At 33.4% G+C, this 72089-nt stretch overlaps 6 protein-coding genes across 12 annotated transcripts in view; 3 read left to right on the forward strand and 3 right to left on the reverse strand.

The window, feature by feature from the left end:
- Window positions 1-1098: 1098 nt before the first annotated feature.
- Window positions 1099-4850, reverse strand: LOC139516174 (isonocardicin synthase-like). Its single transcript, XM_071306080.1, has 2 exons — window positions 4698-4850; window positions 1099-2543 (listed from the first exon to the last, which is right to left on the reverse strand). Exon 2 carries the CDS (start codon window positions 2471-2473, stop codon window positions 1280-1282), a length of 1194 nt encoding a protein of 397 aa, XP_071162181.1. The 5' UTR covers window positions 2474-2543; window positions 4698-4850; the 3' UTR covers window positions 1099-1279.
- Window positions 4851-4871: 21 nt separating this feature from the next.
- LOC139516173 (uncharacterized) lies at window positions 4872-13895 on the forward strand. 2 transcript variants are annotated; one of them, XM_071306078.1, is made up of 6 exons: window positions 4872-5013; window positions 5426-5578; window positions 7169-7861; window positions 8073-8174; window positions 10043-10222; window positions 13222-13895. In XM_071306078.1, exons 2-6 carry the CDS (start codon window positions 5504-5506, stop codon window positions 13546-13548), a joined length of 1377 nt encoding a protein of 458 aa, XP_071162179.1. In that variant the 5' UTR covers window positions 4872-5013; window positions 5426-5503; the 3' UTR covers window positions 13549-13895. The 2 variants fall into 2 exon arrangements, with proteins under 2 accessions (XP_071162179.1, XP_071162180.1); XM_071306079.1 differs by having other exon boundaries at window positions 4913-5013; window positions 10046-10222.
- A 2763-nt stretch (window positions 13896-16658) lies between these two features.
- On the forward strand, window positions 16659-27340 carry LOC139516172 (uncharacterized). Of its 5 annotated transcripts, none has more exons than XM_071306073.1 (2): window positions 16659-16909; window positions 22250-27340. In XM_071306073.1, the coding sequence occupies exon 2, from the start codon at window positions 22253-22255 to the stop codon at window positions 27083-27085; it is 4833 nt and encodes a 1610-aa protein (XP_071162174.1). In that variant the 5' UTR covers window positions 16659-16909; window positions 22250-22252; the 3' UTR covers window positions 27086-27340. The 5 variants fall into 5 exon arrangements, with proteins under 5 accessions (XP_071162174.1, XP_071162175.1, XP_071162178.1 ...); XM_071306074.1 differs by having other exon boundaries at window positions 16692-16909; window positions 22224-27340; XM_071306077.1 differs by having other exon boundaries at window positions 16692-16868.
- Window positions 27341-43475: 16135 nt separating this feature from the next.
- Window positions 43476-54750, reverse strand: LOC139515164 (DNA ligase 1-like). The gene is made up of 4 exons (XM_071304726.1): window positions 54644-54750; window positions 44932-45012; window positions 43982-44615; window positions 43476-43682 (listed from the first exon to the last, which is right to left on the reverse strand). The coding sequence occupies exons 2-4, from the start codon at window positions 45003-45005 to the stop codon at window positions 43476-43478; spliced, it is 915 nt and encodes a 304-aa protein (XP_071160827.1). The 5' UTR covers window positions 45006-45012; window positions 54644-54750.
- A 187-nt stretch (window positions 54751-54937) lies between these two features.
- On the forward strand, window positions 54938-57181 carry LOC139515165 (uncharacterized). The gene has a single exon (XM_071304727.1). The coding sequence runs from the start codon at window positions 54938-54940 to the stop codon at window positions 57179-57181; it is 2244 nt and encodes a 747-aa protein (XP_071160828.1).
- A 7134-nt stretch (window positions 57182-64315) lies between these two features.
- Window positions 64316-72089, reverse strand: part of LOC139516220 (protein ZNRD2-like) — an 8836-nt gene continuing 1062 nt past the window's right edge. The window contains exons 2-7 of one of the 2 annotated variants that reach the window (XM_071306182.1): window positions 70923-71068; window positions 70050-70102; window positions 69452-69572; window positions 68746-68882; window positions 66167-66242; window positions 64316-65350 (exon numbers count right to left, since the gene is read on the reverse strand). In XM_071306182.1, coding sequence (XP_071162283.1) covers window positions 64944-65350; window positions 66167-66242; window positions 68746-68882; window positions 69452-69572; window positions 70050-70082 — 774 coding nt within the window. In that variant the 5' untranslated portion in view covers window positions 70083-70102; window positions 70923-71068 and the 3' untranslated portion in view covers window positions 64316-64943. The remainder of the gene's footprint in view (window positions 65351-66166; window positions 66243-68745; window positions 68883-69451; window positions 69573-70049; window positions 70103-70922; window positions 71069-72089) is intronic. The other variant, XM_071306181.1, reaches the window with a different exon arrangement.

A 72089-nucleotide genomic window follows, 5' to 3' on the forward strand; every position in this document is an offset into this window, starting at 1 on the left:
ACATGACAAACAACTAAACAATGTTATTTTACGAATCACTAACGATAAAAAAGGGTGTAATTGTAAAACCAAGAAAAATATCCTAAAAAAACGGAAATAAACAAAATAGTAATCTTACACGAGATACAAAGTTTCAAGAAATTTAATCAGTAATATGGTCGGAAATTACAGCACACACAACTATAGAAATATTGAAAAAAACCTCCCAAGTCCAAAGAGTCTATTGTAGAATTTGTGCAACCTGGAATTCCTTACAGTCCTGACAATATGCACATATTGACTTTGTGATGCAACACTTTTTAAAGTTTCATTTTAAGAGAACCCATATTTATTCAAGCAGGAGCAGCAAAATATGATTTTTAACAACTTAACAAACATGAACTAGATTTAGCTACCTGTATTTACCTATCTGTGTAATTAGTATGATTGTTTTGATAAGCATGCACTTTTGTTCTGATAACTACTTGCACCTATTTCTTGAACGTCAACATAATTTTACAAGTAAATTGTCGGTAGATCAAAGGATGTTGGCATTCAAGATATAAACCATTACTCCCATCTAAACCCTTATCATAAACGCCGATCAGACTGACCCACATATCCAACCAACTGATCACATATGTTAAACTCGCATTATATTTCAATTCATTAAGTATAATTTGCAAATGAGTGTTATACACGTATTGAACTAAATGACCAACATATTCAACTCGCATAATATTTCAATTTCTTGAAAGATAATTGAGTTATTTCCAGAAAAAAATAAAACATCAGATATTCCCCTAACCTAGAATTTGGTTTTTCTTATCAAAAACAAAAAATCACAGATATTTCTACTTTAACGCTACTATCATATGTATGATGGCTGTTAAAGGTTAGAAAAACAAGAAAGCATGTAGTTTAAATAGTAAAAATATAAAATGATTAGGAAATCGTGTTGTATTTTAAGTGATACAAATGTTGGTGTTTTAACTTATTGTAAAATTCAGGTGCGTACCACAAAACGTTTATTTTCCAGTCAACCTTCTATTAAACAATTTTTAATAAAAGGAGAATGTTTATGATCGATATAAGCATAACTCACGAATAAATAATAAAAAAATTCAAACTTCATTGGCAAATAAAGAAGGAAATCGTGATCATTGAACATATACTCTTCCCAACTGGTCAAAGAAAGTTTAGGATGTAGTATTACTTGGAGTTATCAATGTAAATAGACTTATTTTACTAATCAAGTCAAGGTACAATACGCTTTATAATATAAGTATGCAGAACATCATCACTGCTTTTGAAGAGTATAATATTGGAAAATTCCACTTTTATCGTCTGTTATACCAATGCATTGTTGAATATCAAAGTCACCGATTAAAGAAAAGTTAGCAGCCGATAGCAGCACTGGTGTATGTCCAAATATGACCATGTGTCCACCTTTTTTCACTGTCGGTACAAGACATTCAAGAAGATGTTCTGCTTCTGTCGACGTCACTACTTCTGAATTTAGAAAACGAACGAAGACAACATCCGCAGAGCCTGCCGATATTTTTGGTTCCATGGCGTTGCCCCAATGTACTTCATCCACTCGATTTCTAGCAAATTCTATCATTTGCTTGCTCAGATCTTGTCCGATTGTAAAGCTTTCTGGAAAAGCCTTTTTGAGAGTTGACAGGAAAATTCCAGTAGAACAAGCTGGGTCAAATAAAACCAACTTTTGTGAATCAAGTGTTTTCAGAAATTTTACGGTATATTCTCGTATCTTTTCTTCACCACAGCCAAGCATTTCATCAAACGCATTATCAACAACCCAGCCTTCAGAAGGTGAAAACAATTCTGTCCTGGTTTTTTCATTTAGAAGAGAAAACGGATAAACTAACTCGACATTAAGTGTTTTATTATCTGTAATATCCATAATTATCTTTAGTTTTTCCTCATTTGTCAATGGATGGTAGTACAAATTGACAAATTTTTCAGTAATTCTTTGGTCAGAAAACATACCAAGCAGCATACTGGCCGTTATCAAACTACAGTGAATTTCTGGAATTTTATTTTTTATCCACAAGTCTGAAAGCAATTTTCGTCCTATCAATCTATAATTGTGAGGACCAATCTTAAATGTTAAGAAGAATATACTTTGTGGCAGAGCCCAATGTTTCTCAGAAAGTTTCTCCAATTGTCTGGTGTTCACTTCATTCCAGTTCACATCCCTGACAGTTTTGTCAGGGTTTGTAATTCGAAAGGCGATGTAGCGGTCTAGTTCAGACTTTATAAGCTCCAGTGTACTGTAGTCTGTAGGATGTTCTTGAGCTTCAGATAAGGCATTTTCTATGAGAATATTTGCCTCAGTAAACTGGGCTTCCGCAAGATCTTGCCGTATACGTATGAACTGCTCTCTCAGATTATCATCGTACATCCCTTTGAATATACCATTGTAGCTTGTAATTGCTTCTGTTAACGGAGAAACAATTTGGTACGACATTTTGCAGTAGCAACTCGCAAAGTTTACCACAGGTTCTGAATCTGCGCTCTAAACTCTCGATCACTTAAAACTGAAAACAAGGAGATAAGAAATCAGTTTTCTTAAATAATTGTTTTCAAATATTGGATAAAATAAATGTTTTCAGATATATTTAAGATTTTATGAAAATATGTTTTTATCTTGAGATAAAAATATGAAGAAATGTATATAAATTGGAATGAAAATTGTTCTTAGATATTACGCAAACTTGTTCTTGAAATACATGTATTTTGCAAAAAAGTCTAGCATTTTGTTTTAAAGAAAGTTAATAAGACTAAATTTTAAAATATACACTATGAAAAAAAGTTTAAAATTGTAAGTGTTCAACTGAAATCAGCTTATCGTCGCTGGGCTTCTAAAATGTCGTATATGACTTTTTTGGCTAAAAATACTTCTTGACATCAATGGTCGCGGCGGGAGGAAATCTTTGGTATACCAAAATAGCATACAGTTAGACAAATCAAAATTTGTGAAATAAGACATATTACAAAATTGCCAATGTCATTTGTTTGTAAAGTTTGCTTCCAAAATGTTGTATGAAAACTTGAAAATCGTTGTAGAATGGCTTTGGGAAAAATAATTGTACATTTCTTTATTTCTGTGAAAATAGTTTAAGTTCTTGGATAATCCAGAAATGTCAAAGTTTTTATTTCACTGCTATTTACAAAAATGTTCAAGTTCACATACGACATTTTGGAAGCATGCATTTTACCAAAATTTTCAAAGCCTGTTTGTGAAATATTTTTTTATTGAAAAATTTGTAATTTACAACATTTTAGAAGCCCAGCGACGTTATATAGTTGTTGACCCAATGGTTCTTTCTGGTCGGAAGGAGTCAACAACATGAATTGAATGTAGATATTTTACATGACGCAATTGCTTATACCACTCAAGGTAATTTTTTAATTGCGTACATATATTTTTCAATGTCAAGGACAGTTTAAAAATGTTCAGTCTAGTGGTTAAATCTAGTGGTATGAATTGGTTTTATTATTGGTCGTACACATAGTTATCAAAAGTACCAGGATTATAATTTTATACGCCAGACATACTTGAAATACAAATTTTCATTATTATGTATTAAATGGAAAGAAACGTTTTATTATAACATAAATATCATAAACAAACAAAATTACCTAATATGTTTTACCACTATCATTTAGTCAACCCTAATGTTTGAGAATAAATTGTCACATTGTTTCAAATCAGCAATATTTAAAAATTGATCAATGGATATCTTTGCGACTGTCATTCAAAGGACATGCTAGGTTCAATACACCAATATCTACACAAAGAAATGACCGTACAAAGTCAGGAACATGGCCTTTGTTTGATGTGTTTGAGCATTTGATTTAATCTTTGTTTTTTTTAAATTTTCTTGGAGATCGGTATTTTTGCTATTTTTCATTTTTGCAGACAGATGTCAGCAGAATGAGTAAAATCTGAGGGTTTCGATATATGCAACATTTATTATCTTATGTTATTAAGAAATTTCATTCAGACGCATTGAAAAGTTTGTAACTATCTTTTGTTGGAAACAGTATGTTGATGTTTGAATGTCTTTTAATTATTTGTTTTGAATTGCTATCTCTTTGATATCCTACATCTACTTTTTGAAATTTTATAAATGACTTTTGATATGGAACAATAGAAAATTGAATTAATATTTTTTTTTAAAGCAGGTCTCGTATTCCTTGGTCTCCTTGAACCGCAAGGACAGGAATAAGACCATTTGTCGTGTAGACATAACAATCTTATTTTAGATATATTAACATTTACATTTTTTTTAAGCTAAAACTTAGATTTACTTTTTTTCAAATTCTTCGTTAAAGGATTCAAAACTTATTCTGAATGCGGATTTACTAATGTACGTTGTTATATTTTTTCCCGATTTGTATTATATATACTTCATGCATGCATCATCTTAATATGTTTGCTTGCAGACGAATTTTTACCGTTATGAAATTTTTCTTAAATTTGCTTTAAATAAACATAAGTAAACACAAATTTATACAGTGAATATTGGCCAATCATCGACCATATAATCCTCCATTATAATTTTTTTTTTTATTAAAAAAGAAATTCATGAACTATTAGGTAGTTTATAGTTGGTAAATATATGTTATTATTTTAATATTTTTTTTGTCTTAAAAACATGGTAGATTAAAATGAAATATGGTCTTACCTTTAATATACAGGAGTCTTTATAGAACCAAAATTAAAAAAAGAAGAATATTTGAAGTGTTTCTACATTCAACTACGCATAAAAAAAAATGTACTATGCCTTTAACTCTAACTGTTAATTTTCTGAAATTATGACACAGTTGAATAGGAAGTCCGATAGATTTTAGTAAACCATACTTTTCATGAATAGAACTTTATATTTGTGTTATATAATTTATAAAATAGATTTTTTCTTAACCGATGACGCATGAAATCATACGATTTTGTTTATAGAGGGAAAACCTGTTCATATTTTTGGAAATATTATTTTCTTGAAGGTATTGATGTTATATGTTTTTACTTAAACATTCGACATAGCTTGTTCTGTATGCGACATACCTTGCACGATCAGTGCAATGATTTAAACACTTGAGATTAAAACATGTAATCTGTTTGTTTTATTTTTAATGTTAATTACAAATTCTATATAGAATTTCAAAGACAAACAAATGATATATAGAATTTCAAAGACATCCAATGATATATAGAATTTCAAAGACAAACACATGATAAAAACATTTCTTTGAAAAACAGACAGACTTAAAATAAAGATGTCGCATGCATTAATGTGTCATCATATATTATGTTTATGTTTAGGAGAAAAGTAAAATTAATTGATATCCTGAAAAATAAATTGTCTATTATAGAATATAGTCGACTCGGTTAACACACATTTTTAGTTTATGTTAGATTTTTTCCAAGAACAGACGAAGTAGGACAACATCGTATTGAAGTTTTTTAAACACTGTTGTAATTTACAGTAGAAAAATGACTACCTTTCACAGACTAGCGTCTTCAGTGTGTCTTTTCTGTTTAAAAGTGATTGGTTATATCAGCAATACGGTGAGTGGTTTTAGTATATATATATATTTTTTGAAAAAACCTTAATTATAAGTGAACACAATTTAATAACAAACAAACATATAACAACAAACTCCACCATAACAATAGTTTAATGCATCATATTGTAAGATATATAAATAAAGGCCACAGTAGTATACCGCTGTTCAAACTCATAAATCCATGGACAAAAAACAAAATCGGGGTAACAAACTAAAACTGAGGGAAACGCATTAAATATAAGAGGAGAACAACGAAACAACACTACAATGTAACACACACAGAAACGGACCAAGCAACAGACAAAATCCCACGAGAATAACAAATATAACATCAAAACTAAATACATGAATCTGGGATATAAACGTGCATATTTCGTAATTTTGAAAGTACACTCAATTATTTTCACCTGATTTTAGTGGAGTTCGTGTTGTTTCTAATCTATTATTTATAACTATTGATGTAAATGTCTTTTGGTTTTGTGAGTCTTTGTTTCACCTTGGTTTTGATAGTTATTGTCTGTCATCAGCTTTGGGATTTTCATATTCAAAAGTACCTGTCGACCACATCATTTTGATCACAATCAGAATGAAAATGTCTGTTTGACATTAAAAATATGATTTACTCTTTTAAATAGGAAATTGAATTTAATATTCTTACACAAATAATATTCAAAATTTAAATTCAGTACTGGGTAAGAGTGAGGGCATTTGTTATTTCCTGACTCGCAGAATTTATTCTTATATGTTAAGGATTAACATTTTTTACCACTTCACATGAATGATTTTGTGTTGTTGTTCTGATTACTATTTTGAAATTGAGAATGGAAACAGGGAATGTGTCAAAGAAACAACAATCCAACCAAACAGCAGAAAATAAGCCCAAGGTCACCAATGGTGGTCATCAGAGGCGGGCTTCAATTATCCCTTTATCAAAAATGTGTAGTATTTCAGCGAAAATGAACGCAAAACTAATAAATGAATCAAATTTTAAAAAAATATACAAATTCTGTCTGTTTATAAATAATTCATATGATTAGAAAAATAATGGAAGTTTATTGATTAAGTGAACATGTTATATATGTTATGACATGTTATATAACATTTTATTTTTTTTTATACTAGAAAATTCCATAAAGCATCTATTATTTCATCTGTTATACATATATCAACTGTCTTACTTATTGTGGTAACTAAGGGAGGAAAAATTGTTGTACGAAATTAAAAGTTGAAAGATACAGCTCAATTTAACGATTTTTTTTTATACATTTACACTATTGAAAAACAAGCTATATTCAAGTCGTCCTGAAGTGTATATTTTAAATATACATAGGTGCGGGAGTTCTCGCTGCATTGAAGACCCATTGGCGACCTTCTGCTGTTGTCTATTCTTTGGTCGGGTTGTTGTCTCTTTGACACATTCCCCATTTCCATTTTCCATTTTATATATGATATATATTTTCCAATCGTTGGATATGTTTCAGCTTTTGATTTTGCAACTTTTTGTTTCGAAAGTTTCATTGAGTTCGTTTTTTTGTTATAATTATTTTGAATTATTGTCAGTTTTCTCAGTTGAATGCTTTCTTTATTCCAGATGCCATTAACAAAGAGTGGTTCTATTCCAAGTCCGTGTTGGGCTGTACGTTATATGCTACAGAAGGCATTTGGGAATGAAAAGCTTAGCAAGTTAGAGTTTCTTACACAGTTTTATCATAATGATGGTCTCTTCTGCCTTGATAACAAAATTTACATATTTGATCAGAAATTAGCACAAGCAGCAATCAATAAATTAGAGAAGGGTGCTGAGCATTACCTAAACGATTCTCCACTTAAAGATACATTTTTAGGTTCATCCCAGAAAAGCCCGGAAACAAGACGCGCTGTTGCATCTTTGTTTAGAAAGACATCCATAGAAGAACGTGCATCTTGGATTTTTGAAGATACCAAAAGGATGTGTTCGAAAATACGACTGAAGTCACTGAAATCTGTAAATATTACAAACTGGTCATTGCGAATGGCTTTAGACATTGTTGGTCATGTACTTTTTGAAATAGATCTTAATGCTTTGGATGGCAAACAAGATGATTTATTAGAGTGTATGGTTACAATTCTCCACAAGTGTTATGCGCTTAATGAAATTTCTGTAGAATCTGAAGAATTTAAACGGGCAAACGAAAGCTTAGACCGAATAACTTCCAACATACTTCAAGAAGCATTAGAAAAAGAAAATACAGCTTTGCGAAAAAGACTCGTGGTACAGTTATACGAAGCTTGTGGATTTGAAACAGTAGGTTTTTTGTTTAAAATCCCAGATTTCCATAGTATAACATGTTTTTCAAGCATTAGTTGTTTCCTAGTTGATAAGTTACTTTTTTTTCAATATAAAATGATGACAACTGCTTCTTATTTTAAGCGTAGTAATTCATTTAACAAAGAAAAAAGTTGTAGGCCTTACATTGTATTTGCGTTCAATGAATTAAATAAATTATTATTTTCAGGCTAAGGATAACATGAAGTTGTTTTTGATGGCTGGAACAGAAACAACAGCTTCTTCAATTCCTGTTATTTTCTCTTTGTTGAATGATTTTCCTGATATTCAGGTAGGATAATATTTTTTTAAATTATTTAAGGATTAAGGTATTTTTACCTCATAATAAAAAAATTGATTTTATGCATTCGTGTTTCTTTTTTTTTTCTTTTTTTTTTTTTTTCAAACATCAATACCATCGAGAACTAAAAATTAATTTAATACATGTAGCACTTAAACAATGAAAACAACACTTTGCAAGTTGCATGCGTTAAAAGCGCTTTTTTAAATTAGCTCCATCAGGAACGCTCAAACCCGAAAATTGGAAATCCAAGAATGTAATAGATTCGAAACAGTTGAAGGTTGCAGTCTTGTAATTGACTGTTCCATAGGCTTACATGCAAAACAGCTTATCTTTGAAAATAAAATAAAAACCAAAATGCTACATAGAGAAAAAATTCATGTTCAGATCATGTATGTACTAATGTGAAATTGTGATTTAATTGAAAAAAAAGTGGGTCATGTCATGAAGAATAAAAAAGTTACGTAATCCTGAAGTCAAAACATTTTTTTTTCTATTTTCTGTTTGTTTTTTTACTAGGCCGCACCACTTCCAGTAAACATGATATCCTTCAACTTTCCTGGATTGATATCCCCAAAAAGATGCAAGATTCTTTTTAAATCTACATATATGTTTCAATTCAGCATAAACCTATAATCAAACAGAAAAATTGAGTCCAGAAAATAAATTCAGAAAAAAATTGACTATTTTGTTTCCTTCCATATTTTGACATGCACCGGAAACTGGAATTGTAATACAAGACTGGTACCTGAAGAGCTATATGACCAAATACGACATAAAAATAATAACCAAATCTATAAAATATTTCTTTGTCTTATTTGTTCACATATCATTGTCAATATGTTGGAATTTTATGTGACTGTCATACAAGTGAGAGGTTTAGCTTGCTATAAAACCAGGTTAAGAAAATGCCTGTTTGATGTGTTTGAGCGTTTGATTTTGCCTTTCGAATAGGTACTCTCCGTTTAGAATTTTCCTCGGACTTTCGTAATTTTGTGATTTTAGTTTTTGCTTGAGGGATTCGGAACCTTAGTTTCTTAATAATTTCTAAATTTAGAAACTGAAATTTTTGATTTTTAACTTTTGCAAAATAGGTGAAGATTGAAATACTTCATTGAGAAAATAACACCACAACAAGTACGGTTTTTAAAAATAGAACTGCATTCATATAATATGTAAATATTTTAATCGTTCCAATTCTATAAATGCAGTGAATGAAAAAATATGTACTATCAAGGAATGACCACAATCCACCACCACCCCTGGAATAAATTCAGTTTTTTGTTCACTTAATTGATATTAATCAATTAAACGACAAATTAAAACTAAAGCTAGTGTATGTTACACAGATGAACTATGACGTAGGTGAGTACATCTCATGGATGTAATTTTTAATCACCTAGTTAATTGCGATGAGAACATGTTGTGAAAGCAAACAGGTCACAAAAAGGACGAGAATTCATTTCGATTTGACAAAAAGGAACGACTAAATAGCCTCGATTTGAGAAGTTGGGACATGCGGAACTAACAGAGTAGTTTAAAACCATAACCTTAAGCTTTCAATTGCAAAATATATATTTAATTAAAATATGCCTTGATTACCATGTATACTTAAATCAGTATTATATTTTTTTCATATGATTATATTAAACACTGAATGGGTTTTTTTCTATCACGTAGTTACTGCTTTGATCTCTGTCATTTTTTAATTAATAAGAATCTACTGCTTCTATTTGACATCATACATGAACTTTTTAAATATTTTTTTTATTATCTTATGAAGAAACAAATTTGATGAAAAATAAGCAAAAGTAATCTGGTTAAGGTACCATAAATTAAAACTTTTTCTCTCTTTGCAGCAGGAGCTTAGAGATGAAGTTGAAAACAGATGGACTGAAATATTGACAGAACCTACTACTTCTCTTCCAAAAATAGAAAGCATGATGAAAGAAGTTTTAAGGTTGTATCCTATTGCGCCTTTCATCAGCAGACAAAACAATGTTCCTGTAAATCTGGGCAATATTTACCTAGATCAACATGTAAGTTTATTTGTTAAAAGAATTGCGAAAGATACCAGAGGGACAGACAAACCGATTGATCGAAAATAAACTGACAACGGCATGGCTAAAAAAGAAAAAGACAAACAGACAAATAGTAGTACACAAGACACAACATAAAAATTAAGCTCTAAGCAACAAGAACCCCACCAAAAGCTGGGGTTTATCACAGGTGCTCCGGAAGGGTCAATCTATGTAGCATTCATTTAGATCAGAATAATTACACAAGTTTCAATAGATAATAGATGTCATATCAGTCAATGTAGATAATATTCATTGAGACGACCGTGACATTTATATTTTAAGTTTGGAATGGGGAATTATACTTGTGTAAAAAGTAGAAAAGTCAAATTTTTTAATACTATTGCAAGATGAAAACTCTTATACTGTATGTTCTCTAAAGTATCTTTGGAATGTCTTAGTGTCCACATCTGATTCACGCCGGTTTAATTAGGTATCACATATATTGAAGTAAGATCCAGTTCTTCGTACTTAGTTTTAGTTCCAAAGAAACATAGAACAGACATATGATTATCCTTCATAAGTGTAGTTGGGGTGTATGTTGAGTTTCCAAGTGAATTGTCAATACCTAATGCATTTATTTAGCGGCTTATGTAATACCATTTACAAAAACGAATTTTGTGTGGGGCTTTATTTCTAAGGAAAACAATATATTCGTCGTGCATGTAAGACAGGTGTTTTACAAAATTAGAGTGGGTAAAGATGGTCCATAATGTGTATTCATTAATATAAAAAAGACGATGTGGTATGAGTGACAATGAGACACAATCCACAAGAGACCAAAATATAATTCATAGACAGTTTTTCAATTCTGATTTGTATAAACGATATCACATTTGTAATTCATTCTTTAGTCCATTCGTAAAGAGTATGAATTATATATGTCTTCCTTTTTGCGTTAAACTCTCCTGCCTAGCATAATAATCGACTGAAACCATCAGTATTTGAAAAGTTGTTTATAACTGTATAAAATATGCAACAAAGGAGCACAAAAAGGCTTATAGACAAGGAACATTAGCAAAAATTAATCAAAAACACAAAAATTTGCCATAGCACAACAACTTAATGACGGGATGTGTAATTACAGAGCCATGTCAAATGTAACAAAGATACACATAAAAGGCAATAGACAAAACACAGGATCAAAAATTAAAAAAAATAAAAGAGAAAATAAAAAGAATACCGTAGAGCTATAACACATGGACGGGATGTATAAGTACATAAAAGTCAAATGGATATCATCAAAACAGACTAAACAGTAAAAATACTTCTTTGTTTTGGGGATTGATCCAAAAGTGATTTCCGAAGACTGGAGGATTTTATCAGTTGTTTGCCATTCGTTTGATTTATTTCAGATTTTGCCATTTTATAAAGGACTTTCCGTTTTGAAATTCCCTTTGAGTTTTTGTGATTTTACTTTTTGTAACTTTTTCATTGTGTAAAAATTATTGTACTTTTAGGGGTTAAAGTCTGACAAATTCTTATTCATTCCACATTTCGATTTTCCGTTCGACATTCAAAACCAAAGTTTGTGACCTAAATTAAAAAACAAAAATCAGGCGTTTTGAATAATTTGCTTATACAGTTACCATTTCTTTTGCGCATTAATGATCATTTGTTTAAGGTAGCACAATACAAAGATTTTATAACTCCAACTCTAAAGTTTTAAAATGCTGTTACTTTCTTAATAATGCTTGAAAATTTATAAAAGTGGTAGTTTTGGATAGCTATCAGATTACTCTTTCAAATAAATGCAATGTTAGTATTATGCAACAATTATGTAACCAATTATAATGTTAACTGTGTCTAAAATATTTTCCAGCAAATTTCCACTTTCAAATGAAATTAGCTTCTGCATAAGTATCCCTAGAGGGTTGGTTTTATTATATGTTGTTCCTATTGCTATTATCTACAAAAGGTTGTCTCAGATTTCAGATAGAATGTATAGAACAAATTTTACACCTCATCAAACATTATCTTCTTTTATGTGGTTAGGATGTTTACACTAATTAGAGATTTATGAGAGAATGGAATACCATAAGGACAATTTGAGACACCCTTTTGAAGCCCATGATGTGTTGATTAAGATTTCGTTAAAATTTTCTGTAAGTTAAAGAGACGATGGAGCTAAATTCATTCAAGTAAACTGACCCAGATTTTGCTACTAATTACATAATAATTGATTACATAATGATTGCATAATAAACATATTGCAACCATTTAAAAGATTAATCTTTTATCTATCAATATATACTTCTTTTATTTTTTCTATGCATTCATAAGAAAGTTACAGCATTTTAAAGGTTAGTGATTGGAAGTAAAAAAATCTTTGTATTGTGCTACCTTAAGCAACTTGAAATACTCAAGTATAACTACTTTCTCTTTTAAGATTTTCAGAAAACATACATTTACGAAAGAATACGTCGATTCAAAACTATATATAGTATAAATAAAGAAGTCTATAAAAAGGCCCAATCAGTAAATTAGATATGTACCAGAAAGTCTAGATTAGTCGATACTGCGCATATAAGGGAAATTATATAAGTACAAAATATTGCATAATATATATAAATTAAAGTTCAAAATTCTCTAAAATACTTTAATTCAGTGCACGAAAAAAATCAAGAGGTTATTTAGTTCTTCTCACCTAGGTTTTAAGAGAAATATTGCTGCGCATATACTGTTCAGCATAAGTATTGAACTTATGTGACCTTAACTTGTAAATTCATTAAAATTATAAGGATATACATTTGATTTTTTTTTCAAATACAAGAATTCAAAATAGTATCTTAATATTTTACTTGGAGTTTGTGTTGTTTGTCTTATTTATCTGGTTTTTTTTTGTATTACTTTATATTCTTCTTTCGCTCATCTTCAAAATTTTATTGATGTATTTTTGGGTAGAATAAATGTATTATGAACTAATATTTCACAAGAAAACATCAATTTTTTTATTTCAGAGTGATGTAATCATATTTACCTGGGGAATTCACAGATCTCCGTATCACTGGAAAGATTCAAAAGTTTTCAAACCATTCCGCTTTCTTGGAATGGAATCCTTACAGTCCAACATGTATATACCATTTGGAGCAGGATCTCGAGTGTGTATTGGTCAACACTTGGCTTGGATAGAACTTCGTTTAGTTATAGCAAACTTATTGCATGAATTTAGGTTTTCAAAGAACCCAGCAACTTCAGATTTAAAATTTGTAGTCGACTGGGTGCATGCTGTTGTGCATCCTGATAAAGACATGATCTTGTCATTAGAGAATGTAGAACATGACTAAAAGATATGACCAGCTATTGCAGAATCTATGCAAATTTGTGTAACGTGTTACTCTTCACTTGTATTCAAGCTTGCCTTGAAGTAGTTCGCTCATGGTGTCAAAATTTTAAATGTGTTACCTAGCTGAATGTAAGACATCTTCTACTAAAAAAAAATCAAGATCTATAAAATTTAAATTTTATTCAAGAATTAACACTGCTGTTAAACACATCTGATACAATACTGCAAATTTTTACAGATTTCTGTAAAATCTTGCGTTGAATGACTTGAAATCACCAAAATGGATATGTAAGACATTGCATTTCTTCGATAAAATATATTTTTGATAAAGCATGTCATTCAAACTTATTTTTTTAGTAATTTTTCTTTCATTGTTGATGACCCACTGGTGGGCTTCGGTTGTTTCTTACCTTTGGTAAGCCAATGTTGTCTCTTTTATTCATTTGCCATTTCTTTTCTCTATTTTACAAGAGTCAATTCTGTGAAAATTTGAAAACATTTCCTCAAGGTTTCAACTATATCCTTACTAGTTATACTCCAAAAATTGGTTAGTCAATGCACTCATCATAGATACCAGGAATAAATTTAGTATATATACAAAAGACTCATCAGTGACGCTCGAATCCCAAAAAGTTAAAAAGGCCAAATAAAGTACGAAGTTGAAGAGCATTGAGGACCAAAATTCCTAAAAGTTTTGCCAAATACAGCTAAGGTAATCTATGTTTGAGGTAGAAAAGCCTTAGTATTTCAATTATTCTGGATGTGAACCTTTAAGATTTTTATTTCGTTTTTATGTTGAGGATTTTTTAAGTGACAAGTTCAACATTAATTGAATATACTATTATTCTACACTAAGTCGGTCTCATATTGGTAAAACAATTAAAATTAACCCTGTTCAGATGTGCAATAAAGTAACACAAGTCCATAAAAACTGAACTTTTATCAGCTATTGAACTAAAACACCCCTGTTAACGTTAACAATTTTAAAAAGCTGTACAAAAAAACTTATAAAAGAGGGGCGAAAGATACCAGAGGAACAGTCAATCTCAAAAACTGAAAATAAACTGACAACGTCATGGCTAACAATGAAAATATCAAACAGACAAATAATAGTACACAAGTAACAACAAAGAAAAATAAAGACAGAGCAACACGAACCCACCAAAAACTGGGGGTGATCTCAGGTGATCCGGAAGGGTAAACAGTTCCTACTCATTATGTGGCACCCTTGTGTTGCTCATATTATTACAAATCCGTTAATTAGTCTAATTTGGTAGGTCACATTCAAGAAAAGGGAAAGGGATTGTAGTTACGACGTAAGAACCAACTCATGATGGTGTCCGTAAAATGATTTCAACTTCAACATTTTAAACTCTAGATTGTGAGCAGAAACCATTTATCAAGAAAATCCTGATAGGAAATAGAAGCGCGGAAATATCGTATCAATTGGGAGATATATACTTTTTATGCATGCCTTGCTGGAATGTTGCTACATAGAAATGGAATTTTCACAATTGGGAGGCTGAAATCATCTCGTTTGTCGTAAAGTTTTGTTTTCAACCGACCCTCGTTGTCGATTTCTAGATGTAAGTCAAGATATGAGACAGACTTAACCATATCTTTGCATCCTTTATCTCTAGTTCGATGGAATAGAAGCGTTCAACATAGTCACCAAATTTTAAATTATTTAGCGAGCGACATCATCTTTGAAGCGGAAAATAAAGTTAAAGAATATTGCTAACTTCTTATTTTTCATCCTAAGAAGTTCCTGTATGAAGTCAGCCTCATAATAATAAAGAAACAAGTCGGCAAGAAGAGGGACACCATTGGTCCCCATTGGAATACCGACAGTCTGTTGAAAAACGTGTCCTCCAACGTAACAACTATGTTGTCAAACTAGAAATCAAGCATCTTGATAGTGTCAGTTTAAGAGAATATTTTGTTTGAATCAGTTTGATCCTTTACAAAGTAGGATGTATCCGTCCCTAGGACAGGATACTGGTACCTACGTTGGCGATTTTTTTTTATGAAACAAAGCAATACCATCAACTACAAGGAGGCGAAAGATACCAGAAGAGCAATCAAACACATTAATAAAAAAACTTACAAAGCCATGGCTAAAAAAGAAAAAGACAAGTAAAAGTACACATGACACAACATAGAAAACTAAAGAACAAGCAACACGAATCCCACCAAAACACTGGGGGTGATCTCAGGTAACCCGGAAAGGTAAGCAGTTCCTGTTCCACATGTGGCACTTGTCGTGTTGCTCATCTTATTACACACCTGGTAAGTAGTCTACTTCGGATGTCAGATTCGTGAAAAGTGAACGTATTATAGTACGACATAAGAAACATATCCGATATCATCTGTGAAACGGATGTTCCATAACAATTAGCCAACTCATAAGGGCGTCCGTAAAATTTAGGAAGTGATGATTTCAACTTCATCTTCTGGAACTCTTGGTTTAATAGCTTCCTTGTGACCAGCAACGCTAGGAAATATATACAAACAATATAGTTGGAGGCTTCTTGACTGCTAGAACAAAATTATGAAAGATATAATAATTTAAACGAAACAATATTGTTTGAAAAGGTATCACTAATATTTACTGATTAGTTCTGATGTAGGCTTTAGCAACAAGACAGGACGATAGAAAATACATCATATGCGAACTTAAATGTAAATTAAAAAAAAAGACAAACAAACAAATTGAAAGTATAAAAAAAACCAAATATACAATGGACTTTAGGTAAAAAATAATAATTCAGTTTCTTAAATTGGCGTATGAGCGCGATCACATTTAAACATAGTGTTATTAATAACTGTATAACTGCAAATTGCTATTGTAAGTATACATAATTAGATGAAGTGCTGAGAAATGAAGTTTGTTTTTATTTTGCAAACAAAAAAAATACATATAAAAAAAATTGGATGCAGACTACTGAGAAATATATGTACTCAATCAACAATATTTTACATATCATGAAGATAAGTTCATTTATATTACAAGTAGATATTTTCATTTTCTAGAACCTACGTATTGGCATAAATTATGTTTTTTAAATGAAACATGTAGCAATCTTCCTAAAATAGCATAAGACTTGAAACAGCTTAGTTCCGAGAAAAGTAGGAGGAAGTTGTGTCACGTGATACTATTTTTTTGAAAGGCACTGCGTATTTTATATAAATGATATAAAAAGGGCTATAACTGTGTCTTTCAAAATAATTTGATCTATTTATGATATCGTCTCCTCAATTTATGAATTCAAACTAGGTAAATGAATTAATAATTATTACCGTTTGACCGAAAAGAAACCGGTAAATTATTTCAGAAGGTAAGAGTTTCTATCTTTGTTCTTGTGTCCACAAATTTATTGAAGAAACTTCAAACATTGTTGTTAAAAGTAATTAGTCAATAAGATATATAAATACAAACAAATATGTGTAGTCATCGGACTTTTGTTAAATATCTTTTTTTAGAAAATCATATATATGTCCAAAGACAAATAATCCCTAATATACTAAATATCAAATGGTCATGAATGTTTTGTGAACAAGAGGGAAGAACACACCAATGAATAAATCAGAATCATAAGTCGAAGAAATTAAACCAAAAAAAAAACACATTTTTTTTATAATAAAAACAAAATAATCATACAACACCGATACAAAATTTATTCAGTTTTTACTGTGTACATTTTAAAGTCAACATTCAAAACAATGGTTAAAGCAGATAAATAATTGTAAGAAAATAAAATAAATGTATCATGTACAAATGGTTGTCTTGAAGTTTTACAGTGTTAGTCAATATACTGAAAAACAGCAAAATTCTATTTAAAGTCTTTAAAAAGATGATGTGATGGGACCTAAAATTTAATTTATTTTGCAAAAAACTCAAACGAAAACAATTATGAATATAATATGATAATGCTATTTCTTATAAGTTCAACACCAAAACCATTGAATTGTATTGTGCTCTAGTTAGATTTTCTTTTACTTATGATTTCTTATATCGTTTTAATAAGGAGACGGAAAACGTTGGGGACAGCGGCAAAGTAGCTTCTGATTTATCAATCTTTATATAGGAAAAAATCTGAAAGAACAAATTTACCAGATATATGATATACTTTAAGATACTTAAATAAAATATTTAATTTCGATCCGACGAAAACAATCTTGCTACTAGAAAAAAATAAGTATTTCAACTTGGTCAATTTGTTAAGTTATTAGGCGAATAAAAAATAGTAAAAATTTACAATAAAACTGAGAATGGAAATGGGGAATGTGTCTAAGAGACAACAACCTGACCATTGAGCATACAGGTCTCTACCATCTCAATAAACAGTATATGACAGAATATTAAGAATATTTTGAAGTTCATTAAATATACAATTGCATTCACAGTAAATTCAATAAATTCAATAAATCCCCCCTATCTGTTGACATATGACTCGTTGCTGTCTTAAGAAAGATATTAATATTCTAAAAAAATTTAAACGTCTTTTCAAACATTTGAGGAAAGCTTGCACAGATTTTAAATTTGTCTAATTATCTGACCTTTTTATTATAAATGTAATACTTTGCCTATAGAATGTAATAATTAAAAAGTTAGCTATCAGAATTCAAAACACCAAATAATACACTGTCTTTATTCAAAAATATTCTTACTTCCAATACAAAATAGCACCAACTTGACCAATTAAAGAATTCTATCCAAAATTGTTTTATTTTTGTACATTCAAAAATGTAAGCTCTTTTGTTTCTATCTCCTTACAACTGGCACAATTAGTACCAGAAAGTTTATAGTTTTCAAGAAGATAATTATGAGAGACTGTTCTGTGTATAACTTTGAATTGGAAAGCTTGCAGTTTGCTTTTTTTGTAACATTTAAAAGCAAGTGAATAAATACTTTTCCATTTTTCATCCCTTATTTCAGTAATAAAGTTCTCTTCCCACCTTTGTCGTAAAACATTTCCCTGATCTTTAAAAAAGAATAAACATTTCTAGGACAGAATTTAATGACCGGCATTGTTTTATCCTCATGTTCAAAGAGAAGTGTGACATGTGTTGCTGTATTGACAAATCTTTCTAGTTATGTGGTATAGCAAGTTTTATGGATAGAATGTTTATAGAAGTAATATTCAGCTTATAATTAAGATGTATAGCGTCAGATGACAAAAAAATAGCCTTTTCATCTACAAAATCATTGATGAACCTTATGCATTTCATGAACCACGATCTGTAAAACTACTGTTCTGTGATAAAAAGGTTGAAACAAATTTATTTTAAATTTTTTTTTTTTTTATTTAGCAACATTTAAGTCATTAAAGACAAATGTGGCTTTATTGTTCATATACTCATCAATACTTCCAACCTTGACATTGCTTATGCTGTTCCAACATGGAACTGAAGATGTAAACTTGAAATGGAGATATGTAAACATGGAAGTGAGATATGTTAAGTTTGAATTGAGAAATGTTAGCTTTTAAATGAGAAATTTCAACAGCAAATGTACTTACTGATCTTTCAGTTTTCGTCATTATTTTCAAATATATCTTTGTAAAAGATTGTTATCAATGCAACTGTGCTTAAACTCCTTAAAAAATTAAAAGTTATGTTAAAGGTATAATGTGGAACATTTTTTATTGTTCAATTTTTGTCAGAATATGCTTACGAATTATCCCTGCAATATCCCATAATCCACATTTTGTGAAAATTCAATCGCCACATTGTTCAGAGGTAAATAGACAAAAAAACAAACAAAAACAAAAACAACAACTTCAACGAAAAATTGAAAGACAGTTTAAATGTTTAAAGTTGTGTAAATAACTTTACAAATAATTTTCACACAAACAGCCAGTACGCGGCTGACGATGACGGACATATAGTGGACTGAGTAGTCAATATAAATTTTCAATGACGAATTGGGTTGATTGTCTTAGTGTTTCTCTATGAGAATGCTGAAATATTTTTTTTCCGATCAAATGAAAATCCAATTATAGAAAAGAAAAAAAATTTGCTGTGTAAGCAGTTTATGAGAAAAGTAAAAATTTGTTTTCCTTCAACCCCATGAAGAGATTACATAAGCTGTATTTGGCAAAACCCTTTTTGAAATTTAGAACCTCAATGTTTTCAACTTTATTTTATTTGACCTTTCAAACTTTTTCAAGTATCACATTGAGATTATTGTAGTCTGGCGTATAGAACTTTCATCCTGGTATCTATGATGAGTTTATTTAGTTCAACGATTATTTTAGTTTATGTGGCACTAGGCCGGCCATCTTTGATCATATATCGTTTACAAAATGAGAGTACTAGTCACAAATCGGAACGTATAAGCAGTTACAATAGTGTTTGAGTGTCTGTTCATTTTCGATCATAAGGTGACTTCTGAATTCATTTTCTATGCTGTTGGTGCCTATATCTTCATCGTTTTACTCAGATCTATTTATCATTCGACCCCTTGATCAAATTCACGGTGATTATTCTGGTTAAATTGCTATGGTAGTATTAGTCGTTGTGTTATACAGTGCTGATTAGCAGCGGTTCCCAGTAACTGCAATTTCAAAAGAATTTGGCAAATTAATTTATTGATTATCATTAAATTTTCTTAAAATTAATAAGAAGGATATTCTTAACCAAAACATTTATTTCTATCGGAAGAACAGATATGTATCATGAATAAATTGGCATAATGGGTTTATGTCAATGAAACTGCAACTCATTGAAGAATACATCCAAAAGGAAAAATTAGAAGTCTACATCCGACCATCATCATTTACTTTCTATTATAGCTAGGTTTTATTAAAGTTCGGATCTGAACCTTGCGTCTAAGTGAAAGAAAATATTGACGAGAAATAAGCCGTACTTAATTACCGAGACACTACTGTAATATCGGACATATTTATATAGGTCTTTCATTATTGCTTCTAACTGACCTATATTCTTACACTGGCATAGTTACCAACTTTCTTTTACCATTGTCGTATGATTTATCACTGGACTAAATAATACCTGATTCTGGACTTTCCAAATCCATCTAGTGAAATTAGACATGAGTTTTCGCTTTTGACTCTTTATTATTGAATTAGTATACTTGTAGACATACTAACATTGTTACTTTTCGTCTGTATGTTAGTTGTTTGTTGTTGTTTTTTGCTTCTTGAGTCAAGTCATTTTCAACTACTTTTTATTGTTTGTTCTCAAATTATGCTATTACACAAGTATTCTATGGCTGGGTAGGTTTGAGCGCCAATAAACATGTTTAACCCGGCCATATTCTGTATTTGATTGGGATGACTGTAATTCAGAGATTCTCGTTGGTAAATGTCTCTGATTATTGTTTTTTTTTTTAAATCGGATATTAGTATCTTTCGAAAAGCAAGTGTTTTTCTGACTTTGCAAGTCTAAAGGTTTTTCCCACACTTAAGTTATAAATATTTCTCAAAGCGGCGGGCTCTGAATTCATAGTGTAAATAAAAATCAACATTTATAATCTATTCTGTTTCGTTCATATTATGTTCTTCCCCCAACAGTTGGATATTTTGTGAAGAAATCACCAATTAACGATGTCATTGTAAGACGCCCAAGTTTGATTTTTTTCAGTCAAAAAAAAATCCATATAACTTTTAAGAACTATTATTTTTCATAAAAATGATTAACTACAAGTTTGTACAACTAAATTGGTTTTTTATTGAAAACTTAGTCCAGTGGCAAATATTTCGACCTAATAAATCATATAGATTTGATAAGGGTGAAGGTCAGACGTCGTTAATGTTTGTTCTACAGTGTACGCTTTCATGTTTTTTGTTGTTGTTTCGTCCCTTAAACTAAATACATGTATAATTGGATATTGGAAGATGTGGTGTGAGTGCCAATGATACAACTCTCCATTCAAATAACAATTTAAAAAAAGTAAACCATTATAGGTCAATGTACGGCCTTCAACACGGAGCCTTGGCTCACACCGAACAACAAGCTATAAAGGGCCACAAAATTACTAGTGTAAAACCATTCAAACGGGAAAACCAACGGTCTAATCTATATAAAATTTTTAAAAAAAAACGAGAAACGAGAAACACGTATGAATTACATAAACAAACGACAACTACTGTACATCAGATTCCTGACTTAGGACAGGTGCAAACATTTGCAGCGGGAGTAAACATTTTATGGATCCAAACCTTCTCTCTTTTTCTGAAACAATAGCATAACATCACAACATAGAAAAACACACAATAAAATATCAATTGGCAGGCTTAACTCAATCAAAAAACGTACATTATTAAAACTTGATCATGATCATTGTTATAATAAATATTTATCTTATATTTCAACCTTTTCTATATAGCTAGCTAAATCTCTCACTTGTATGACACTCACATGAAATTCCTCTAACTATTTTGTTCTTTGAAAATTTCTGAGATCTCAATCGGTAAATAAATACAAAGACTCTCAAATTAAAACAAAAATGATAAAAAACTTAAAAATGATTTTCGGAACAGATATATACTTAACTCTATATTGAAACATGGTGATGTCACAATTCGGAACAGTTAGGGAAAAAAACCCACTCAAAACAAGCATTTTCAAATTTGTTCTATTGTACATAAGTCTTATGTGGATGAACATAAACAAAAATGGTTGTTTTTATTGTGTGTGTGTTGATTTAAGTTAATCCATTCTTTTTTACTTTTCAGTTCATGATGTCAACTTCGAGCGTAATACAGCCAATTCCTTGTGTTTGTATTGGGGAAGGAAATCTCCTGCTCTGTTGTCTGCAAAACCTGACAGAACTAAGATTCAACGTTATCACCGTATTTACAAATACTCCAGTCGTTCGAAAATACTGTGAAGATGTAAACATTTGTCATTGGGAGAGAGGAGCTAACATGGAAGAAGTTTTAAAGGACGCAGAATTTGATTATTTATTCAGTATTTCAAATCCACGTATAATAAAAGAAAATGTTCTCAGGCTACCACGTGTGATATCAATCAATTATCACGATTCCCCACTTCCGGCGTATGCTGGTGTCCACTCTACAAGCTGGGCAATTATGAACGGTGAATTGAAACATGGAATCAGTTGGCACGTCATTGAAATAGGAATAGATACTGGCGATATTCTTCAGTTTAAGGAGGTTACTGTTGCTGACAACGATTCAGCTTTGACTCTTAACCTAAAATGTCAAGAAGCTGCAAAACAAGCATTTTCAAATCTGCTCTCAGATATAAGAAATGACACCGTCGAACGACAGATACAACCACAAGTAGGGAGATCATACTTTGGTCTTTATGCTATTCCTCCAAACGCTGGAGTGCTATCATTTGACTCTAAGTCACAAGAAATATACAATTTAGCGAGATCACTTGAATTTGGTAACCATAACAACGCGCTTGCTAGTCCAAAAATTGTAACAGCATCAGGGGAATTTCTTTTAGTAACGAACGTTGAACCAGCTCGTGGAGAGATCTATAAATCTGGAGATCCTGGTTGTATTTTAGATATTGTTGACGATACTCTAGTCGTTAGCACATCTGATAAACCCCTTTTTGTTTCATTTGCATATTTAGATGGTACACATCCACTTCAAAACACTTACAAAGACCATAGTCTATATACAGGAGCAAAATTGACAACTGTCAATTTAAATACTGATGCACTGGTAGACATAAAGAAGAAAGAACAGTTTTGGAAGAATAAAATGGCTACTTATGAACCTACAACTTTTTTCCGTCAACGTATGAATGTAGTTGCCAGTATCATAGATGTATCAACTGAAATCAACGTCAAAACAGCTGTGATGCAATTACCCAACATCCCACTACCAGTTACGTTTGAGGATGTGAACGATTACCTCTCAACTGCTTTTCTGACATTTATGGCTCGTATATGTTGCCTCAAAACTATTTGTGTAGGTATTTTAGCAGATAAAGATAAAATTTCAGATGCAGCTCTTCCTTTGTATTCCGACATCTGTCCTGGTTTATTCAAAATCAACATCCGTGACGAGTTGTCCTCTATTTTGCATTCTTGTCATGAATCACTACAGAAACACCACTCGTCACACTCATTCTTGGTGGACATGTTCTATCGATATCCAGAATTGAGAGGTCGGAAACAAGTCCCCCATCATAATATTGTACTTGGAAGTCTGATTAAAAAATCATCAGAGCGGGAATTTGTAGAAAAAGTTCTGCATGACTGCAACATCCTGCTCTTCTTCGAAAATTTCGGAACCGAGATGCATTTGCTTTATAATGAAAGACCTTCGCAAGACTTTGAACACATTAAAGACGTTTTGAAGCATTTCCCTACATTTTTAAAATCTATGGTCGAAATTGGAAATGATGCAAAACTGTCAGAAGTGTCCATGGTTTCAACAGAAGAGTTGCGAAAGCTTTATCCAATTTATACTCATCCGGAGATCATTGCAGAATCACCCTTTACCGCTTTTGAAAAACAGTGCAGGGCTGCACCAAATAACGTTGCTTTAACATCTACGCAATGCAGCATGACCTACAAACAATGTTACAACGAGGTAAAGAGGTTAGCTAAACTCATAAGTGATCGTGACCTTTCTACTCAGTTCGGGAACAAAATTGTGGCACTGCACCTACCAAACTCTTTGTCTTATGTCATATCAGTCATGGCCGCCGTTCACGCAGACAAAGCGTTTCTACCATTGCCGTTAGACTACCTACCTGAACGATTGGGTTTTACCATGAAAGATGCAGATGTTAACATTCTTATTATGACAACCGAAACATATGAAAGATCCGACTTCACAAAAATCCGAAACATTGAAACAAAAGTTGGTACTGTTGGCGATGAAGACATAGTCATTGTAGAATTCAAACCAGAAGAAAAATCCGTTCAAAGAAACCAACGTGAACCTAAGAGAAAATCGTCTTTTGCACCGTTGGATGATGATATTTGTTACATTATGTATACATCAGGATCCACTGGCCGACCAAAGGGTGTACAAGTTACAAAAACAGGAGTTCTCAATCTTTCAAGGGCCCAAATAGAACTGTGGAGTCTAAATGAAAACGATATCATAGCCCAATTTGCATCGATAGGATTCGATGCTACTATATCGGAAATATTTACAGCATTGTTTTCCGGTGCAACTTTAGCAATACTACGAGAGAATGAACGATTAGGTCAAGAATTTGTCGTTTCCATGAACAAACTGAAAGTCAATACCATTACTTTACCACCATCAGCTCTTAATGTTTATAAACCATCAGACCTCCCGAATTTGGAAAAAGTCATAACAGCTGGAGAGCCGTGTACTTTAAATACTGCAGTCAAGTGGACGTCATCTGGTAGAGATATACAATTCTTCAATGCATATGGTCCAACCGAAACAACAGTTTGTGCAACAAACTACAAATTCAACAAAGGACTTAGACATGAAGATGTCAACAGAGACATTCCAATAGGAAAGGGGATTCCTGGCGCATGCGTATATTTATTTGACGAATTTCTACAACCTGTCCCACCTGATGTTGTTGGAGAAATATACGTTGGTGGTTTAGGCTTATCAAAAGGATATATAGGACATGCAAGTCATCACAACACAGATAAATTTATCAGGAATCCATTGTCAGATGACATACTTCTTTACAAAACCGGAGATCATGCCTTTCAGGATCCTGACGGCACATTAACATATATAGGTCGCCTAGATGATATGGTGAAAATTCGAGGCCAGAGAGTAGACCTCAGTGAAATAGAACAGGTTCTTATTCAACATCCTAAAATAGATATTGCAGTTGTTGTAGTCCATAGATGTCAAAAACTCAAAGAAATGAGCATTGCAGCTTATGTTTCTCCAACGTTTGTTTACACTTCAGAACTAAAAGAGTATCTTACAAAAGTCCTGCCAAAATATATGATTCCAACGTATATTAAAAAATTAGAGGTAATAGATTATCCAATGACGCTAAACGGAAAAATTGACCGAAAGCTCTTAGAAAAGGACGAGTCCGTGCATGAACAGCAACAGTATGTTGGATCAAGTCACTTAAATGAAACACAGCTTGCTATTTCTAAGCTTTGGTGCAACCTTCTTAAATTTGAAGAGTCATTTGCTTACACTCTTCATCGACAAAGTTCGTTCACAGAACTCGGTGGCAACTCTCTACAACTGGTTCTTCTGCAAAGGATACTAGAAGAAAAACTCAGCGTAAAAGTATCGTTCACCGATCTAGGTACTGCCGATACAGTTGAGGAGTTTGCAGAAGTTATAAAACGCAAGAAAGATGTTCTGAGAAAATCGTCAGAGTGTCCCACTAAAGATAAACACGACCTGAGAGATTTGATTTTAAAAGATTCCCAGATAGCTTTTGATGATCGAACACGTGTTGGTAAAAAAGGAGCCGTCCAATTTCAGTACATGTATTTTTCTCCGTGTACAGCTAAATGCAATTTCAAATATCCAAAAAACATACTCATATCTGGTGTTACAGGTTTTCTCGGGGCTTACTTACTGTCACAACTTCTGGAGCAAACAAATGCACATATATGCTGCATGGTTAGAGAAACGACAGAAGCTCGCGGTCTTGGAAGGATCATAGAAAATCTGCGGCGGTATAATTTATGGAAATTCAGTTACTCTACAAGAGTGGCAGTAGTTATATCTGATCTTTCCCAGGAGAAGCTTGGAATTGCACCTGATGTATACAACGCACTTTGCAATGCTATTGACGTAGTGTTCATGAATGCTGCAATGATGAATTTCAATACTAATTACGAAGATCACAGAATTGCAAATGTCGAGAGCACCAAAGAATTTGTTAAATTTGCCATGACCGGAGCTCAAAAATATATATTTCAGACTTCTTCATTGAGCGTATTTCTGTTCCCACCAGAACCCAAAACTGTAGAACCTCAACATCGTATGTGCTACGAGTCTGAATTTTTCGACGATCCTTGTGCTGTTGAAGGTGGCTATGGTCAAAGTAAATGGGCTAGCGAAAAAATCGTTATGGAAGTAATAGATCATCTACCTGGAGGAGCAATATTTAGACCGGCAAGAATATCTGGATGTTCAGTTACTGGATCAGGACCCAAGAACGATCTATTTGCGTCTACTTTGATTGGCATGAGAAAGTTTGGTTATTATCCCGACATGGATTTTCCATTTGACCTTACACCGGTCGACTTTTGTGCGAAAGCAATGGTAGAAATTGCCGTCCGAATCTGTAACGAAAGTAATGGATTTCCTAAAGCCTACCATTTGTTTAACTCCAAAACATTCCCTTTCCGTGACATTTTTAAAGGCATGGACTTAAAACCGTTGCCTCTAAATGATTGGAGAGAGAAGCTGAAAACAGCTTCAAAAGAATACAAAGAACTAATACCGCTCACGCCATTTTTCATGTCGCCGTTTTGGGACAGAGCAGCTTATTGGCCGATCTTTGATACATCGAACACCGACAAAATGATTTCAAAAGAAACAAAGGACTTGATGCTACATAGTACTGAACTGTTGGAAGTTTATAAACGCTTTTTTGGAATATCGTAAGCTTATCCTAACAGAATAACAGAAAATCTTTTAAGCACTACTTCTGATAAAAAAAATACATTTGTGTTCATGACATGACTTGTCTGTATATTTATTGTTTTATTTAATATTATGCATTAATCTCTGACATTGAGACTTATTATTAAGTGTCAATCCATTTTGTATATATAGTCTATTTAACTTCAATTAAACCATTATAGATATTGTCTATTAAGTAGATTTTCATTTTGAATTATAATATAACTGTTGAATTAATTTGCTCGTTATATCATATATATATAATGATAAAATTCCCTTAAAGTCATAAGAAACCTCAAATCCAAAAAAAATATTGCATATGTTTTTTATAACTCAATGGATAGTTTTCATTGTAAAACTTATGTACATATACTTTTTCTGAAGAAAATTCTTTAATTTATTCATATTTAGAAGAAGTTTACTTTATTTGAATTGCTTCCTTCCAGCAAGCTATTCCCCCGATATATTTTCCGTATGCAAGATGACCTCAGTGTGACCCATCTCGTAAAAATCCGGTGACCACAATACGCATGGATGTCCTTAAAATAAACTATTATCTGAATTTATATATACTTACATGTTAAACACGTGCTCAATTTCCATGCTTTTTTGTTTATTTTTCGTCAATTGTTGACAAACAGGTGACAATCGTTAAACTTCGGCTTTAAAACACGAACTTTAATTACCTGCCATATTTTCACAACAACTCTGACCGATTGAAAAAAAAATTGACGATTATACGATATTTACACGAAAAAAATGATAAATTCGAGCACAGAAGACTAAGTTTATGATGTTTGTATGCATTGGTTTAAGAATTGGAAGAACAATATTTTTCACCGGTCACTCGTTTCTTATGACTTTAAGGTCTATGTACATATTAGATTTTAAAATGTTCTATTCTGCAGTAGAAATAACCATCAGCACTCTTAACAATTGAAAAAATAATCTGGTTTTTTTTTAAATGCCAGTACCAAAACATATAAAATTGAAAATGGAAATGGGGAATATGTCAAAGAGACAACAACCCGACCAAAAAAGCAGATAACATGCAGCCGAAGTCCATCAACAGGTCTTCAACGCAGCGATGAGGGCCTTAGCTGGCTCCTATCTGAAAATGTGTATTAGTTCACTGCAAATGGACGTCATACTTGACTCCGAAACTAAAAAAAATCGTAAGGGTTCCACGGAACCCAGTGTCTCGCCTACTTTTGCTGTTAATCGCAGACTCAACAAAAATGAGGAAAGACATCAATAAAAATTTCCCTCTCGATACTGTCTTTTGGTTGAAAGAAGCTTCCAAGTTTGGTAAAAAATCCAGAATAGTTTATGAATCTAATAAATGTTTTATAAACTTTAACTGCAGACTGTATGTAATGTTAACTGGAAGAAAAACTAAGTCCATTTATAAGTAAAATACGGAAAAGTGGAAATTTATTTTTACAAAATTTTCTTCTTGATACTATCTTATGATCATAAACAAGCTTCTGTCCAAGTTTGGTACAAATCAAGGATAGTTTATGAAAGTTATTAAAATTTTAAAAACTTTAACCACAGAGTGAATGTAATGTTTCCTCGCAGAAAAACTAAGTCCATTTATGAGTAAAATACGGAAAAAATGGAATTTTATTTTTACAAAACTTACTTCTGGATACTTTCTTATGATCATAAACAAGCTTCTGTCTAAGTTTGGTAGAAATTCAGTATAGTTTAAGAAAGTTATTAAGATTTCAAAAACTTTAACCACAGAGTCAATATTTGTGGACGCCGCCGCCGCCGACGACGACGACGACGACGGAATGTAGGATCGCTTAGTCTCGCTTTTTCGACTAAAGTCGAAGGCTCGACAATTAAAAAACCCAACATACAATATTAACAAAGGCCAAAGACCCCTGATTTGGGACAGGCTAAAACTAGTGCAACAGGGTTAAACATGTTTCTGAGATCTCTCCTCTCCCCTGTACCTCTAGCTATTGCAGAATAAATGAAAACGCAGCAATATGCACAGTAAAATTCTACTAAATGAAGTCCGAATCGGATGCCTAAAAATATTATCATTAAAATATAAAAAAAAATGCACGGCTTACCATCAAGACGCTGACAGAAATTAGATTGGGAAAAAAATCATAAGCTGACATTTTTTATACTACCACGACAAAAAATCTACAATCGTTTTGGCTGCGTTTTTCTAATTTACATATAGACGTGTATGATGCTACTTGCCCAAAATGTAAAAAAGTACATTAAAATTTTCTGTCAACGCTTGCAGTAGTGTGTTCGTCTTGACCAGAATATATCCAATTTTGGTTGAGATGTTCCATACAAATAAACTAATCATTGATTTTTGTACGCAAGACGCGCGTTTCGACTACAAACGATTTATCAGTGACGATCTAATGGAAAGGTATCTAAGGTCAAATTAAGGATCCAAGTTTTTCTAAGCGTGGATTGTTTAGGGCCGTTTCGTCAACGAAAAATAGCCGCCTATGTCTTTCTAATATTTGGTAAAAACTTCTCGTTCAAACCAATAAAGCCAAACATAGAAAACTAGGTTCGTCTGAAGGTTCTAGACCAGTATTGTGATGTTTGTGTCAATTGAAAATTAAAAAATGTGACCAGCAGATGTAATGATATGAAAACAAACATTACAAAATCAAAAAGGATCTGACAAGGTATTACCAAGTGATGTTCTCATAACCAACAGCTAGATACGTACTTCCCCAGGCTATACATTAAACAAAAGTAATATACCGGTGTTTAAAAGTCATATTGTTTGAGAAAAAACAAATCCGGGTTACAAACTAAAACCGAGTGAAACACATCAACATGTAGTATGGCATGTTATTGGGATATGGTTTTGGTCGATGGATGTTCGTGAAGGACCTGTAGTACAAAGTATATCACTGGATTTAGCTCTTTGTCTAAGTGTATTATTAAAGTACTTTGCTTTGAGCTCAGTTCATTGTTATGCAATTCATTCTTTGTGAAATAAAGATTTGACAGACAACTCTCATGTACAAGGATTTGTCAAAGAAGTATCACCTCTATGTACAATGTAAGTAATAGGGAGATAAAAGCATTCTATTTCGATTGTTCATTGACCAAATTTACCTGACAATACTACTCCCGCTACTAGCAATATGATGCTAGGTTGTTTTAATACATCTGTACTGCCTACTGATGACTTGGTCCTGAGTGTAAATGGTCCTTCAAGTATGTTTAAAGAGGCACTAGCTAAGAGATGTATAAAAATCTAAAGTATGATTCGTTTTTGTTCAATCAATTATAAAACTGAAATAGTGAAATAATAATTCGCTTTTAGCAGCCAAAATGGTTCAATTTTGTCAAATTATGTTAAATAATATTGATAATGAAGTATTCACTTGCAAGTGATTAAGTCGACCTCATTAAATACGTATTCATGTGAACTTCAATTTAACCTGATTTCTAAAACTCTATTTTATTGTACATGTTGAACATTTTTCATTCATTTTTTTATTTCTTAATTTGTGTGAATTAACATTGATACAGTAAATGTTAATTACTACACTTTCATACCACAACACATACTGTATTGGTACATGTATCACTTATATTAGTATCCATATAACAGAAAAAAATGAAAAGAGAATAATTTTGCATAACCTTTTGAATACCATTACTTTTTAGACATTTAAACATATTAAGACTAATTAAGCTGTTGCTAATATCCACTTGACATACTTGAAATTCTATCATATTACTTTTGGAGCAGTTATGAGTCTTTGAAGCATGCTCAAAGGTTCTTTTGGTGAAATCATTGTCATATTGGTCAATATTTTTCTTTGCTTCGACCAGATTTGGAGGGGATATTATCAAAGAATTGATAAAAAAAAAATCAGCACAAAGGTTCTCTTCCTAGATCATATAGCCCCAAACATCATGTCAGGCATTGTCATTACTAAAAACCAATAAATGTATTCTAATATGAGGAACATTTTAACAATTTTTATGCCCCACCTACGATAGTAGAGGGGCATTATGTTTTCTGGTCTGTGCGTCCGTTCGTCCGTTCGTTCGTCCGTCCGTCCGTCTGTCCGTCCGTTCGTTCGTCCGTTCGTTCGTCCGTTCGTTCGTCCGTCTGTCACGCTTCAGGTTAAAGTTTTTGGTCAAGGTAGTTTTTGATGAAGTTGAAGTCCAATCAACTTGAAACTTAGTACACATGTTCCTTATGATATGATCTTTCTAATTTTAAAGCCAAATTAAACTTTTGACCCCAATTTCACGGTCCACTGAACATAGAAAATGAAAGTGCATGTTTCAGGTTAAAGTTTTTGGTCAAGGTAGTTTTTGATGAAGTTGAAGTCCAATCAACTTGAAACTTAGTACACATGTTTCCTAGAATATTATCTTTCTAATTTTAATGCCTAATTATATTTTTTATCCAATTTCACGGTCCATTGAACATGGAAAATGATAGTGGGAGTGGGGCATCCGTGTACTTTGGACACGTTCTTGTTTACTAATGATACTGATGATCCACCACAAAATAATATAAATAGAACCATACAAATAGTAAGCAAATACATATAAAAAAAGATGTGGTATGATTGCCAATGAGACAATTCTCCACAAGAGACCAAAATGACACAGAAATTAACAACTACAAGTCACCATATGGCCATCAACAATGAGCAAAGCCAATACCCCATCATCAGCTATAAAAAGCCCCGAAATGACAATATAAAACAATTCAAACGAGAAAACTAACGGCCTTATTTATGAACCAAAAATTATACAAAAAGCGAATATGTAACACACAAACAAACGACAACCACTGAATTACAGGCTCCTTATATCATGTTATCAAATTTTTATATCATCTCCCATTTAGAAAAAAACATATGAAAAATGAACCTATTAGAATCGAATTCATAACAGTGTGGCTGTGGACATTGATTGGCGCACTTTAATATCCCATCGACTGGGACAGATTAGGTGAATGTTCGTCAATAACGCCCATTGCTCACGACGTCCGTAGTATAGACATTTAAACCGTGGGGTCACCAAAGGTTCTCAACGCCTAAATAAAATAATTCGAAATACTAATCAGGAATTTGTGTTTTGATTTATATTGAATAATTAAACGTCTCTTTACTTGTGTTTTTGTTATGTTTTGACAATCAATTTTCATAATATGATATCGCATGTTCTTTCAGAAAAAAGAATGACTTACTGGCTTTAAAAGTTGCAATGCATGTGTTGATTGATCATCTTTTTAGGACGTCAAAGCGATTTAACAATTGCGATTGTCGAATTATGTCATCTTTTAACGTTTATCTGGTCTAAAAGTTTATATTTTAGAACGAATGCATAATCCACTTTCAAAAGTTGTGCAAATACAAAACATATAGACAAAATATACTTCTGCCCTGTCTTTTTCGTTCTTGAAAGTTATTGGATAGTAAGAAAGCTATTTGGATTAAGCCATGTGAAATTTGCATGCATTTACGTTATTGTATTGGTAAAATGTATCATTTGGTGTATATAGGAAACTTAAACTGTTCTGCTATACTGCTTCTATACTTGTGAAAACACTTGGCAACAGAAACGCATTCATCTTATTTATACAAATCGACCAAATTTACATAGAAATGCATTTTGTGATCGCAAATAAAATATGTCCCGGACCATATGCGTATTTGGACCATACGCTTATGTCATGGCGCGTATACTCATATGGTCCGACGATACGCGTATGGTTGGACCATATGAGTATAAGCGTATGGTCATGACCGTACGCGTATGGTCCAAATACTCATATGGTCCGGAACACATACATGATACTCTGTGCGTTGTAGGTCGTCTATTCATTTTTTTTTCTTTTGTTGATTTATTTGACGTCTTTCTATGAGTGATTATTTGTTAATGACTTTAAACTTACTTGCAAATAATTTAAAACCAAGACTTGAATTATAAAAATGTCCAAACAAACCATGATTTTTTTTTTAAACATACATCCATTGAAAAAGGCTAAAATTCGCCAGGTCTTTAATTTCAACTTAGTGAGTTGACTAAAGTAATATTGCGGACCATTTTCCAATTTTCATTCGGTATCCCTATTTTTTTTCACTCGCTTAACTTTCGTGTTAGTTTTTACATGCCAAGACCTCTTGGAGCTTTCATTCTATAAAGTGTGCATTTTGCTAATGGTTGAAGGCCATACGGGGACCTATATAGTTTTAAAAAGTTGCATTTCTTTTACAAAATCATACAGGACGTATTTTTTGCTCCTGTCCCAAGTAAGGAGCCTCTGGCCTTTGGTAGTCTTGTATGTTTATTAATTTTTGTTCATTTATTTGTTTAGGAGTTAAGTATGACGTACATTTTCACTGAACTAGTACACTTTTTATAATAGTTTTTCAATATTGCTCGGGCAAAAATCATCATGAATATAAGCCTAACCATGTTAAAACTACAATAAAGTATAGTTTGCATCAATTATTTCTTAAACCTACCATTTTTTTTTGTCTGTGTTGGATTTGTGTGGCATTAAAAAATACAAGAGTATAAACTTCACAGTGCAACTTCCAAAAAGAATACAAGATTTATTGATTTTAAAAATGCGACCAAAATTAAAAATGTGCTTGCAGCGGAGATATTCAACAGTTTGATTTTCAATCGAATTAAGATAATTGTTATGATTTACACACCGTTACTTTTTCCAATATAAATATTCGAACTATTTTGTTTGTTGTTTCTTAACACATTTACATCATTTTTAAAAAGACCACTTTGTGACTTCGATATTTAGTAGACTATAAAAGCGATGTTCATTATCTTTCTTCTGCTGTAAGTTTAATTTAATTTAGAATGCCATGTATTTTTTTTAATTTGAATAAAGGGGAGTCAAGTTGTCTTATACGTCAATGATACACACAAAAAAAAAAGATTTTCTTTTTATCCGGAACTTTTCACAAACAAGCCCACATGGTTAGCATTGAATAAATAGTAGACCACTCTTAAATGATCACAACGTAAAAGTTTTTGTTCTCTTAATCAATAAGACAGTTTGTGAAATAACGCGGGTCACCATTAACTTAAAAGTGTTGGTGGTTTTTTTTACAATGAATACATTTTTGTTTAATTTTTATCATTTATTGATATCAGCTCTGAACATTATTATTCTTAAAAGTGAAACTGTTGTAAGTGATGGTATAAAAATTATCTAAAACTAGTTTCATTTTATGTATTAAAATGTGTAACAAGTGATTATTTAAATCCCCACTTGAAGGCCTCCGAAAGCCTGAGTGAGCATAAAATCATCGCCAACGACAAACAAGTTATAAATAAATTTTTCAGTATAATTACTAACAAAGGTGTTTCCGTCGACCACACTGTTATGAATTTGATTCTATGTGTTGCTCTCCTAGCTACAAAGTGAATCAAAAATCAAAGATGTGGAACATATTCGATCATAATCATTTGATAACTAATGTAATTACTGTCTCTTCCATGCCCGTCTTGAACATAAAAACTAAATATTGAATAAACAATACTCCTAATGCTCAGGTTGGTTGTCATCGTGCAACGCCGTTAATAACACCATATAGGAAAACATAGAACTCCCCTTTTGTCATAAGTAACTGTCAAACATCCAAACATACTATCCTCACTCATCTGTGTCCACACTTGTTCTATAATCAATATATTTCATAATTTAAAGTTCAGGAAATGTTTTCAAAAAAAGATTTGTATGAGGGTACACCATGGACACTATTTTCAATTATGATATAGCTTTTACTTACTTTTAGAGATTTTTTCACTAAATTTTGAACATAATTGTTTGGTTTATTTGCAAAACATGCTTACAGGTAATATTGCTAAGGGGGAAACTGTTGTAAATGCTCAAATCTTGCGAAAGATAACTCTAGATCTTATCCTACTAATTTGTCCTTTGCTTACACCATTGACTTAAAAAATGTAACATTTCCTTTTTGTGAAATTTTTTATTATAAATCCAACATACACCTCCTAAATCATTTAAAAAAAATATTTGTATGTATCAAAATGCAATAAAAAGTGATAAATCAAAAAACAAATCATATGAATAATAGTCTTATTTTAAGTCTGAAAGGATTTATAGTAAAAAATAACCGTTAATTCTGGCTATCTCGAAGGGTTTAAGAAAACATTAAGGGTGTTTTATAACATTTCATACTGTAAACTGTATATTGTGTATCACAAAACATTCAAATCTAACATATACAAGTGTTATTTTGATATCTTTTCATGTCTGTGACTTAAAAAGACCCAATAACATAGTTTTGCATGTTTTTTTGATAATGACCCAAATACTGTTGAAAAGCAAACATGAGACAAAATTGTAACATTGATTTCCAATTCTTGAACCCCAAAATTCGATAAAACCGCTGTTAGACCCTCATTTGGATCAAATAAGCTCTTAGTCATAGTTTCCCATGTATATCTAAACGAGAAGAATTCTGCAGACATACGCATTTTCACTTGAAAAAAAATATAAAGCCTGAAATTCACGAAATAAGTCAAAAGTTGGTTCATGCAGCACTCAAACGTCGGCGGTAGCTACTCATCATACAACTTTAAGTTTTACTATTGTTTGTTTCTTATGGCCGCAATTAAGTTAACGACATGTAGGACATCTACAATACTTCTCGGAGATATCATTATCTTATATACTAGTAGCTGGTATAAGAGACATTTGGGGAAACTACCCATTTATCATACGACAGCATTCTTGGTACAAATGTACGTGTATATCATCAAAGATAAAAGGGATTTCAGAGATTATTTTACTTCTTTTTTGTCATTTTTGACAATTTGTTAGACCTACGGAGAGTAAATGAGTACATGTATACAGTCTAAAACTGATAACTGTCACCTAAAAAACAAAACCTTTCACACCTGGAGCGTTGTCGTTGATAGAAATCACTTTCATTTATCATATGATTGACAATGCGATATTTATATAATTTGTCTTATCTTCACATTCTACGTGATTTTCTAAACGGAAGCATACGCATGCTTCTTATATAAAAGATCTCGATAAAATCAACAGAATATAATATATTTCAATTTTGAAAGAAATGGAGGAAATACTCCCAGATATTCTTCTTTATATTTTTCGCTTCGTCTTTGGAGGTTGTGAAACTTTTAAAAATGTTGCTAAACTATATTTTCTTCGAATCTTTGTTCAGTTTGGCATTTGCTTAACTGAACTTGTCTTTCTCGAAAAATCAGCAACAGAGCAGAAGAACACTACCGGGGGAAGCAATATAAATGCTAGAAGCGCGCCTGAACATGCGATGAGGTACAGTGTTATTGGAAGCATGTCCATCTTTTTGGCTATTGCGGGTTGGTATTTTATGCATTTTGTTTACAGAAATACTAAAGATCAGCCAGAAGTTCCACATAAGAAGTTAATGGAAATAGTTTGCCTGTTTAAAGTTATGGAAATACTGATCGATAGCTTGTTCATTGCATATACTGCTGTATTGTATAATGATTTCGAAGTTGCGCTCCCTTTTTTTGCCATACCGCATGGAAATATAAATTTAACTGCATGGATTATTTCTTTGGTAACATTCATTGACATTCTGTTTGGAGTTGTGGAACTGATTTACGCAGTTTACAAACTATGTAAGGAGCCATCTAGCATACATCCTGAGGATGAGAAGCCACCAGAAATACCCAACAAATAGACTTTCACTTTAATAAAACCCGACACAATCTGTTTGCGAAGGGTTTATTTTTTACTGCTGATTGTTAAAATAAAGGGTATATGACTATGTACATACTAGTACATCGGAACCAACAACAAAAAACAGTAGGAACAGATTAATGGTAGTTTAGTAAGGATTTAGATTTCTTTACTTTAAGTGATTTGGTATTTTCTGTATCAATGTTTGAGTGTTAATAATAGATTTTATTATTTGTAATTGACAAACTGTTCTTGCGACTATATCAATGGTATATAGACAGTTATTATAATTAAAATATCTTCAAATCTCTTGAGATCCTAATATTCTATATTTTATATGATATGGAGTTAGTTGTTACATTTTAAAACTAACAAAACACTTATTATTCATTTGAATTAAATGAATAAAGTTTTTAGTGTTTGATTGATACCTTTTAAGAACGATAGTATGTTTTGTCAATAGAATTTGGTATTCCAATGATGGCTTATTATCAATTTATGTTATAGTTCATGACCAAGCAAGTCGGTATATTGGATTTAATCTGCATGGCTTGTGTGACCCTGATTAACCCGAATGACGTAGGAGTTCGGGTTAAGGGTCACACGAGCCCGTGCAGATTAAATCCAATATACCGTTTTGATTGGCCAATATCTGTTTTAAAAAATGACGCCATCAATTTACGTGAACGTTTTAGAAATAGGCAAACGATATTCTGCATGCATTCACGGCACCTAGTTAGTCTAATAAAATATGCTTCTAGGACAATCTATCAGTGCCTTTTCTTTTGCCGGAGAGCCTTATTAACATACCAATGGTATGATATGAATTATGTATAAATGACTAAGACCAACTTAGGCTAATTTGAGGGGTGGTCGGAGGGGTCCTGATCCCGAAATCCTGGGCTTAACATCATGAAATCCCGAGATGCAGAATTTAAAGAAATTCATATCCCGAAATCCCCGAAATCGACAAATATATTCCCGGATTCCGTAAGGATCAATGTCTTTAATCCCGAGCTTAAAAACACCCGATCCCGACGCCCCGAAAAAGGTCCCGCCTCCCTCTAATCTCTACCTTACTTTCATTTTTGCCAAATCACTATTTTCCCTTTCAACCATAAATTTTTATGCCATATTTATGGGCATTATGTTTTCTAGTCTGTGCATCCGTGCGTTCGTTCGTTCGTTCGTTCAGCCGTCCGTCCATCTGTCCCGCTTCAATTTAAAGTTTTTGATCGAGGTAGTTTTAGATGAAGTTGAGCATGTTTTACTTATTAATATATATGCATAGGGATATAAATAGAAAATAAAGAAAACAGTAGACAAATTCAGGGACTTTCTATACTATAAATTCCTAAATAGTTAGGATAATAATGTTATATTGCCATTGGCTTACAACTAGCTGTCAGTAACTGCGAGTACTCTAAGATCTGAACTTGTGTTTTTCGTTGTTGTCGAGATGTACAAGTACACTGCCACGCCAATTGTCTTTGATTTTATTACATTTTTTTCTATTTGTGTCCATCTGATGAGTTAAACATTTTCCAACTTATTTTTCACTCACCTGGGTAACTTACCAAGTGAGATATTTCTCATCACTCATCCGTCGTCGTCCGTTAACCTTTTGAAAAACTTCTCCTCTGAAACTACCATGTGAGACAACTTTTACCAAACTTGACCATAATCATCATAAGAGTATCTAGTTTTAAAAAAATGTGTATCTGGCCTGAAATTTTCAGACGAATGAGACAACCCCATCCCGTTGTTAGGTAGCTGTCCCTGTCGAAATTGGTTATTTTTTAGGAAATTTTGCAGTTTTTGGTTTTTATCTTAAATATTATCAAAAATAGAGGTAAAATGATTACAGCAAGTACGATTTAGTACTAGTATATTAACTACAGACTCTTTCCTTGGCCGTACCGGTAGTTCTCTAGCCTCTGTCTTTCAGTCATCTGCCACATGGTTATGCTCGTTCTGTGTTTTGATAACAGTCAGACTATCATAATCCTTGGTGACTCTGGCTTTAAACGATTTTATGGTACATATGTAAGATATGTTATGTTTCAGGACATTGACCTCTCGATTTGTATGGCTCGTTTTAGTGTGCAATATATCCATCATGTTACAACGAAGTTCCAGAACAATATGAATCAAAATCAAATAATTATATTAGATGTATGTTTCATTATAAAACGTTATTCTGATTGGCTAACTGTACATCACGTGTTATTCCTTAAGCAGTTATATCACACAATACAACTTATCATTCATGATGACACGAGGTCCCATAATAAAGTGCACAGGTAAATTAAATAAAAACTTGATGTAAATCGTGTTTTCATGATCCTAGCTAAAAAATGTAATTATAAGTATTGAATGATTCTTTTTGTAACTTCATAGGGTTGTAAAAGCATTAACCGTGCGCACATTTTTAGAATTTATTTTACCAATGGTATAGTACATGAACAATTATTAACTTACCTGTAAATCTAATTAGGAGCAAATATAAAATCGGCGCAAATGAAAGAATGATTTTTTTTTAAATCGGCGTAAATGTCATACGCCCAATCAGTGATTAATGTAAACCATTAACCTACCGGATGATGAAGATGCGAAAGAATGTCACCAAAGCTCCCAGAAGGCGATAAAGATTTGGAACACTTGTTTTATATTGGGCCGCTGGGAATGCTGTTGTCCAGGACTACACTGGGTTAGTAAGTTTGCTAAATAAACGTACACATTTACTGGAATCAAGACTTAACAGATCTATTCCTAGTGTTTTTTGTTGTTGTTGGGATGTATAAGTACCCGGCCACGTCCACTTGTATATTTAGATCTAGGAAGATGTGGTGTGAGTGCCAATGAGACAACTCTCCATACAAATAACAATTTAAAAAGTAAACCATTATAGGTTAAAGTACGGCCTTCAACAATTTGTCTATCTGATGAGTTAACCCTTTTTAAACTGATTTTTATAGTTCGTTCTTATGTTGTACTGTTATACTACTGTACCAGGTTAGGGGGAGGGTTGGGGTCCCTCTTACATGTTTAACCCCGCCACATTTTGCATGTATGTGCTTGTCCTAAGTCATGAGCCTGTAATTCAGTGGTTGTCTATGTGATACATATTTGTTTTTCGTTCAATTTTTTTATATAAATAAGGCCGTTAGTTTTTTCGTTTGAATTGTTTTACAAACATTTTTGGGCCTTTTATAGCTGACTATGCGGTATGGACTTTGGTCATTTTTGAAGGCCGTATGGTGAATTATCTATATTATTAAACGAGAAGACCTCATTTTGGGTGTCGCTTCTCCTCTTTCCACAATAAATTAATCAACACGCCTCTGTGTCTTATAGGTATAGTGCATAGTCGCATTTGTCATCTATTCATATGATTATTCAGATTGAGTTATTTCGGGAGAAAAACGAGAAAAAAGGTATCCGGATATTGTCCCGCCATTGGACGAAATTTTAAGTCAGATTAGACTTCCGGTTTGCGTTTTTCTGTATACTTTGAACATACATATACAAAGAATAACGTGTATTTTCAGAATTCTATCTGCTATCATTTTCAAGTTTACTATCAACGGCGGTCACATAGTTTATTAAATAGAGCGGGTCTGTATACTATACCAATGACCACCATGGATCGATTAGTAAACTTAGAATTGAAAGTAAATACACTGACTATATTTATAAGGAATATATTTTCATAATATACAGATAAGCGCTAAAAATATTCATGTGAACTTTTGATACCTTTTCTGAAATTCTTTAGTCATTAAATCTTTTACAAAAAAAAAGATGTGGTATGATTGCCATGTTGAGACAATTCTCCACAAGAGACCAATATGACACAGAAATTAACAACTATTATAGGTCACCGTACGACCTTCAACAACGAGCAAAGCCCATACCGCATACTCAGCTTTAAAAGGCCCCGAACTGACAATGTAAAGAAAACTAGCGGCCTTATTTATCTACAAAAAATGAACGAAAAACAAATAAGTTACACATAAACAAACGACAACCACTGAATTGCAGGCTCCTTACTTAAATGTCCATAACATACTAAATGTATGTTCTAAAATTGGGAATTTGGAAATAAAGGAGGAGGGATAAAAAAAAAAAAAGCATTTTCCTGTCCCCAATAAGCTATGACTTATGACACTTTTGCTGAAATTCTCCAGTCATTCAATTTTTTACAAAATTCTTCCAACAACACTTTACATACTTTAAACTACGCTCTGAATGCCCGCGAATTCCTGAGTCATTTTGGTCTCTTGTGGAGAGTTGTCTCATTGGCAATCATACCACATCTTCTTTTTTATATTAACAAACTTCCTATTCCTTAGATGTTATCATTGCAACCATATGGCAATGCAATACCTATAGTTCCTTTATTCAGAAATTGTCTCTTTCTTTTCGGTAGAAGAACTTAATACTTAGTTATTATACAATTTTCCCGGGTTTTTTTTTTTTTTTTTTTGGTGGAATTCATGATGCTCAATCTTAAGTATTCTTTGTTGTGCTGTGTATACTGTTGTTTGTTTTAGGTCATTTTTCGCTTTTTTCCATTGTATTGTCAGTTTGTTTTCGACTTTAAATATCCTTTTTGTAACCCTCGTCACTCTTTGAAAGTCGCATTTTTGTTTATATTAGCATCAAACATTACTTTAAATGCTGCAAATATGCCTGTTAAAATTATGAAAATTTTATAACAGAACGGGTGCCGGTACGTAGTAATTGACCTGATTTTGTCATTCGGATGACAGAGGTGGTCTCGTTTCCGTCGGTTTATGAAATTTTTCATTTGTTAAAGTATATGATACTTGAACGCCAAATGCTTGTTTCTGATTATTCGATGTCGTTTACACATATTCACAACATATACATTTACTGTCATTTCTTCTACATTGTCATCGTCGTTATAATGTTCAAATTTTAAATACTTATCAAACCATTTGAATAAATCTACAATTAAACAAAAATAAATCTTTTTATTAAATAAACAAAGAAACAAAGAAAATAATTATATTCAAATGTCAAAATCCGCATCAGGTTTGCTATGACAACAAAATAGTTGACATAACCACTGTCGAAAGCTCGTGAATCCACTGTTAGGTTTAGATTGAACATCAACTTCTATATCTATTTCAGATTCCTTTGTTTTACTAGTAATCGTTGAAACATGAATATCTTCCAATAGTGGTGAAAAGAATGGCCTTAAATGTGGTCTTGGAGTTTCTTCTGTGTCACTTAAACTAATACTGAACCTTTCACTGTCTGACGTCCTAGATGTGTCTGGTATATCTAAAGAAAAATGGAACATTTTATTAAAATATGAACAGTGAAAGTCAGACATTTGTTTTTCAAATGCTTGAATTTTAAACTACAATCTGAATTTTACTTATAGCAAAACGACTGTGGATGTAAAAACATTTCGTATTGACATTTTCAGTGTTGAATTTATAAAGTTTTTAGTGAAATGAAAATTGAATGACAATTAGTGTTGATATCCTACATGTTGATGTACAATGTATTTATTTAAATGAATCAAAAAGCCATCAAGATTATAAAATGATAACTTCGATATATTGAACAAGGTGATTTGATATAATGTACCTTCATCCTTTGTATTGTCATCCAATGTCGACAAATCTAACTTTAGTTCTTCTTTTAACGCAAGCTGTTTATTAATGACTTCTTTTGTTGAAGGCTTACTTCTCTAAAAAAAGTAGAGTAAATTAAAGTGTTATTAGGTCCTTATTTGCCAGTCGTGATATAAAAAATTCGGCGAGTTTCTGTTTTGAAAGACCACCCCAGTAACTCATAACTTTTTAAGGAATACAATACTATGGAACGCCGTAACTGCCTTATGGTACTTCATTCTTTATCATGATGAGGTTTTTCTTTATTTTGATGAGGTTTTTCTCTCTCATGATGAGGTTTTTCTTTATTATGATGAGGTTTTTCTTTATTATGATGAGTACTTTTATATGCGTTTATCATAATGTTATTTTGACATTTTGTTTCAGTATGATTTAGGATTATATACAGCATTTCACCAGTACATGTGAATCAATGCTGTAAAATGTCGTTTCATCTTTTACTGAAATTATTTAATTGAATAGCAATATCAATACTATTTACCTTAAATACTTTTGTTTATTGATATGTAATATACTGTTTTGTCCATTTAAGTCACAAGTACATCAGCACTTCAATTTTTGCATCACATTTTTTATTTTCATTTACAAAGGGGGTACATGTTTTGAGTAATCAACTCCTCCAATTTTTAACCCACATCACTAAAACTACACAGGAAGATTGCACATATGTTTAAATTGTGTACCTGCTATTGTCGAATTGTTTGAGGATTTTTGCTATATATTTGTTTCCATACTTGTGAACTTACTCATTTGACATTAAAAGGTACGGAAGAAGGTATAATGCAAGTTTTTGTTTTATAATTACGATAACACCTGGTAACATGCAAACTGTATGTTTTATTTTGGGTTACCGCCGAGAACACCTGTTATATTTTGAATTTGTTGGAATTTTTTCCTTTCGGGCGAAAAAAAATGTAAAATTGTGTACATGTGTGTTCCTGAACTTTTTTAAATCCCATATTTTCGTACTAGGAGATAATGTTTATCTATACTTACTGTTGATCGCTGCATTCCTCATGTCTGTTGTTTGGAAGCTTTGATAACTGTAATGCTGTTCTCTTACAAATGAGTTTATTCTTTCTTTTTTCACCGGTGAAAGGAAGGGTCCTGGTTGTCTTATCTCTACTTGTTCCTCTTTAAGATGCAGTTCTTGTTGTGAAGTCAAAGCCTTCTCTTTATTGTCTTTTGGCTGTCGAAAAAAAAATATGTATGAAGATATGAAAATTATGATAGTAAACTTTTGCTGTCTTTGCACAATATTGAAACAGGTCGGTTTTTTTTATTTTCAATAAACTTTATAAGCTCCTGATTGATAAGACGGCTGCTCTTAGGAACGTGTATTGTTTTAAATATTAACACAAATACTATATTTTTTTACACAAAGATAAACACGACTGTACTTATAGTTAAAGTGTTACGTTTCTTAAGACCCAATACTCAGACGATCAAGTGGACGAAACATGCATTAACACAAATGTATTTAAATACCTCCTGGGAAACACGCTGCGGTGAGTCAATGTCGGTGGCTGGTTTCCAGAATTCCGCAAATTGTTTCTTTATCTGTTCTTGTTCTCTTGCTATCCTATTCCTCTCCTTTTCTTCTTTGATTATTTTTTCTTTGGCATATGCGTCAACAAGTTTATTGTATTCAGCATCTCTGACGGATTTGTAAAAAGCAGCACATTCATCATTGTCTGTTATATCTTTGGTTGATATGACTTCAGACGAATCTTCTTTCTCTTGTTCTCTTACTTTCCTATTTCTCTCCTTTTCTTCCTGGATTATATTTTCTCTGGCATATGCGTCAACAAGTTTATTGTATTCAGCATCTCTGACGGACTTGTAAAAAGCAGCACGTTCGTTTTCTTCTGTTATTTCTTTGGTTGAAATTATCTGTTCTTGTTCTCTTGGTATCCTATTTCTCTCCTTCTCTTCTTTGATTATTTTTTCTTTGGCATATGCGTCAACAAGTTTATTGTATTCAGCATCTCTGACGGATTTGTAAAATGCAGCGCCTTCATCATCGCCTGTTATTTCTTCTTCTCTGTTATTCAATGGCATTTCTGTCTCGTTAATACAATAAAATATTTGTGCAACAGACATAACGTTAGCTTCTATTTCACTGAAAATGAAACCAAGGAATATTCAGAACTATGATGTGACGCCGTTCAGGAAAGTTATATATAACCCATTCAATAAAATACATAAATAGTGAAGAGGACATGTTCAAAGAGAGCAATCAGACATACTGAATGTTATTATTTTTTTCAGACTTATAAAAAAGGTATACCACATCTTCATATATCTATGTCTATCATTTTTAATTGATTGACAATACTCAATAGCTCTTACATCTTGAAAAAGGTCAGTCTAGAAAATAAAATTTGTTAAAATATAATAGCAGTACGGACATATATCATACAGAAGTCAGTGCTTACCTGAAAGCAACTTGAAATAATGACACCAGTAAACTCCGGATATTCCATTCAAGACTGCTATTATCGGTCTCCATTTCTAGTCTGAAAAATAGAAAAGGTAATATTACAGTAAAACTAATTTAAACGTTTTGTTTATATTAGCGGGACGGCTGCAGTGCAGGCGATTTGGTGTCACGATATCACAGTTGCATGGGTTCGAATCCCGGCGAGGGAAGAACCAAAAATTTGCGAAAGCAAATTTACAGATCTAACATTGTTGGGTTGATGTTTAGACGAGTTGTATATACATTATGTACACAGCCATGTATCACCATCATTGATGGCGATCCGATGGATACATCTGTTGTAGGGTTGTCACTGACTCAGACGTACTTATGAATATAATTATTTTCTGTGACTGTATCTTACATTAATTTGTAGGATCCTTTACTATAGATAATTTAGCTGATCTGTAACAATAACATCTTCATGCCTTATATATCATGTACTGTAGTACGCCGCTAGATTAAAACTGACGTGGAAAGGTAACACATGCCCACCGAAAGCTCTTTTTTTGAGAGCCCAGGTGGTCGTGTGGTCTAGCGGGACGGCTGCAGTGCAGGCGATTTGGTGTCACGATATCACAGTTGCATGGGTTCGAATCCCGGCGAGGGAAGAACCAAAAATTTGCGAAAGCAAATTTACAGATCTAACATTGTTGGGTTGATGTTTAGACGAGTTGTATATACATTATGTACACAGCCATGTATCACCATCATTGATGGCGATCCGATGGATACATCTGTTGTAGGGTTGTCACTGACTCAGACGTACTTATGAATATAATTATTTTCTGTGACTGTATCTTACATTAATTTGTAGGATCCTTTACTATAGATAATTTAGCTGATCTGTAACAATAACATCTTCATGCCTTATATATCATGTACTGTAGTACGCCGCTAGATTAAAACTGACGTGGAAAGGTAACACATGCCCACCGAAAGCTCTTTTTTTGAGAGCCCAGGTGGTCGTGTGGTCTAGCGGGACGGCTGCAGTGCAGGCGATTTGGTGTCACGATATCACAGTTGCATGGGTTCGAATCCCGGCGAGGGAAGAACCAAAAATTTGCGAAAGCAAATTTACAGATCTAACATTGTTGGGTTGATGTTTAGACGAGTTGTATATACATTATGTACACAGCCATGTATCACCATCATTGATGGCGATCCGATGGATACATCTGTTGTAGGGTTGTCACTGACTCAGACGTACTTATGAATATAATTATTTTCTGTGACTGTATCTTACATTAATTTGTAGGATCCTTTACTATAGATAATTTAGCTGATCTGTAACAATAACATCTTCATGCCTTATATATCATGTACTGTAGTACGCCGCTAGATTAAAACTGACGTGGAAAGGTAACACATGCCCACCGAAAGCTCTTTTTTTGAGAGCCCAGGTGGTCGTGTGGTCTAGCGGGACGGCTGCAGTGCAGGCGATTTGGTGTCACGATATCACAGTTGCATGGGTTCGAATCCCGGCGAGGGAAGAACCAAAAATTTGCGAAAGCAAATTTACAGATCTAACATTGTTGGGTTGATGTTTAGACGAGTTGTATATACATTATGTACACAGCCATGTATCACCATCATTGATGGCGATCCGATGGATACATCTGTTGTAGGGTTGTCACTGACTCAGACGTACTTATGAATATAATTATTTTCTGTGACTGTATCTTACATTAATTTGTAGGATCCTTTACTATAGATAATTTAGCTGATCTGTAACAATAACATCTTCATGCCTTATATATCATGTACTGTAGTACGCCGCTAGATTAAAACTGACGTGGAAAGGTAACACATGCCCACCGAAAGCTCTTTTTTTGAGAGCCCAGGTGGTCGTGTGGTCTAGCGGGACGGCTGCAGTGCAGGCGATTTGGTGTCACGATATCACAGTTGCATGGGTTCGAATCCCGGCGAGGGAAGAACCAAAAATTTGCGAAAGCAAATTTACAGATCTAACATTGTTGGGTTGATGTTTAGACGAGTTGTATATACATTATGTACACAGCCATGTATCACCATCATTGATGGCGATCCGATGGATACATCTGTTGTAGGGTTGTCACTGACTCAGACGTACTTATGAATATAATTATTTTCTGTGACTGTATCTTACATTAATTTGTAGGATCCTTTACTATAGATAATTTAGCTGATCTGTAACAATAACATCTTCATGCCTTATATATCATGTACTGTAGTACGCCGCTAGATTAAAACTGACGTGGAAAGGTAACACATGCCCACCGAAAGCTCTTTTTTTGAGAGCCCAGGTGGTCGTGTGGTCTAGCGGGACGGCTGCAGTGCAGGCGATTTGGTGTCACGATATCACAGTTGCATGGGTTCGAATCCCGGCGAGGGAAGAACCAAAAATTTGCGAAAGCAAATTTACAGATCTAACATTGTTGGGTTGATGTTTAGACGAGTTGTATATACATTATGTACACAGCCATGTATCACCATCATTGATGGCGATCCGATGGATACATCTGTTGTAGGGTTGTCACTGACTCAGACGTACTTATGAATATAATTATTTTCTGTGACTGTATCTTACATTAATTTGTAGGATCCTTTACTATAGATAATTTAGCTGATCTGTAACAATAACATCTTCATGCCTTATATATCATGTACTGTAGTACGCCGCTAGATTAAAACTGACGTGGAAAGGTAACACATGCCCACCGAAAGCTCTTTTTTTGAGAGCCCAGGTGGTCGTGTGGTCTAGCGGGACGGCTGCAGTGCAGGCGATTTGGTGTCACGATATCACAGTTGCATGGGTTCGAATCCCGGCGAGGGAAGAACCAAAAATTTGCGAAAGCAAATTTACAGATCTAACATTGTTGGGTTGATGTTTAGACGAGTTGTATATACATTATGTACACAGCCATGTATCACCATCATTGATGGCGATCCGATGGATACATCTGTTGTAGGGTTGTCACTGACTCAGACGTACTTATGAATATAATTATTTTCTGTGACTGTATCTTACATTAATTTGTAGGATCCTTTACTATAGATAATTTAGCTGATCTGTAACAATAACATCTTCATGCCTTATATATCATGTACTGTAGTACGCCGCTAGATTAAAACTGACGTGGAAAGGTAACACATGCCCACCGAAAGCTCTTTTTTTGAGAGCCCAGGTGGTCGTGTGGTCTAGCGGGACGGCTGCAGTGCAGGCGATTTGGTGTCACGATATCACAGTTGCATGGGTTCGAATCCCGGCGAGGGAAGAACCAAAAATTTGCGAAAGCAAATTTACAGATCTAACATTGTTGGGTTGATGTTTAGACGAGTTGTATATACATTATGTACACAGCCATGTATCACCATCATTGATGGCGATCCGATGGATACATCTGTTGTAGGGTTGTCACTGACTCAGACGTACTTATGAATATAATTATTTTCTGTGACTGTATCTTACATTAATTTGTAGGATCCTTTACTATAGATAATTTAGCTGATCTGTAACAATAACATCTTCATGCCTTATATATCATGTACTGTAGTACGCCGCTAGATTAAAACTGACGTGGAAAGGTAACACATGCCCACCGAAAGCTCTTTTTTTGAGAGCCCAGGTGGTCGTGTGGTCTAGCGGGACGGCTGCAGTGCAGGCGATTTGGTGTCACGATATCACAGTTGCATGGGTTCGAATCCCGGCGAGGGAAGAACCAAAAATTTGCGAAAGCAAATTTACAGATCTAACATTGTTGGGTTGATGTTTAGACGAGTTGTATATACATTATGTACACAGCCATGTATCACCATCATTGATGGCGATCCGATGGATACATCTGTTGTAGGGTTGTCACTGACTCAGACGTACTTATGAATATAATTATTTTCTGTGACTGTATCTTACATTAATTTGTAGGATCCTTTACTATAGATAATTTAGCTGATCTGTAACAATAACATCTTCATGCCTTATATATCATGTACTGTAGTACGCCGCTAGATTAAAACTGACGTGGAAAGGTAACACATGCCCACCGAAAGCTCTTTTTTTGAGAGCCCAGGTGGTCGTGTGGTCTAGCGGGACGGCTGCAGTGCAGGCGATTTGGTGTCACGATATCACAGTTGCATGGGTTCGAATCCCGGCGAGGGAAGAACCAAAAATTTGCGAAAGCAAATTTACAGATCTAACATTGTTGGGTTGATGTTTAGACGAGTTGTATATACATTATGTACACAGCCATGTATCACCATCATTGATGGCGATCCGATGGATACATCTGTTGTAGGGTTGTCACTGACTCAGACGTACTTATGAATATAATTATTTTCTGTGACTGTATCTTACATTAATTTGTAGGATCCTTTACTATAGATAATTTAGCTGATCTGTAACAATAACATCTTCATGCCTTATATATCATGTACTGTAGTACGCCGCTAGATTAAAACTGACGTGGAAAGGTAACACATGCCCACCGAAAGCTCTTTTTTTGAGAGCCCAGGTGGTCGTGTGGTCTAGCGGGACGGCTGCAGTGCAGGCGATTTGGTGTCACGATATCACAGTTGCATGGGTTCGAATCCCGGCGAGGGAAGAACCAAAAATTTGCGAAAGCAAATTTACAGATCTAACATTGTTGGGTTGATGTTTAGACGAGTTGTATATACATTATGTACACAGCCATGTATCACCATCATTGATGGCGATCCGATGGATACATCTGTTGTAGGGTTGTCACTGACTCAGACGTACTTATGAATATAATTATTTTCTGTGACTGTATCTTACATTAATTTGTAGGATCCTTTACTATAGATAATTTAGCTGATCTGTAACAATAACATCTTCATGCCTTATATATCATGTACTGTAGTACGCCGCTAGATTAAAACTGACGTGGAAAGGTAACACATGACCACCGAAAGCTCTTTTTTTGAGAGCCCAGGTGGTCGTGTGGTCTAGCGGGACGGCTGCAGTGCAGGCGATTTGGTGTCACGATATCACAGTTGCATGGGTTCGAATCCCGGCGAGGGAAGAACCAAAAATTTGCGAAAGCAAATTTACAGATCTAACATTGTTGGGTTGATGTTTAGACGAGTTGTATATACATTATGTACACAGCCATGTATCACCATCATTGATGGCGATCCGATGGATACATCTGTTGTAGGGTTGTCACTGACTCAGACGTACTTATGAATATAATTATTTTCTGTGACTGTATCTTACATTAATTTGTAGGATCCTTTACTATAGATAATTTAGCTGATCTGTAACAATAACATCTTCATGCCTTATATATCATGTACTGTAGTACGCCGCTAGATTAAAACTGACGTGGAAAGGTAACACATGCCCACCGAAAGCTCTTTTTTTGAGAGCCCAGGTGGTCGTGTGGTCTAGCGGGACGGCTGCAGTGCAGGCGATTTGGTGTCACGATATCACAGTTGCATGGGTTCGAATCCCGGCGAGGGAAGAACCAAAAATTTGCGAAAGCAAATTTACAGATCTAACATTGTTGGGTTGATGTTTAGACGAGTTGTATATACATTATGTACACAGCCATGTATCACCATCATTGATGGCGATCCGATGGATACATCTGTTGTAGGGTTGTCACTGACTCAGACGTACTTATGAATATAATTATTTTCTGTGACTGTATCTTACATTAATTTGTAGGATCCTTTACTATAGATAATTTAGCTGATCTGTAACAATAACATCTTCATGCCTTATATATCATGTACTGTAGTACGCCGCTAGATTAAAACTGACGTGGAAAGGTAACACATGACCACCGAAAGCTCTTTTTTTGAGAGCCCAGGTGGTCGTGTGGTCTAGCGGGACGGCTGCAGTGCAGGCGATTTGGTGTCACGATATCACAGTTGCATGGGTTCGAATCCCGGCGAGGGAAGAACCAAAAATTTGCGAAAGCAAATTTACAGATCTAACATTGTTGGGTTGATGTTTAGACGAGTTGTATATACATTATGTACACAGCCATGTATCACCATCATTGATGGCGATCCGATGGATACATCTGTTGTAGGGTTGTCACTGACTCAGACGTACTTATGAATATAATTATTTTCTGTGACTGTATCTTACATTAATTTGTAGGATCCTTTACTATAGATAATTTAGCTGATCTGTAACAATAACATCTTCATGCCTTATATATCATGTACTGTAGTACGCCGCTAGATTAAAACTGACGTGGAAAGGTAACACATGCCCACCGAAAGCTCTTTTTTTGAGAGCCCAGGTGGTCGTGTGGTCTAGCGGGACGGCTGCAGTGCAGGCGATTTGGTGTCACGATATCACAGTTGCATGGGTTCGAATCCCGGCGAGGGAAGAACCAAAAATTTGCGAAAGCAAATTTACAGATCTAACATTGTTGGGTTGATGTTTAGACGAGTTGTATATACATTATGTACACAGCCATGTATCACCATCATTGATGGCGATCCGATGGATACATCTGTTGTAGGGTTGTCACTGACTCAGACGTACTTATGAATATAATTATTTTCTGTGACTGTATCTTACATTAATTTGTAGGATCCTTTACTATAGATAATTTAGCTGATCTGTAACAATAACATCTTCATGCCTTATATATCATGTACTGTAGTACGCCGCTAGATTAAAACTGACGTGGAAAGGTAACACATGCCCACCGAAAGCTCTTTTTTTGAGAGCCCAGGTGGTCGTGTGGTCTAGCGGGACGGCTGCAGTGCAGGCGATTTGGTGTCACGATATCACAGTTGCATGGGTTCGAATCCCGGCGAGGGAAGAACCAAAAATTTGCGAAAGCAAATTTACAGATCTAACATTGTTGGGTTGATGTTTAGACGAGTTGTATATACATTATGTACACAGCCATGTATCACCATCATTGATGGCGATCCGATGGATACATCTGTTGTAGGGTTGTCACTGACTCAGACGTACTTATGAATATAATTATTTTCTGTGACTGTATCTTACATTAATTTGTAGGATCCTTTACTATAGATAATTTAGCTGATCTGTAACAATAACATCTTCATGCCTTATATATCATGTACTGTAGTACGCCGCTAGATTAAAACTGACGTGGAAAGGTAACACATGCCCACCGAAAGCTCTTTTTTTGAGAGCCCAGGTGGTCGTGTGGTCTAGCGGGACGGCTGCAGTGCAGGCGATTTGGTGTCACGATATCACAGTTGCATGGGTTCGAATCCCGGCGAGGGAAGAACCAAAAATTTGCGAAAGCAAATTTACAGATCTAACATTGTTGGGTTGATGTTTAGACGAGTTGTATATACATTATGTACACAGCCATGTATCACCATCATTGATGGCGATCCGATGGATACATCTGTTGTAGGGTTGTCACTGACTCAGACGTACTTATGAATATAATTATTTTCTGTGACTGTATCTTACATTAATTTGTAGGATCCTTTACTATAGATAATTTAGCTGATCTGTAACAATAACATCTTCATGCCTTATATATCATGTACTGTAGTACGCCGCTAGATTAAAACTGACGTGGAAAGGTAACACATGCCCACCGAAAGCTCTTTTTTTGAGAGCCCAGGTGGTCGTGTGGTCTAGCGGGACGGCTGCAGTGCAGGCGATTTGGTGTCACGATATCACAGTTGCATGGGTTCGAATCCCGGCGAGGGAAGAACCAAAAATTTGCGAAAGCAAATTTACAGATCTAACATTGTTGGGTTGATGTTTAGACGAGTTGTATATACATTATGTACACAGCCATGTATCACCATCATTGATGGCGATCCGATGGATACATCTGTTGTAGGGTTGTCACTGACTCAGACGTACTTATGAATATAATTATTTTCTGTGACTGTATCTTACATTAATTTGTAGGATCCTTTACTATAGATAATTTAGCTGATCTGTAACAATAACATCTTCATGCCTTATATATCATGTACTGTAGTACGCCGCTAGATTAAAACTGACGTGGAAAGGTAACACATGCCCACCGAAAGCTCTTTTTTGAGAGCCCAGGTGGTCGTGTGGTCTAGCGGGACGGCTGCAGTGCAGGCGATTTGGTGTCACGATATCACAGTTGCATGGGTTCGAATCCCGGCGAGGGAAGAACCAAAAATTTGCGAAAGCAAATTTACAGATCTAACATTGTTGGGTTGATGTTTAGACGAGTTGTATATATATATATATATATATATATATATTGATATATATATATTGCCTAATTTGTTGTAATTAAATCTCTCTCTTTCTCTCTCTCTCTCACCCCTCATATGTCTGATTTTTTTCAACCGATAAAACACTCAATGGTTGGTTCATTTAATTTATTCCTCGTTCATGCAATATCTCTGGGTTTTTTTTAATGTGAATAAAAACTTACCAAGTTATTCTCGATTGCTGAATCTCGGACAAATAGTTATATACGTTTGGAATCGTTAAAAAGGCGTGTACACTGCTGAAGGCAAGTTAACAAACTGGCGACGTTGCCAAGGAAATATCAGAACTATGACGTTTAGACGTTAAGGATCATGTGACATAGTTTCTAATGGTCGAGGTTTAACTGTACATCATCCCTGTTTTTTAAAATAGCAAATAGCAAATAGTATTATTTTAACAGCAGTTTACAAGGGTTCCAACAACTTCCATGCAAAGTTAATTGACCCCTGATAAATTTTACCATTTCTAAGGTTTATTAGTGTTATGTTGCCTCCAACATGATAACGCCGTGTTTAAACATCCATGATACATTTGAGCATAACTGGGGAATTAAAATTCAGAAAAGCGGCCGCACGATTTGTATAAAGTGTTCTTTAAATTTCAACTGGTAATATCTGTGTTTATTTATTTCATTTGAATTATAAAATTGAGAATGGAAATGGGGAATGTGCCAAAGAGACAACAACCCGACCATAGAGAAGACAACAGCAGAAGGTTACCAACAGGTCTTCAATGCAACGAGAAATTCTCGCACCCGGAGGCGTCCTTCAGCTGGCCCCTAAACAATTATCTACTGGTTCAGTGATAATGAACACCATACTAAACTCCAAATTGTACACAAGAAACTAAAAGTTTAAATAATACAAGACTAACAAAGGCCAGAGGCTCCTGACTTGGGACAGGCACAAAAATGCGGCGGGGTATGCACACTACTGCTAGATAAACAGACTGTTTTGAACTAACTTTATAATTATTTTATATGTTTATGATGCATTTGCAAGCCAATTGTACACAATTTTACATATATTAATCATAGTTCAATATAACAGCAAAAAAAATAAAATAATAACCAAACAAAAATAAATAAAAAGATAATACTGTAGGCAGCGGTGGAATTGCTACTATTAGTTTACTTTACTTGACATACAAGAGCCTTAATTTTTTTTACAAGATTGTTTTATGTAAATGATTCTTGCAAACAGCCAATATTGAAATCAGTTCAATTATTCTAACTTTGTAGTATGGCTGTTAATGTGGATGATCAAAATAATATACTGATTTTACTTGCGCCTGAAAAACAAATCAGTTAAAAATAGCAAAGTTGTGTAAAAATTAAGTTTGAGAAAAAAGTTTACAGGATATCAAATATATCAATAATTTTTTGCTAATTTTGCATTGGTTTTCCTTTATTTTTGCTGAGCATGACACCTAAGACAAAAATAAATAGTCTTACCTTATAATGTAATTCCTACAATCTTCACACAACTTTCAAAATTCAACTTTAGATATTCAGGCGTAAAAAAGCAGCAGGCAGATAGATAGCAACGTTCTAATCTGATACAAGTGTCGAGAAGACCGCGGGACCGGCAACGTATCGGAAGTCATATTGTATCTAAGGTCGACGTCACACGGCGACGTCTCCTTATCTTCTCTTAGTAACTAGTAAACATCAAACTACAAAGCTGTTGTGTATTTTATCAGAGTTATATTATAAGATATCGTCCCCACATTTATGGTGCCGTGACTAATGGAACTACAAAAGCTTAAATCAAGAAGAACGGGCAATCGTAGTGCCGTTACCAGACTTTTACGAAAATTTGCCGACGCAAAAGAAAGTTCTGAATTCGACAGAGAGGAGCTGTTAGCCACATACGAAAATCTACAACAGAAGAAGAAGTTACTCGACACACTGAATGAACAAATTGAGAACGCATCGGAAACAGAGGATATAGAGACAGAAATCGTAGACACAGATGAGTATACTACAAATTTTGTTACTAAACTGAGACATTTTAAGATATTCATAGATAAAACTTCACAACCTATTTCCAATCAACCATCACATTCGTCTTATCAAGTTTTAAATGTAGACAGCCCACCGTTCATCCCTACTAGTTCACCCGAAATTGCACAGACAAGTTATGCCGCCCCGTCATTGCCACAGTCAAATGATGCCGCTCGAATTTTAACAGAGACAAGCCAAATTGCCACATCAATTCCCACGTCAAGCTATACTGTCCCGTCCGCTATATCCAGCAATCACCGTTTGCCAAAATTAACTTTACCTACATTTAATGGCAATATATTAGAATGGCCGAGCTTTTGGGATTCTTATGAATCGGCAGTTCATTACAACCCAACATTGACAGATGTTCAAAAGTTTAATTATTTGAAGGCCCAATTAGAAAACGAAGCCGCTCAGACAATTGCCGGTTTTTCTCTAACTAACGCTAACTATGCCGAAGCCGTAAATGTTCTGATAGAGAGATTTGGACAGACTCATAAAATAACACAAGCACACCTACAAGCACTGCTTGATATTACGCCACCCCGAAATGACCTCATAAGCCTGAGAATGTTTTATGACAAAATGGAGAGTTTAGTTAGAGGACTTGAATCGCTTGGACAGACACAGGACTCATACGGTAATTTATTAGTCCCGATTATAATCAACAAACTGCCAGGAGAAATTAGAAAGCATCTCGCGCGGGAGCATGGTACGACAAGTTGGCTATTACGAGATCTTAGAAGAAGTATACACAAAGAGATACAAATCATGGAAGCCGGACAAGTTACACAGACAGAAAGTGATATTTCGTATTCTACCCTTTTTGCCGGTGCTAACTCACAAAGAAAACACAACGCAAGTACTAGAAATGATAATCAGCATTTAACAGAAAAGCCGTGCATTTTCTGCAAAGATATTCATTCGCCTGCCAACTGCCAGAAAGTACGAGATTTAGATGAACGCATCGCTATTGTTAAACGTAACAATTTATGCTTCAACTGCCTCGGTACACATCATATCAAAGAATGTAAATCGAAAAGCTCATGTCGTAACTGTGGTAAACGACACCACACTAGTTTATGTAATGAAGCTGGACAAACCGCGAACCCCGACCAGAGAAGTGAAAACCGTTTCACTGACACGAAAGATTCCGCTCACAGTTGTACGAACGAAAGTACGACATCTACACCGACTGTAGTAAATCTCGTGAAGGATACCGAGATACAAGAAGACTCAACAATATTACACTCGTCAGCACAATTTCACTCAAATGTATTGTTGAAAACTGCCGTGGCCCCCGTTTGGTCAGTTCATAATTGCACAGATACGAATATTTTGTTTGATGAAGGCGCTCAAAGGTCTTTTGTAACGGAGAGTCTTGCGCGAGAATTAAACCTGCAGCGAGAAGGATCCGAAAAGATTCAACTCTCATCATTTGGAGAAACCAACACTAATGCTAGGCGACTCGATAAAGCCACAGTTTATGTTGAAACTGAAACTGGACATAAAATCCCAATACATGCATTAATCGTTCCAATGATAGCTACGCCGTTACAGAACCACATTCGTTACATTGACAGGAACAATAACTATTTGAAAGGACTAAAGCTCGCACTTCCAGTTACGCAACAGGATACATTCGAAATTTCACTATTAATTGGAGCCGATTTTTATTGGGAAATAGTTGAAGATAAAGTTGTACGCGGAAACGGACCCACCGCAGTCAAATCGAAATTAGGGTACTTACTTTCTGGACCGTTAAATTCAGAAAAATCACAGCTATCAACAGTGTCAAGTATTTCCAATGTACTTATTTCACATCAAACAGAGGAACACAACTTAGAAGCGTTTAGGAAGATTGAAGCTCGAGAAGTAGAATTTCAACAAGTACACGACGACAAAGAGAACTATATAAGAACTTCAATTGAGTTTCGCGACAACCAAGATTATGCAAAGTTACCATGGAAACACGACAACGATTAAAGAGAACATTAAACTTGTTTTATGGACTTTTGAAATAAAGTGATCAAGCATATTTATTTAAAAATGTGTTAAGCGATGAATATGGACTGTAATGCGAATTTGTTTTATGAACTACGTTAGTTCAACTGTGAAAGAACTGTGAATTTTTTATTTTCAAAGACTTTAATCTTAATTTAATGTTATTCATATATTGTATTTCAATTTTCTTTTCTACGTAAAGTAAATTTTTTGAGGCCCCGAGAATGTCGAGAAGACCGCGGGACCGGCAACGTATCGGAAGTCATATTGTATCTAAGGTCGACGTCACACGGCGACGTCTCCTTATCTTCTCTTAGTAACTAGTAAACATCAAACTACAAAGCTGTTGTGTATTTTATCAGAGTTATATTATAAGATATCGTCCCCACAACAAGGTTGCCAGAGAGGTTTATGACGTGTTGACGTTAGATATCATGTGGGAACGTTTGCGTTAACTGATTGGTGCTGCATAACTGATTTTTATAGTTTTTTTTCTTCTACATTTAAAACATTTCTAATAGCCAAATCCCATTCCGTGTCAGCTGTTTCAATATATATATAAACATGTTATTTATAAAATTGAGAAAGGAAATGGTGAATGTGTCAAAGCGACAACAACCCGACCATAGAGCAGACAACAGCCGAAGGCCACAATAGGTCTTCAATGTAGCGAGAAGTTCCCGCACCCGTAGGTGTTATTCAGCTGGCCCCTAAAAAATATGTATACTAGTACAGTGATAATGGACGTCATACTAAACTCCGAATTATACACAAGAAACTGAAATTAAAAATCATACAAGACAGGAGGATTTTAAAAACTTGATAATCACAAAAATAAATGGTTTGTTCTGTGGTAGTTTGAAAATAAATTACCTGACTTGCTATGTATTGAAAATAAATAAATCAGCAGGTCTAATCTAAAGTATGAGATGGCACCAGATTCTTCATAAATTCATCTTTTTTCCCAAAAAAAATCGGGAAACACTTCCCAAATTTTTTAATAACAAAAGTATAAATATTATATAAATATACTTGAAATGTCTGAAAATTGGTTTCATTTAACTTGAGGTATATTGTCTTAGGAAACCTTACCCCACTTTTATTTTAACAGGGCCGTAACTATATGTAGGAAATTTCAAAACCAAATGCTTGTCTCCATATCAAATTTATTGTGTTCACGGACTTGCAAGACGAAAGTTCTGTTTTCCCTCAGACTTATAGCCCTGATTTTTCGGGATCAATGTTTCTAATTTATTTGTCTTTTGTTCATCGATTGCCCTTCTGTATTCTGTTAGTGTTGCATTCCTTTTGTAATCTAGTAATTTTGTTATGAACTTGAATCTATGATCATGAGTTTACCATTTTTGCTTTATCATGCACATTGGTCTTTTGATGTTGTTCCTAGAAACTTCAGTCTTACACAGAATTTATACATTTTGCTTTGAGACCAAAAAATTATTAAAACAAACCTTCATTTTCAGATTATGAAAGGGTCTTCGGAACACCCAGAAAGGATGATTTTGCATCATTTGTTCTATAGCTTCTTGGGCCTTCAGTGACTCCAAAACCCTTTTAAAAAAAAATTTCCTCGCTCCGCTCGGCGTAGTATGTTTGCCAATACATTTTAAAAGTGCCTAGTTATAACAAAACTTTAATACTATGTATGTATGCAATACATGTATATGAAGCTGGAAATTTAAAAGATTCATTTGTGCAAAGGGGGATGGTTAATCTAATTAAATGGTACATGACTTAACTATACTATATATATTATTTATAATAAACAAATCATTTAAAAATTGTGTTATAGAATATCAACTAGAAGCTCTCAAGAGCCTATGTCGCTCACCTTGGTCTATGTGCATATTAAAAAATTGACACGGATAAATTCATGACATAATTGTGTTTTGGTGATGGTGATGTGTTTGTAGATCTTACTTTACTGAACATTCTTGTTGCTACAATTATCTCTATCTATAATGAACTTGGCCCAGTAATTACAGTGGAAAATATTTTCTAAAAATTTACAAAAATTTATGAAAAATGCTAAAAATTAACTATAAAAGGCAATAACTCCTTAAGGGGTCAATTGACTATTTTGGTCATGAAACTTATTTGTAGATCTTGTTTTGCTGAACATTATTGCTGTTTACAGGTTATCTCTATTTATAATAGTATTCAAGATAATAACCAAAAACAGCAAAATTTCCTTAAAATTACCAATTTAGGGGCAGCAAACCAACAACGGGTTGTCCGATTCATCTGAAAATTTAAGGCCAGATACATCTTGACCTAAAAAACAATTTTACCCTCATCAGATTTGGTCTAAATGCTTTGGTTTTTGAGTTATAAGCCAATAACTGCATTTTACCCCTATGTTCTATTTTTAGCCATGGCGGCCATCTTGGTTGGTTGGCCAGGTCATCGGACACATTTTTTAAACTAGATACCCCAATGATGATTGTGGACAAGTTTGGATTAATTTGTCCCAGTAGTTTCAGAGGAGAAGATTTTTGTAAAAGATTAGTAAGATTTACGAAAAATGGTTCAAAATTGACTATAAAGGGCAATAACTCCTAAAGGGGTCAACTGACCATTTCGGTCATGTTGACTTATTTGTAAATCTTACTTTGTTGAACATTTTTGCTGTTTACAGTTTATCTCTATCTATAATAATATTCAAGATAATAACCAAAAACAGTAAAATTTCCATAAAATTACCAATTCAGGGGCAGCAACCCAACAACGGGTTGTCCGATTCATCTGAAAATTTCAGGGCAGATAGATCTTGACCTGATGAACGATTTAACCTCGTTAGATTTGCTCTAAATGCTTTGTTTTTGAGTTATAAGCCAAAAACTGCATTTTACCCCTATGTTCTATTTTTAGCCATGGCGGCCATCTTGGTTGGTTGGCCAGGTCATCGGACACATTTTTTAAACTAGATACCCCAATGATGATTGTGGACAAGTTTGGATTAATTTGTCCCAGTAGTTTCAGAGGAGAAGATTTTTGTAAAAGATTAGTAAGATTTACGAAAAATGGTTCAAAATTGACTATAAAGGGCAATAACTCCTAAAGGGGTCAACTGACCATTTCGGTCATGTTGACTTATTTGTAAATCTTACTTTGCTGAACATTTTTGCTGTTTACAGTTTATCTCTATCTATAACAATATTCAAGATAATAACCAAAAACAGTAAAATTTCCATAAAATTACCAATTCAGGGGCAGCAACCCAACAACGGGTTGTCCGATTCATCTGAAAATTTCAGGGCAGATAGATCTTGACCTGATGAATGATTTAACCTCGTTAGATTTGCTCTAAATGCTTTGTTTTTGAGTTATAAGCCAAAAACTGCATTTTACCCCTATGTTCTATTTTTAGCCATGGCGGCCATCTTGGTTGGTTGGCCAGGTCATCGGACACATTTTTTAAACTAGATACCCCAATGATGATTTTGGACAAGTTTGGATTAATTTGTCCTAGTAGTTTCAGAGGAGAAGATTTTTGTAAAAGATTAGTAAGATTTACGAAAAATGGTTCAAAATTGACTATAAAGGGCAATAACTCCTAAAGGGGTCAACTGACCATTTCGGTCATGTTGACTTATTTGTAAATCTTACTTTGCTGAACATTTTTGCTGTTTACAGTTTATCTCTACCTATAATAATATTCAAGATAATGACCAACCAGATGCTCCGCAGGGCGTAGCTTTATACGACCGCAGAGGTTGAACCCTGAACGGTTGGGGCAAGTATGGACACAACATTCAAGCTGGATTCAGCTCTAAATTTGGATTGTGATTAAATAGTTGACACAGCATAGGTTTCTGACACAGAATGAATGTGTTCTAATGAACTTAAAATTTTTGTTTTCTCTTAGAGCAATTCACTATGCTGTTGAATATTAATCCTCTCAAAAAAATGTTTGAAGAAATTTTCTTTTTTATTTATGAAATTTCAAATGAGAAAAATTGAACCCAATTTTTTTAATCACATCCCCCTTTCCCTTATTCCAAAACTAATCTCAATTAAAATTTCAAATGGAGTTTGCAACAATAACTACTCATTTAAATACATCATAAAATATTAAGATGTAAAAAAAACTGCTTGTTATCACTGAATGGTAAAGATTATTTTAATTTATCAGTTGGTAGTAAAAAGTGAATATACATTGTATATTGTATATAACAAAGATTTAAGTTGATTCTGGACAAAGAAAGATAACTCCAATTAAAAAAAAATCTTGCTATTGCACAATATTTTGCAATTAGATATTTCTTGCTTACTATTCTGGACAAAGAAAGATAACTCTAATTAAAAAAAAATTTGCTATTTCACAATATTGTGCAATTAGATATTTCTTGCCATTGCGCAATACTGTGCAATTGAAAAGACTTGCTATTGCACAATACTTAATATAATAATTTTAGATCCTGATTTGGACCAACTTGAAAACTGGGCCCATAATAAAAAATCTAAGTACATTTTTGGATTCAGCATATCAAAGAACCCCAAGATTTCAATTTTTGTTAAAATCAGACTAAGTTTAATTTTGGACCCTTTGGACTTTAGTGTAGACCAATTTGAAAACAGGACCAAAAATGAAGAATCTACATACACAGTTAGATTTGGTATATCAAAGAACCCCATTTATTCAATTTTTGATGAAATCAAACTAAGTTTAATTTTGGACCCCGATTTGGACCAACTTGAAAACTGGGCCAATAATCAAGAATCTAAGTACATTTTTAGATTCAGCATATCAACGAACCTAACTGATTCATTTTTTGTCAAAATCAAACTAAGTTTAATTTTGGACCCTTTGGACCTTAATGTAGACCAATTTGAAAACGGGACCAAAAGTTAAGAATCTACATACACAGTCATGACAGTTAGATTCGGCATATCAAAGAACCCCAATTATTCAATTTTGATGAAATCAAACAAAGTTCAATTTTGGACCCTTTGGGCCCCTTATTCTGTTGGGACCAACACTCCCAAAATCAATACCAACCTTCCTTTTATGGTCATAAACCTTGTGTTTAAATTTCATAGATTTCTATTTACTTATACTAACGTTATGGTGCGAAAACCAAGAAAAATGCTTATTTGGGTCCCTTTTTGGCCCCTAATTCCTAAACTGTTGGGACCTAAACTCCCAAAATCAATACCAACCTTCCTTTTGTAGTCATTAACATTTTGTTTAAATGTCATTGATTTCTATTTACTTAAACTAAAGTTATAGTGCGAAAACCAAGAAAATGCTTATTTGGGCCCTTTTTGGCCCCTAATTCCTAAAATGTTGGGACCAAAACTCCCAAAATCAATACCAACCTTCCTTTTGTGGTCATAAACCTTGTGTTAAAATTTCATAGATTTCCATTCACTTTTACTAAAGTTAGAGTGCGAAAACTTAAAGTATTCGGACGACGACGACGACGACGCAGCCAACGTGATAGCAATATACGACGAAAAATTTTGCGGTCGTATAAAAACAGTAAAATTTCCATAAAATTACCAATTCAGGGGCAGCAACCCAACAACGGGTTGTCCGATTCATCTGAAAATTTCAGGGCAGATAGATCTTGACCTGATGAAGATTTAGCCCCCTGGTGGCCATCTTGGTTGGTTGACCGGGTCACTGGACACATTTTTTAAACTAGATACCCCAATGATGATTGTGGCCAAGTTTGGTAAAATTTGGCCCAGTAGTTTCAGAGGAGAACATTTTTGTAAAAGCTAACGACGGACGACGACGACGGATGACGGATGCCAAGTGATGAGAAAAACTCACTTGGCCCTGTGGGCCAGGTGAGCTAAAAACCCCATTAACTGTTAACTGACATCGAAGACATTCTTTAATGTTCCAAGAATAAAAGTGAGTTTATATAGTATGTCATGTTGCAATTTTTCCACAAATCTTCTGCTCATTATGGTTAATTGTTAATGTTATCTCGATTGTGGTTTCTTTTGAAACTCAAGACATTAATCAGTATTTTTTTATAAATGAGATTTATGGTCTGTTCCATACAACAGAATCATATTGCAGTCACCATGTAGTATGGCATGATTGCTAATGTAATAACTTCACCACCACAGACCAAATGAAGTACGCAACTATAGCTCATCATACAGCCTTTAACAATTGAGTTTTAAGGATGTTTGCTGCTCAGTTTCAAAATTAATAACTTTCCATAAAACTAGTATATATTGACAGGGGGTTAATATAGGAATCAAAAAAGCAAAAAAAATATAGGGGTCAATGTGCCTGTTTTCGAGATATTAGCCATTGGAATTTTGGTGGGAAAATATTCTCTCTAGATTTTTCATAGCTTTATCATTGACCAGTTAAAGTTCTCAGAAACTATTTAAAAATAAATAAGATTTTATAAGACTTTTACAAATGGCTTATAATTATACATGTAAAAGATTTATAAAAAGAAAAATGGGGGTTCATGGGCAAAATTTTCTAAGGCATTCAAATTGATAAAACCAGAGGATTTCGAAAATCTGACAAAAGTTCCAAAACATGACAAGCAAACATCTTTAAGGAGGTTATTCCATAAAAGAAATGAGAATATTCAAAAATATAAACCAAGATATTGTGAAATAGACAACTCAATCCCCATAAGAAATAGATGTAGAAATAAACAATAGACAGAAAATTAAGATTCAGCAATACGCAAACCGTAACAAATGGTGAACATAGGTTACCCAGAAGGGTAAGTAGATTCTGCTGAGCATGTATTACCTGCTATATTGTTCTATGCATTGAAAACTTAATCCATGCAACATTTCTTGATTTTAATTTTAAGAAATATAGTTGGAGTTTCAAGATTGCTTGCATAAACTTTGAAATATGTTGGCTTTTAAATTTTGATTACTGTAAATTCAAAAATTTATTATTGCGATTTTGTCATTTTAGACTAAAATATAATTTAAATTTTGCAATATTGAGAAAAATCCTGTTCAAAATAAGTTTAAATTAGTTCGATCATGAACCTGTCACATTTTTTGCAATAATAAAACATCACTTTAATTTCTGTATTTACAGTAATTAACCAAGAAAAATCTATGTAAAGCATGTTGACATTAATAACAAGATGTATATTATATAACAATATATTTTCAAATAATTCAATAGCACACTCAGTAAATATATATGTTATTCAGGGCATGGGATTAAAATAATTGTTTTCACATTTGAGCAGAGCTACAATGTTGCCTGACTTTAAGTGGTATTCCAAAGCATATTTAATTCATAACTAATTTGTGATTTTCTAATGAATATTCAATCATTGTCAAAGTATGAAAAAATCCATCAATGGTATCATGATATAATAAAACTTATCTATACTAATTTGATGCTTAAGCTGATAAAAAGCAGTTGATTCACTTCTTTCCTCGTTTTCAATAATTGAAATATATTTTTTCAGTAATGGTTTGTCCCTGTGTAACACTTACCGGTAAATACATTTAAATGCATCAGATTTGTATGATTTTGTCCACATCTGTTTAAAAAATTAAATTTGATAAATACATAATTTCATAACCATTTATAAAAACAGCATAGCTATGTCTCACATTCTGACAAATTTGCAAGAAGCTTAACAAAAACAAATGAAATCATTTGCATCAATGTAACAGTATCTTTTCATTCAAAATATTCCATATACCAGTATTTATTCATGAAAACATCACAATTTCATGTTGAAAGCAATCTTAAGGGGTATTCAGTCTATTCATCGGTAAATTTAATAGTTTGTAATGATGAAAAAGCATCTGCTGCTGATTTGATCAGATTACAAATTTGTATGCTATAGTCCACATTTGATGATGACTGCAGTTGCTGTGTCGCCCATTCTATTTTGTGTCGTAAAACATCCTCTGTATAGGATAAGGTATTTGTACACTGCAATCGGCTAGGTGTTCTTGTCACTGTCGGCTGTGAGGACATAGCAGCGGTATTTCTTAACGATGGAGATGATGGCATTGTTGCAGCATTTCCAAACCGTGATGAGGAAGGCATTCCAGCGGTTGCAGAGGAAGACATTGTAGCAGTATTTGCTAACATTTCTGACATTGCACCTGCATTTGCTAACATATCAGAGGATGATGACATTTTTACTGCTGTTGGTGTATTATCTGAAATAAAAGAATACGGTTTTAAGGAAAAAAGAAGCATACTGTCTAATACAATGTACTAAGTTATCTAAATATACATTCTACCACTGAAGCAAGTGTGACACAATATCTATCAACTTCAGACAGTAAAATTTTTAAATTTAAAATTCAACTGTTGAGAGTGGATAAATATCCTATAACTTAAGATTTGGTGGTGGAATCTGTTAATCAACAGGTCTGGAAAATTATATATCTTGCAATAATTAGAAAAAAATAGTTTTTTAAAGGAAAAGCAAATTACTTTTTATCAAACAATACCTTAATTAATGAAATATCGACTAGGAACTCCATTCCCAAACTTATATTCTGATTTAAAATAACAATTAATCCAGATTATTTCCCTTTTTCGGAAGTATACTGGTATGAACTCTGTTTTGCTACAGTGCACATCAAGGGTGAAAATAGAAACAGAAAACAATGAGTAACTAACTTTACAAGGATTCAAAGCTTTATAATTGAGTTTGATAACAAGTAGGTTAGAACAAGTAAAATATAATTATTCATTTTTTATATTTATATAAATCAAATATAATCTTTAAATCAACAGGGTTTTAAAGCTGCTCGTTGCTGAATCTTCATTGAGTTACATTGCCAGGAAGCAGTTCTATTTCCAGAAAAGGGAGATAATTTATAATTAAAATTAAAATTTTAGAGTAAACTTTGTGATTCTGGAAAGGTTTTTATGAATTGGTATAGCCTATATTCTAGATTGATTGATTGGTTGGTGTTAAATACAACTAATAATAAAATGTATTCTCTATCTGGATTGGCCCATACCTTTTCCATCATTAAGAATTTCACAGGATACACAAAGATCTTTTTCATTTCTGCCTTTTTCTTTTAACAGAATAGTCTGAAATAAAGATTTAAACATTCATACAAGTATTTATTTTAAAAAACAAGAATAACTTGGATCTTTCTGCTGTTTCATTGACATAATAAAGTACTGATAATTAGAAGGTTGTGTATAAAACCAGAAATCAGTTTATTCTAATAATGTGAATAATGCTAGTGAAAGCATTTATAATAACATATGGAATGAGGATAAAATGCAAGAGTCTATAAACATTTAACAGTATTCAATAGAAATATCAAAATTTGGGATTTATTCATGCAATTTTGGGGCCCTTTATAGCTTGTTGTTCGGTGAGAGCCAAGGATCCGTGTTGAAGGCTGTACATTGACCTACATGTATAATGGTTTACTTTTTTTAAATCGTTATTTGGATGGAGAGTTGTCTCATTGGCACTCACACCACATCTTCCTATATCTAAATATTATTGTTCTATCTTTTAAACTTCAGACATCCCATCAAAACATTAATGAGAAAAACCAATGGCTTAGATTTGTATTTTATGGTCTATCATATATACATGTATATGCTTACTAATTTTTGGTCAATCAATTCATAACTTCTTAAGAGCCTGTGTTGCTCACCTTGGTATATGTGCACCTTCAACAATGGACATTTTCCAAAATTGTAGACTAGAATAGAATTTATTACAAAAATCCCTTTTTTGTTGATATTGTCCTGCTCATCATTTTTTCTGTATACAGTTTCTCTCTTTTCAATGCCTTTAGGTCTTGCCCAAAATACAAGACTTTAAGAGGATAAAAATATCCATCATTTAAGGGTAATACCTCCTATAAAGTGTCTTCTAAACTTTTTTCCAAAACTTGTCTGGTTTGTCTTATTGGTTGTTGTTTATTAATCTGTTATAGTTTTTAAGATAAAGATAGCCGAAAATACTAAAAATTGGTAAAAATCATTATTACACTGTCAGCAGTAACTCCAATAACAACTGAAGAATTTGTTTGAAGATCTTGTCCTAATGAACACTTTTTCTTCCAAAATTTCTATTAAGGCCACACCAATTTGATTCCTTGTTCGACTGACCCGCCAGCACCTATTTTTTTCAAAACATTTAAAAAAAAAAAATTTATATTCTCGCTTCCCGCATCCGGAAATGTAATCATGTCTATTTCCCACACGTTTTTTTTTTGTACATATTATAAAAAGATATCAACATTGGTTTCTTTCCCCCTTACTTATATTCCCTATCAAAAAATGTTCGTTGTTAGAATAAAGTACAAAGAACTTCTGAAGGATTTGTCTTCAACTGCAATTATATTATATGCTGGCAAAACAAAAATATCTATAGCCGCTGCATGTTTATGCACCTGTCCTGATTGATCCAGGGGCCTGTCGTTCAGCAGTTATCGTTTGTTGATGTTGTTCATTGGTATTTTCCCGTTTGGATATATATAAATTAGATCGTTTTCCTGTTCGAATTGTGTACGCTAATAATTTTGGGATCCTTTATAGCTTGCTGTTTGGTCTGTATCAAAGCCCTGTATAAAAGGCCTTACTTTGACCTGTGTTTGTTATTGTCAGGTTGAGAACAACCCTCCCTCAGACAAGGGGTCATTTTACTGATGTAGAAAAGAAAATAGAAATACCAAGGATTTGTATAGTTCTTCTATTCAAAACCTTTGAAAACTTTAAATTTTGTACCCAAAAGAGGAGAGTTACATTATATTTTAAACAACTTTTTCTAAAAGAGGGGTCCACTTATTTTGAATAATATTAAACTGTTAAAGTAAATGTGTTAATTTAACATGGTTAAAGTCCAGGAATATTACAAAATTCTTGGACATGTTTTGATCATTTAATACTAGATAGATATATAGTTCTTTGAGAAAATATGAGCCCTTTTGTACAAACAAATATATTATAACTTATATTGATCCCTCATAAAACATGTAAAAGGGATATTTATAACATTAATGGGTTGCCCCCAAACTGATTATGACTTGGATGGAGAATTGTCTCATTGTCAGTCACACATACATAGACCAGATTTAATTATTTCTTGGTGAACAGGGAAAAAATACTTCAGAAATTAAAGAAATGTCAAAGTACAAGTTATAAATCAAGTTTTATCATTGTCAAAACCTACTATTTTATGTTTACAAAAAAAAAATATAATCGCTCGCCTTTACTTTTCAAGCTTCGCCTCAAAAATTTGCAAATCAAATCTTTTTTTATTAAAATTTTCAAATCGCTCGCTCGCCCCAAATTTTGGAGTCCAAAAATCCGTAGAACAAGAAATTAAATTGGTGTGGCCTAAGCTATAAGTTTTCAAGAAAATAGACAAAAAAGCCAAATAATAAGTTAGAAATTGTTATCAAAGGGCAATAACTCTAAGAAGTTGTGTGATGATTTTGGCATTGATGTTGACTAATTTGAAGTACCTGTCTTGCTGAACGATTTTGTTTTCCTTTTGGCCAGGTGTCAGAGCTAACAATACCACACACAAGTTATAAATGACAACACAAAGGAAAAATTTACATACATCACATTTACTGCATGTAGATCCTAACATTTTGTATCCCTTTAGCAAATAATCTCCTAAGAGTTTACTAATTGCATCAGACCTGTCTTGTCTCTCTTCTGTCCGTGAACATTGCTCTGAAGCTTCAGTCTGAAATACTAAAGAAAGAAAGTAATGAATATATGTTTAAAATACAGATCCAAGCTATACTAACAGAACTTTCGTAAACCTCTGGTTTTGTCAGATTAATAGGCACCTTCAAAATTGTGAAGGCTGATATTTCATTGGCCGATGTAATTATTACTTGAACAGAAAGTAAACACAAAGTTTTTAGATCCTGGTTAAAAAAAAACGTGGACATAGGATATTTTTTTTAATCAGATAATGAGATTGAAATATATGCATTTACTTTCTAAAATGTCTAGTGGTTCAGGAAATTTTAAATTTTTTCAACTAGTATGTTTTGGTAAATACAAGACGTTATAGTATGTTTGATTGATTGATTTTTGGAGTTTAACACCACTTTCTGCACAGGGTATCAAGAGTTTCATTGACCTTTGACAGGAAAACTGGTAATCATAATTACTTAAGATGAGTCCATCTAGTATGTTTGAATTGTTAAAGAGCAGGATCACTTTTGGTATTCTCCATGAGAGACTGCTTAATAGAGGTTTGATTTTATGCCTTTTCCACATGCCCGTTTTTGAATAAGCATGAAGAATCTTACCAGGGTTGATTTCTTGAAATTCTTCAGGAAATTCTTCTGGGATGTTTTCTTGTGTATCTTCATCAAGTTCTTTGCAAGCTATACAATACTTCTCCCCAATTGGAGTTTCTAATAATATTGTCTGGAAAGAAAGCAGTGTGAAGTTTAATTACCTGTATACTATGTGGTTAGACATCCTAGTACTCGGTTAAGTAAGTGCAACCAAAAAAAGTAAAATCAAATATATAGTCGGTGCAATTTGGGGGAAGTTTTACTGTTTCCAATAATATTTTCATGTACAGAAAACATTAAACAGACAATTTTCTCCCTAAATGCTTGATTTTACTTATTTAAGTTGCACTTACTTGACCACGTTCCAGGATGTACTACCACAGAAAGGTAATCTGTCAAAAAAGTTTGAACTCAGGGGTCTTTATACATGTTATATGTAGGTGATTATGAAAATACACTATTCAAATGTTTGTCTGCTAAAAAAATTTCTTATCTAAATTTATGCCAAAACATTAATCATTGTTAATGCAAGCAAATAAAAAGGAATTAAATTTTATTTGGCCTTATCATACAACTTTTCCTTCTGACCAGGCTTACAAAAACTTACATGTAGTTGGTCAGAGTAAAAAATGTCTTCCATTTCTTCTAGTTTGTTGAGCCCTGAATTTAAAGCAAAAAAGGAAAACGTATGATAAGGCAACAATTTCATCCTTTCAATTCGAAAAAAAAATCTATTATTGAATAACACCCTTCAAACAACCTTGCAAAACACATAGTCTGATAACTGCAACTATGCACCAGAAATTCTCTTAAATATTTGCTAAAATACGTCTTTAATAAAACTTATTTATAGAACAAAATGCAAAAGCTGTAAAAATTGTCTGATTTCAAAATCTTATCTTTAATTAATTGTGTCAGTTTTAAGATTAAGCAACAGCTTTACCCAAAACAATACACACGTATTGCAACATGTTATAATTAGCTTATGCAAAGATGTCAATGTTCACGAGTTAAAAAAATCTGTTTGGGTAATGATGTTACTCAATTTCAATATTACCAAAGTATATGAAGAATGGTAGTTGTAAGTAGATATGTAAATGGTAACAAAGATGACATGTTTTCCATTTAATTAACATGACTGTATATTGTTTTGTTCATTCATCACTAAAAAAATTTATATAAGTTTGAAAGACTGAATAATTTTACAAATTTTATGGGATTTTTTTTTAGGGGGGAGGGGATTTTTTTCCAGTACACATAAGGTGATTGCCAGTTTCTATGATGATGATCAAATTTCACAGCCAGTGCTTGTGATTGTTGGTAATTCACTCTATGAGTAATTATTCATCAGAGTGGTATCAATAAATCATCAGTTTCTCTCCCCCTCCCATTGCACAAACATCCCCTGACACCATAAAGACTATTTTTTTTTAACTGAATCACCTTGTGTGTGCTTGTACTGTATCTTAAATTTTTTTACCTCACAAAATTGGCAAGTTGAACCAAGCATTTTGTAACCTTTAAGGAGGTATTCACCCATTATGCTACTAATCTTATCAGAGCGTTCTCTTCGTGCTTGAATAACTTTCCTTTCAGCATCAGTTGGAGGCTGCCATTCATAATCTTCTGTAAAAGATCTTTTATTTTCATCATTTCATTTTGTAAAAAAAAATTGCCAGATTTCAATTTCAAGTCATAAACTCAAAATACAATGAAATACAGCACTTTTCGTTCATTTCACTTGATTGACCATTTATGATTCTAAAGCCCCATAAAAATGCCCCTGAGGCCATCTCCACATTTAGCAATGGGGTATTTATCTGAATGAACAAGTGTATGTTCATGTTTCTCCAGATCAATTGTTTGGTACTTGGTCAAAAGTTTTGAAAACATTGCTTTTTTTTTTATTATAACAGTTCTTTGAGGCGGTCTCACTAATTATCGACAAGAAGGGACAAGAAACTATTTAGCGAAAAGAAAACATATTTTTTTTAATTAAAATTATACTATGGACCAGTTCTGGTCATGGGCGCAGTCTGATATGGACTCCAGATCACTTTGTGCCGCTAGTTAAAGCTAGCCACAATAATTCTGTTATTGATATAGACAGTATGCATAACTTTCCTACTTTAGATAGCACAAGAAATGAATCAAATGTGTGTCCAACAATTTTTGATACCACTGTTAAGTCTCAAGATGAATCTTTCGATTCAGTTTATCAAGGCAATAAACGCAGTGACACATGTCATGTAGAATTAGATAACTCTTATACTGATGTAAAGCCTTTAAGGTAGACAGCATATATTGCACGCTCGAGACAAATGAATCAAATGAATCAACTGATTCAAATATTCAAAATGAAATTATAATTAAAAAAACTTTAGATGGCAAGTTTTTATCAACTGATCAGATTTTAAATGTGCTGGTAAATGAAAATGTTTCTCATACTGAGATACCAGACTCGGTTTAAGAGAATGAGTACTTTTGTATAAATATTATGTTAGATATGAACATGATGAATGTACATATTTACTATATTATGACTAAAAAGAAATTAAGAAGAAAAAAAAATATGGAACCCAAGGTAGAACCAGGTCCTCGTCGTGGGGTCTGGAAACACGCTTAAATAATAAAGATGGCAAAGTGT

The sequence above is a fragment of the Mytilus edulis genome, chromosome 3 (genome assembly GCF_963676685.1).
Source record: "Mytilus edulis chromosome 3, xbMytEdul2.2, whole genome shotgun sequence".
In the NCBI taxonomy this organism is placed as follows: domain Eukaryota; kingdom Metazoa; phylum Mollusca; class Bivalvia; order Mytilida; family Mytilidae; genus Mytilus; species Mytilus edulis.

What these genes read in the sequence shown, in the direction of transcription:
- LOC139516173 (XM_071306078.1), top strand. Translation starts at nt 5,504, where the DNA reads ATGACTACCTTTCACAGACTAGCGTCTTCAGTGTGTCTTTTCTGTTTA. An exon ending in ATGATTTTCCTGATATTCAG is followed by an intron (nt 8,175 to 10,042) that starts GTAGGATAATAT and finishes CTCTCTTTGCAG; the next exon opens with CAGGAGCTTAGAGATGAAGT. An exon ending in ATATTTACCTAGATCAACAT is followed by an intron (nt 10,223 to 13,221) that starts GTAAGTTTATTT and finishes TTTTTATTTCAG; the next exon opens with AGTGATGTAATCATATTTAC.
- LOC139515165 (XM_071304727.1), top strand. Translation starts at nt 54,938, where the DNA reads ATGGAACTACAAAAGCTTAAATCAAGAAGAACGGGCAATCGTAGTGCC.
- LOC139516174 (XM_071306080.1), bottom strand. Translation starts at nt 2,473, where the DNA reads ATGTCGTACCAAATTGTTTCTCCGTTAACAGAAGCAATTACAAGCTAC.
- LOC139515164 (XM_071304726.1), bottom strand. Translation starts at nt 45,005, where the DNA reads ATGGAGACCGATAATAGCAGTCTTGAATGGAATATCCGGAGTTTACTG. An exon ending in TTATTTCAAGTTGCTTTCAG is followed by an intron (nt 44,616 to 44,931) that starts GTAAGCACTGAC and finishes TTTCATTTTCAG; the next exon opens with TGAAATAGAAGCTAACGTTA. An exon ending in CGCAGCGTGTTTCCCAGGAG is followed by an intron (nt 43,683 to 43,981) that starts GTATTTAAATAC and finishes TTTTTTCGACAG; the next exon opens with CCAAAAGACAATAAAGAGAA.
- LOC139516172 (XM_071306073.1), top strand. Translation starts at nt 22,253, where the DNA reads ATGATGTCAACTTCGAGCGTAATACAGCCAATTCCTTGTGTTTGTATT.